Source organism: Varanus komodoensis, unplaced genomic scaffold, assembly GCF_004798865.1.
Source record: "Varanus komodoensis strain SLA01 unplaced genomic scaffold, ASM479886v1 scaffold14_1, whole genome shotgun sequence".
In the NCBI taxonomy this organism is placed as follows: domain Eukaryota; kingdom Metazoa; phylum Chordata; class Lepidosauria; order Squamata; family Varanidae; genus Varanus; species Varanus komodoensis.
The window spans coordinates 25830515-25891462 of record NW_025335438.1 but is presented as its reverse complement, the minus strand read 5'-3'; the positions used below and the strand labels follow the sequence as shown (position 1 = coordinate 25891462).

Here is a 60948-nt window from a genome sequence, read left to right as displayed (position 1 = left end):
ACATGGGTGAAAAGAATTTTCTGGCATGCTTCCCCCCACCTGTTAACATTTCAGTGCAAGGAAACAGAGCTTCATATTATGGGGTTTTGCTAGGTATCATTTTCAGGTAAAAGTATAAATTGGGCAATAGATAAGGGGCAAAAATGGGACAGATGGTGATTCAAAATTTTAAAAAAACACAAACAGTCCTCTCGCTTAGCTCTATTTCTGTTTACAAGGAGCAAGGAAGAAATGCCATGCCAACAAACTTTCACAAGAGCAGAATGCAGGAGAAATCCATGTTCTTCTCCAAACATTAGACCTTTAATGTGGATGGGATGAGGGTGATCCAAATGTAGAAGCCAGCCTTGTTTTAACATCACTCCTTGAGAGAGTCAGGTATGTCAGGATTTCAATTGACTTAAGATTGTTTCGACCTATATTATATGCTGCCATGACTGGCATTCCTTTATATTTTACAGAATAGGCTTCTTTTAACTAGTTTGGCAATTTTTGCTTCCATGGGATTCAAATGGAGCAATATACCATACTTCCTTTCCTTAACTAATGAAAAATTGAGACAGTTCCATGTGAATAAAAGCATTCATTTGCATGTCTACCAATTTTAGTGGTTCAAAACTAATAATCAGAAATATCACCAGGACCACTGAGATCCCAAATAGGCATGTACATGACTGGTTCAAATGAGTTGAGTATGGTTGTGTGGAGAGAATTAAGTGGTGATGTTGATGTGCATATGAACCAGAGCAAGTTCCTGGCTTAGAAAGAAGTGTTCTAGTTGGAAGAAATTAGTGGAGTCCCACAGGGAATAAATCATTCAATATTTTATTAGTGATCTGGGAGAGGAAAATATGAGTGTTTTGATCATATTTACAGATGTCACCAAACTTAGGTGATACAGAGAAAGATCAAGGAGTACAATGAGTTGGATGATGGAATAGTAAAAATAAAATGAGATTTCAGCATACCAAGTGAGCAGTTGTCTATTTGGGAACAAATGTAGCTGCAGTTCATCAGCTGGAATCCATCGAAACAGGGTACATGATTATCAATGGGGACTAATAGATATGAACATTAAATTCATGTTTTCAAAATCATGTTATGTGCATTGCAGACCTGTTGATGTAAACCTACACATTAATGTTGCTATTAGCAACATCTGCTCGTTTTTACCTTGGCACTTACTCCGGTTTTATTTTATGAACATGGCATTTTGAAATTATATTTTACGGTTTTAGTGTTTTTGTGAACTACCCGGACAGCTTTGGATAATTGGAGGCATAGAAATTAATAAAAGAATAACAAGTAGTATTAGATAGCAAAAATGACAGTGCAGCTAGTTTTTATCGGTGGAGCACATCAGAGATGTTAAGGATTTCTGCAATGGGATTGCTGCTACGCTCCAGGAAACTTAAGAAGAAAACCTGAGTTAATGTGTTCATAATCTCAGAAATGGGAAAATGACATCATGAAAAGGCAACATACCCATCAGCAAGCCCACTTGCCCACTAGGCTGTGATGGTATAATTTAATTCAATAATATGCATCATGTGTAGGGGGCTTTTTTCCTCTTATCAGTTCTTCTAAGTATGATGTGAAGCAGTCCTTTCATAATGTTACTCTGAGATTACTTTCATACTATAAGTGGTGTAATATAAGGACTCTAAAACAACAAGCCTTACCTTTTCCACTTGCCCTCTACCCCTAAATGCAAACAAAACATAAATTCTGTTGGGAAGCAGCAGGGCAAAGGTCTCTGGAGCTGTGTTTATTGCACAATGTTGGTCCAATAAAAGTGTACTTTGCCCAGGATTGACTGAACGGCAAGAAAGACCCACGCGCTACACTTAAAGACCTTCTTTTTATTAGGATGAATGATTTATGGGTCTGATTTGGTATGGAGTTTGGGCTTTATGATGGGACACTGTACTATAACACAGACATGAAGGACATTAGCAGGGAAGTGACAGGAGTACAAAACTTTAATGGCAAAGCTGCAGGACAAGCTAGTTAAAGCGTGCTGCATTCTGTGCTAGGACTGTGAAAATTCTGTTTGTTTTAAAACTAAACTAATTTGTTCTGTTGGCATGAATTTTGGTATAAGTGATCTCATGGAATGCAACACTATTGGCTGACTCAACAAGTTAAAATTTGGAAGCAGGTGGAGCACATGCATAGTGAGTCCAGCCCATGGGGATTAGCCCCTCAAGATCCCCAGTTCTTCCCAGACTTTACACCCTCCACACGTTCTTCTTTCATTTACTGGGTAATCTTACCCAGAGTGCTTATTCAGAGTGCTCCTACATTTCCTGAGCTGGGGTGGGCAACATGATACTCACAACACTGCTGAAAGTGACATTAAAACGGCTGTGGGATAGTAAGCAAATCAAATTTAGCTAAATCCCTGAACTTCTTTGCTATTGCCCACAAAATTTTGCAGGGCAATGGAAAGAGCCAGAGCGCCACTCACAGGGGAAGTACCAGGGCACAGGATATGGCTCCTAGACCCTACAAAGTTCCCTATGTTTCTCCAGTCCTTCTCTGCTCTTGCTGAAGGGAGAGTAAAGGACTGGTTCCTTTCAACCCTGCCCCCTTTGTATTGTGAATGATGGAAAGGAAATGTTTAGGCCAGCAATCCCCCAAGTTTGAAACAGGGTGGAGAATTGAGAAGGATTTGGGCGCATTGCATCCAAGCTTCTCTCACTTTGCCCATGTCATGTCTCCTGTCTGTTCTTCTCCTGCCCAGGTTAGAGGGAAATGCCACAGAAAGAGGGGAAGTGAGGTGGTAATCCAAGATCAGAGCTCCCCTTCTTAGGTTGGAACTTGGTCTCCAACCTCAAGAGTTACCGGTGGAAATCCAGTGCCTCTGTTGGCCACTGTGAAGTCATCTTGGACACCAAAGGATTTATGGCCCAAGGTCCCCACGGTATCTTAATGTGAACATAGCACTGTGGGCCACATAGCACACAATATTTTGTCTTCCATGTAATCAGTCAAGAGTTTTCACATTTCTGTAAATCAAGAAGAAACAAAGCAGTTCTTTTGGAAGTATTTATTTTAACCATTAAAACCCTTTCCATTAGAAAATATTACTGTGATCTTGTGACTCACAAAATTGTTTGGCATTATATGCCTGTTTATTTCATGGTGCCCACTACTCCTCCAGCAGGTTGGAAATGTGTCACAAGTCACACAAAAGGAAGAGTGATGCTGTTGGAGTGCTGGGTGAGCAGAATCTGTAGCACAGGAAATTAGCTCTTCCTAAATTCTGCTGGTCAGGGTGAAAACCAGGGGAAGGTTTTCCCTATTTGGCCCACTCTTACTCTATCTGTTAAACATTTTCTCTTTCCATTAGCACCCATCGTGGCTCCAGGGCTAGTGTATGCTTCCTAGCTTCTTGTGAGCAAGTTGGGGCATTTGAGGACTATGGAATCCATGCATCCAAGATCTCCCCCAATCTGTTCCTGACACACCCTTGCAACACCTCTTTTTTGCTGCCGGAGAAATATTGTGATAGTGCATCCCTATCACCAACATTCTCATTTCCTTATTGTGTGCTGGTAGAGAAGCACTTCTGTGCCATCCTGCAGCTAATGCTTTGCAAATCTGAAACATCAGTGTTGTGCTCCCTCCTCCCTCAATTCTGATTTGAGACGTGTTAAAGTAGACAGCTTAGTCCATTTAGCTTTGTAGTTTATTTATTTACAAGATGTATATACCACTCTATATTCTGCCATTCAGATTTTGTAGCAATGAACAATAAAACAGATCAAAGAGAAAGCAGAGTGTTGAAAAAAATCAATAAAGCTGTGTTTGGTTAGTTCAGGAAGGCTTCCCAAAATAGAAGTGTTTTCTGGAGCCACCAAAAACCATATAATGTTAGTACCTTCCTGACCTCCAGTAGCAGAGTTCCGTAGAAATGGAGTTCCTTACACTGAAGACTCTGCCATGGCTGGCCTTCAGTCCCACAGAAGGGCTATATGGAACCACCAGGAACATGCCATCCCATAAAGACAGTGACCAGACAGGTTGGCAAGATAGAAGCTGTATCAAGTGTCCTGGTCCTAAGTCATTCAGGGCTTAAAAAAACTACTGACCTTATATAACTGGTAATTTGTTTTTTGCAATGGTTCCACACTCAAGCAGCAAAATGTCTTCTTTGGGGACTGCAGCAGTATAATGTGTGCTTAAGAGATCAGCATCGATTCATAATTAACAGAAGCAATTGGAGAGAGATTTGAACCTTGCCATTTAAAATACAGTTTGGCGCCCTCCCTCACCCAAAGAGATTCCATAGTCCTTCATTAGATTTTATCTTAAGGAAGTTAGATTTTTTTTGCATAACATCCATTCAGACATTCAGCAGAAAGTTTCAGGCAAATGACTTCCTCTTCAGTCAGAAATACATTTTCCCACAACCAAGCCTGGAAATGAGGGATTAAACAGTGACTTCAACTTGGGTTGTAGCACAAACCGTGGCAGCTGTTTCCAGGATATATCCCAGGAAAGGAACTGAAGTGCATGTCCTTGATAAATTCACATTAATGAATCTTGCAACTGACTTTGTAGTCTGCATTTTCAAAAGAGTTAAAATACGTATTTGTGAGTAAATTAAACAAACCAGATTCAGGGAAATGGTGTTTTTCTCTTTCTTTCCCCTCAGACGTTCCTAAAATTATTATTCTGTAATTAATGTTGTAAAACATTTACTGTCTGTAGGCTGAAAGAACTGAAATATGTTCTTGTGAATGACAAATGTTTTCTTTAGTTGTACACATACATTTTCTTGTGATTAAGAGAGGAAGCCAGACTTCCTTCTTCTCAAGCAATGCCAGACATAAAGTCTCACATCTCCAGACTCTCACAGTCTTCCGTATTCCTGTTGCAGCCCTTGTCTCCTCATCTTGATCATCTGGGGATGAGCAGATGATGATAAGGCAGCTTTACAAAAGAGTCACTCATCCAGTGTGGAACATATTTACCCAGGATGCTGATCTGCTGAGTATTTGCATTCTACATGGGAGTCTGCCAGTCCTCTTGCTTTTTTCTCCTAGCCTAGGATGGCTCAATCAGCATGGGAGTGGTAGTTAATTAACACCTAGGAACATAGGAGGCTGCCTTAGACTTAATCAGACCATCTAGTGATGAGTTGGTCCACCTAGCCCAATATTGTCAATTCTCACAGTCAGCCACTCTTCAGACTTTTCAGGAAGGAGCTTTTTCAAGCCTATGTGGAAATTGGACCTGCCAATGATAAGTATGTGCTTAAGGTCATTAGATTAAAGCTCAGTGCTGACCACTGAAGTGGGCCCTGAACTTCAACATGCTAAACATCACTGCTCCTTCCAGTGCTGATTTTTCCTAAATATATTTCCAGGTATCACTCCCACCCTCAATGGTAATGCCAGCTTCCTAACAGCCTCCTTAAATGTTACTGCCCCATTTTCTCATTTGGCATTATCGCTGGTGCTGGGAGCAAGATTGAAAAGATCCTCTGTTAGAGGGTCCACTTTGATAAAGCACTTTGTGCTGATGCACTGACTTCAAAGTGTTACCACACAAATACAGGGACCTAGTAATAGCAGGCTAGATAGACTTCATCAGATTAAAATTAGAAATTCATGATTAAATCTTCTGTGCTATTGTTTAATCTGGCAGTTCTCTAATATTCTCTTTCGGGACCAAATGCCACTGGAGGGTGGGGCCAGAAGCAAAACACCAATTCCCCAACAATCCTTCCCCACCTATTTTTGCTTAAATTTAGCTTTTACTACCAGTAACTACAACTTTTGGACAGGCATTTGGGCCTTGTAGAATGGAGGGAAATGGCAAAAAGCTGGGAAACCACCCAGTGATTGGTGCTTGGAGGCAAGAGGGTGGGCACAGAAAAGTGGTGTTGGGACCTCTGGATTTGGTCCCCTAGGCTTAAAACTCTGCATCTCTGCTCCAGCTGATCACACCCATTAAGCAGCCTAGCTGCTGCTCCTTTTTCCCACAGAGGCCAACAAGGTGCCTCCGGAAAGCCAACAAACAAGACATGTGACAATGGCCTCTCCCACAGAAGTGGTATCATACCTTACCAAATTCATCATACCTAAGCATCATGACTAGCATCCCTTGAGGAGGAAGGACACTGTGCACTCATGCTATGCAGATGGGATTGCTACTCCCAGAAGTCATCTCCCTTGCATCTCAAGACATCTCTGTGAGCATGCATTCCAGCAGCTTCTTGTGTGGATGAGTTCAGGGCTGCTTGGAGAAACTTTAGCACGAGTCAGGATGTTCCTGGAGAAAGTCTTTATCCTTCTCCATGATCATCTGCTTCACTTAGAAACTGTAGCCACAATCAGAGTTAACTGCTGATGCTAGTCTTTCTTCACACAAGTTCACAGTCATGCAGTGCAAGGGAATTTAACACTATGAACCTGAATCTAAGGACTTAGAAGCTCCTACAGAATTTAATTCTTCCTGGAGTTTTCAGATTCTACAGAGTTCCCAGGCAATCCTTGTTCCTCAGCATGAATGTTAACAGTCAAAGCTATTAGCACTTCCTTTCTCCCTCTGTCTGCCTATAAAATGAGTCTTTGCAGTCCTTTCCTTCCTTTGTCCTTCACCACTGTGAGATCACCTGATAGATCTTTCAACAAACTCCCATATACAGCAGTGAGCCCCGTCCACAAGAGGAAGGAAGTTACTAATATAGAGTTTGGCCCCCAACCTTTCTCTAGCCTCATTCAGTACTAAAACCAGGACGTTTCTGTCACTTTTCTTGCTGGAGACAGAAACAGCTCTTTACTAATCTGAAGATTTCTTTTAAAATATCTAAATTATTTTTTTTAAATCCTGGCAACCTAGTCTCACTATTCGACCCTAATTACTGTGCCAAAGCTATCTGGCACACTATTTTCAAGCACTGTCCTAACCTTGGAACTAAACCCCAATCATCTTCTGATTCTCTTTGTGAGGAAAGGGGTTCAAATGAATTCTTGTTTCACTCCTTAATTGCTAAGGCACGGTAGATGTTAATTAGTTTATTCAGCTCTCCCACATTCAGGGCAACTCACAACAAAGATTTTAAACAATAAAAGAAACAAAGTTAACAGCAGCACTGAAGTCCTCACCAAGATTTAGCAACCAAAAGTTATCTGAAACTAGTGAATATTCACCCTCTAAAATTGTGGAAATGACTATATAGACAAAAAGAACAGCCTTGATTTCCAAGTGTTTGATTCACTAGTCTGTCTCAAAGAAAAAACTGCTTTGCATATAAGTGCACAGTTGGAAGTGATTGCCACTTTGATTGAGTCCTCTTTTGCCAGATAAAATTTCTCATTCTCTTCCCAGATGGAGGCAGCATAAATGGTTACATTAGAGAACTGGTTGCTGCCTGGGATAGAGAAAGGCTAGGGACTGAACAATGTTACAAATTCAAGGTACTCACTGTGTCTACTCATTTGGAACTGTTGCAGCCACTTCACCCATATTTTGGTTAGGTTCTTTTTGTTATTGAATTTTATACTACCTTTGAGAAGAATAGCTGCAAGAACAGTCATCCTACAGTCTCAAGGAAAAGGCCCTCAGTGGAACAGTAAAGGTCCTCCTTTCAAGCATTGAAGATACAGGGACAGGATACAACCTGGAGAAAGTAAACAGGTGTGGTTCCTGGAGAAAAGGCAGGCTCTGAAGTATGCGGTTTCCAGGCCATGGGGAGTTTTAAAGGTAAGCCTCATCCCCTTGAACTGGAGTTTGAAGCTAACTGGTAATCAACACAGCTATTGCGGAATTGATTGCATATGTTCCTGTCTCTTGATACCTATCAGGAGACAAATGGGAACATTACATACCAGTTGAAGCATGTCTTCTCACTGATGAGTAATTTAGCTGTCCAGTTCAAAAGAAATATCTAGAAGCATATTGAAGGTTAGAGCATAAAACAAAATGTTTTTTAAAACTCTTGTGCATATTAGTGCAGCCTGATGGCTTCCTGGTATTTTGGTCCACAATTCCAACCATCCCTGAACATGGACCATGTTGGCTGGGACTGATGGAAACTGTGGTCCAAACATCTGGAGAACTGGGCTGTATTATACTAATGGAAAAATCTATATTTCCTTGAATTTACACTGGATTTAAAGTTAAGTCTCTCCCACTTTTCATCTAGTTTGACGAACATTAATAATCAAAGTCACTCCATTTCCCAAAGCTGAGTTCATACAATACAATAGCTATACTTGATGGCTGAGTATGGATTGACTGTGGATTGTCACTGAAATGTGGGATGTTATTGAATTATCAGCAGTTGTGCTATCTGAATCAGCCCACACTGGTTTGTTACCACAGCTGGGTTCAAACAACATAATAAGCTACATTTCAACAACCACCCATATTTAGCCCATACTCAATGCTAGACTCTAGGTATTCATGTTGTGTGAACCCAGTAAATGTTGTGGAGAGAGAAGATATTTTGCCACACACTGAGCACTCAGTGTGCTCAGCTCCACAACATGGCATGTCTATTGAAGCAATGACTCAAATACAAATCTGTACATGTTTATAGTATTTCCATATACACCAAAAGATAATTTCATCATTGTATGCTGCTTTTCCATAAAATTGTGGAAAATGCAATAGAAACAAAACATACAATAGAAACTATTACTAATAACCATAAATACAAAGGAGAACTATTAATGCATACAATATCTAGTAAAATAATACAAATAAGTTACCATAGTCCAACAACTGAGTGCTAAGCAAGAAAGGGAATAAACTGCAGTACATGAGATAGATAATATCCATTCCATATGAATATTCTATACAAGTAACCTAAAAGCACAGATTAGCAGCCACTGCCCCCACATGTGGCAGCCTTCCTCACAGTTATCCCCTGTGTCTCCTTTCATAGTTCCTTTCCCATCGCTCATCTCAGAGGGGGAAGAATGAGACTGAAGCACCACCAAAATACACCACATCTTGGAGATGTTGATCTCCTCTCCTCACTCATACCTGCACTCACAAAACCGTGTCCGGAGAAGCAGCTGACATGGCTGCAAAGGGGTAAGGATGATGCTCCAAGAGTCCCAGATGCAACTTCAGCAAAGTCCTCTGGAGTTAAAGCTGGGGCTCTGAAAAACCCTGCAGCTTTCTAGTGTCTGTAAGACTGTGCTGTAATTTAGAATATTGCTTTTGGTCAGTCCTTGAAACCTTTTATCTTCTTTTCCTGATTAGTCAAGCTGCAAGTAAACATTTAATACACTTGGATTAAGTTTGGCAGGACCACCAAAAGCCAGAAAAACCTGCTTCAAAGGTCTTGGATTTTGGACTAAGAACTGCCCTGCCCTGTCCCAGACTAAGGATTTGTCTGCACATAGTTGAAAAATGTGCTCCAATTTCTTTTCCCATTAACCCCCAGCTCCCTGCACACATATTCACACACCCCACCAAGTTTTCCCAGTGCTTTTGGGATGGGTCTGTAGAAAGTCTTTCCATAGAATATTGTCAATTTCATTTGCTATGGAACTGAGAAAAGAACATTTCAAGGCCTGAACAGTTTCTTTGCCCTTCTAGCCAGTGAAACTAACACAAGCTTTATTCAGAAGTTCTGTCTGTGACTGGTTCTTAAGCCACAGAGGGTTGCAGTGCCTGCAGGTGCCACATTGTCCATCAAGCCCCTGTTATGACTTCTTGTGTTGCTCAGACTTGGCAAGGGTGGCTTTTTTGGATGCTTAACAATCTACCCCATAAGCACTCCAACATGCCATGGTCTCTGAATGCTTTGTGAACCAACCCAGCAAGTCAATCCTTCTGGGTTTGAACAAAATGAACTTTTGACAAAGTGTCCCATGATGTCCTGATTAGCAAACTAGCTAAAATTGTGGTCCAAAACATCTAGAGAGTACTGGGCTGATGGAACAACCATCAGCTGGATCCAGAGTTCACTACTGCAGCAGACTCAAAGAATGCTTGTCATTGGCACATTCTTGGATTGGGGTGCTACAGGGTTCACTCTAGGGCCCAGTGCTCTTCAATTTTTTTTTATTAATCATTTGGATGAGGAGAGGTAGGGAATGCGTAAGAAAAGATGCAGTTTAAGAAAGATGTGGATAAACTGGAAAAGGTTCAGAGAAGGGCAATAAAGATGATTGTTGGTACCAGAGACAAAGACCTATGTGTTGAGATGGGAAGAGCTAGGCATGTGGAGCCTAAAGAAGAGAAGACAGCTATGATAGCATTCTTCAAGCATGTGCCAAGTTGTCACACAGAGAAGAGCCAAGAACATCCCAGAGTGCAGGGCACAGAACAATGGGCTCAAGTTACAGGAAGCCAGATTCTCACTGAACATCAGCAAAAGCTTCCTGACTGTTAGAGCATTGTAACAATGGAACCGATTACCTAGGGAGATTGTGGACTCTCCCACACTGGAGTAATCAAGATGCAGCTGCACAACCATTATTAGGTATACTTTAATATGGAGTCTTTCAATAAGCTGGTGGATGAACCTGATGGCTCTACTATTCTATGATAACCAGCGCACTTTTGGAATCTTAACCCTAACTCTCTGCAACAACTGAATCTGAGCCACAGTTTTTAATGCTGCGACAGAACATGTGAGTATGCCCTTAAAAGCATTCTTACCTTCACTTACACACACGGAGATCTCTACCCAAAATTCTGCCAAAGTTAATGCATGTACTGCATAGTCACCACTATAAACATATAGCTGTGGCAAAAATATTGTTTCTACTATCACCTCGTTTAACTGCCAGGCAGCATATTTATTATTTGTTGCAAATTATCCACATTCTAAGTGCCTTCATTTCTTACTGATTAGTCCGCATTAATTCATTAAATTCATTTAGCACATTGCATTCAATGGCATCAACATGCCATCTAATTCTTTAAGTGAAGCTTGACTCTTCAGGTTTTAAGTGAAGCTTTCTAGCATAAAATATTGTGCCAGAAGCATCAATACAGAAACAAAATACTTAAAAAAAAATACGAAGTTAAGCCTTACAAACATAAGGTTTTTTAATTCTGTCATAGGAAAAGGGAACAGATTAAATATTTTTTGTTGGGAGGTTAAAACTTTTTCAAATATTGCCGTGATTTCCTTTTCTGGTGTACACTTCCTACCTATGCCTTTAACCATGTTATCATTACAGAGAAAGTACTGTTTAACCAATGTTAAAACCCATTAATGAGCTTTACATTTATTATTTAATCATTTCATATTCTTTCTTTCTTATAGTGTTCAAAATGTAATTATATTACATTTTAGGCAGATAAAATGTTGTTCATTTGCAACATAACTACATCAATTCAAATCTATCAGTTAATTAAAAAATAACAAATATCCATCAGACAAAGCCTAGCTGGCAAATGAGACAGCTTCACAGCCAAAAGCTTGTCTAATAAAAAAAGTATTTGCCTGTTGGCAGAATGATAACAAAGATGGATCTCACCTTGCTTCCCTTCTTGTGGAGTTCCACAGCGTGGAGCAGCCACTGAGAAGGCCTCACAGTCCCACCAGTTCTGCCTCTGAAAGACAAAGGTTCTTCTAAGTATCTTAAAACCTGGGCAAGCTTGTATAAGAGAAGGTGGTTTGTCAAATAGTCTGGTCCCAAACTATGTAGGGCTTTATAGGTTATAAACAGTGCTTTACATTATGCCAGGAAGAGACCAATAACCAATGAAGTTGTAACAAGGGAGTCAATAGTCTGGTTACAACATTCAGGACCAGTGGAAGTTCCCACACAGTTTCAAAGGATCCCATGTAGAGTATGTTATAGTAGTCCAAACAGGATGTAACTAGGCATGTGATACCATCTGACCTATTCAGGAAGGGGGACAGAAGACATTCTTAACTGTGCAAACATACTCACAACCTCTGCTGAAATCTGGGCATCCAGATTCACGACTGAACCAGAAGTGCTTCCAAATTTCAAACCTGAATCTTCAAGTCTTCAAACTCCAACAAAGGTTAAATCCCCATTTCCTCATCTGCCTTTCAGCTGACCAGAAACAGCTGTCTTGCATAAGTTTCACTTTGTCTTCATCAAATTCATTATCAAAGTCAGAAACTGGTTTAGAATTGATTTAGAGAGATTTGATTTATCTTGGAATTAGATAGAAAGGGGAGATAAAGTTGTATGTCATCAAGTATTGGTGGCACTGAACTCCAGACCTCCTGACAGCCTCTCTGAGCAGTTCATATATATACATTAAATAGCACAGGGCTCAGAATAGCTGACGGACACCATAGCTTGGGAGTCTCAGCATCAAAGGAGCCTCCAAAATTGCCCCTCTGGGAAAGACCATAAAATAGTGCCTCCAAATCTCAACCTAGCCTGGCAATTTAGAAGGATGTTGGATGCCATGGTCAATGTTACTGAAAGGTTTTGAAAGATACAGCAGAACAAACAGGGCCATTTTGCCCCGTCCAGCTCCTGACATAGATCATCCACTATGGAGACCAAAGCAACCTCTGTCCCAGAACCAGGTCTGTAACCAGATTAGAATGGATCCATCTCATCCAGAAACCCCTGGAGCTGAGGGTCAAACTGCACATTAACTGACATTCTGTTTCTTTTTTCCTCTAAAGCAGGCTGGGCAATTTCCAGGGGTTCAGATGCCAGTTTCCCCCATGAGATTCACCAGGGGCTATACCCTTCCCTTTATGTTTCTGTTGTCTTTTATACACAGTGAGGTATTTACAGATCCTATTGGTGGGATATTTTTTGCAGTGCAAGTCTTTACTTTCACCATTGTCTTAGCACACAGCTAGGTCAAGCTCCCTTTATTGATAAGTTTGTTCATTTGTCACTGTCACTAAAGCTCTTGTATTGATTTCTTTTATCTATGGACTGATCCTTTGAATTATTCCTTTAAAAATGAGCCTCCATGTTTTCTTTCTTTATGGCATAACCAGTGTGGACATCTTCATCTGATTCATCCCTGGTTCCTCCTGCAGGTGATAAGATATTTTGCTTTCTTGCTATTTCTTTATCCAGCTTAGTTGTGTAGCCAGATATCTGTTCTCCCCAGCCCACCTCCCCACTTGTAATTTCATGCTAAGTATCCAAACTCTGAGCATTTATGGCACTGGGAAATTTTGTGCTTACAAACTGAAGTCGAATGCATTCTTCCACAATGAAACATCTTTCTAGTTTTCTAAACTTCTCTTGTGGATTTTGCAATTGCTTTACAAGCTCATGTTAAGTTGCCTTTTTGTCTAGCTGTAAATCCCATAAATTTTCCACTGCTGCTTCTATGGCATCTACCACCTTTAAAGATTTGTCCAAGGTCGAGGCCCATCTGCCAGTAATTTCTTTGGGATGTTTACACCCCCAGCTTCTCAAACAAACCAATCTCTCAATATGTCTTCTGGAATGTTCCGAAAAGAACAGAATTCTGCAAAATTTTCAGGTCATCTATCTATACTAATATAGACTCACTCTCCTTCCTTCTCTTATAGAGGTTGAAATGTCCCACAATTCTACTAGACTTTATATTATAGTGTTCAGGCAGGATCTTTTGAAACTCTGCCATACTTTTATCCTTGACTTGGGTGGCTGCAATATGAAAAGGACTTATGCAAGGGTGGAGGGCCAGATTCATTTTTGGAGATGTTCCGGGGGACTGCATACTACTGCTGGGTGGGACCAAAGGTGAAATTGCACAGGACTGAAAATTTTATCTAGTTATGTTTTTATGTTTCATTTTGGTTTTGAATGCCTGATGGAACTGATATTTTATGGTCATAAATCATCTTAAGGGTTCTTTATAGAGATGAAAGACTGAATAGAAATGTTGTATAAATCAATGCAAATGATGAAAAGATACATCATTCCTACAATGATTGGTAAATTTGGCTGGTTAGCTTGTTGTTCAGGTATTAATATTTTGTTGTTTCTAAATAATTGTGTAACAAAATATTCATGCATTACCCAGTTTTCTACATTTGTACCTCTAATACTTACCCTGCTTAAATTAGACATGAGCAGGTTCAGTCCCTGGGGGCTGGAAGAGCAGTGGGTTGACAGGTACAGTGGGTGGCAGATAAGTCCCCGGGACAGTTTTCAGGAAGGCTGGAATGGAAGAAGAGGGCCATTCCCTTTCTATCACTTGTGGCCATCAGTCTTATACTGCCCTTTCTTGCCACACAGGGAACAAGTAATTCTGCCCATCCAGGCTGCCTCTTGCAGGAGGCAGGGTAGATTTACTACTCAGGCAGTGGAGTGGGAGGAGCAGTGAACTGCATGCTCCCCACCACCTCACCAGGATGACTTGCCATCGCAGCAGGCTGCCACCCACTGCCCATCCCACTGCAGCCACTGTCCACTCTGTGAAACCCTGCAGACCAAGCATTATGGAAGCTCACTGAAGAGCAGTGCCAGATGGAAAGCTGCCCAGATGGAAAGCTGCCCTGGCTGCTGCTCAGAGAGCCAGCCAGACCTAAATGCCTGGTTCTGCGGCACCCTTCTTCAGAGCCAGGCACTGTGGGAGGAATGTCCCAAGAAATCGCCTATGGTGGGAATGCACAGGAAGGAAGGGAGACACATGAGGCTGGAATAAGAGTGGTTGGTAGGTGCTATTTGTGCCTCATGGCATCGTTGTTCCACTCCTATAAACTGAAAAGGTCTATGGTAAGGTCTATGACAAGGTCCACTGGAAAGTGAGGGTTTTCCAGCTAGCCATCAATGTCAAAAACTGTTCCAGCACCAACACCTCAATATGATTTACCTCCACTTTCACCTCTGAAACACAGAGTTGAAACATCTCAGGAAAATTTTGCAAAATGCCCGTCTAGCATCTCAGATTTGAACAACCCAGTTCTAAAGGGCTTTTAGCTGTAGGAAAGCAGCCCGAAAATGATAAGTGTTCTAGAGCTGAATTAAAGCAGGTAAAACCTTCACTAATTAATAGCATTGTACAAGCAAGCTTAGTGTGAACTAATAAATGCTTTCACTGTGTTTCATCTTAAAGGGACACATGGGTTTGTAGCACCTTTAATGGAAACTGTAAGTAAATACATATTGCTAAGCTACTTTAGCTCTCTGAAAACAGTAGGGTATTCAGGGTAGGGCTTTGGGGCAAAAATCCGAGACCCCACACAGAGGAATATTTCATTTTGAAGTCAACGAAGTAATACACAGTACCATTTAAGGATGGTACTTTGTCAGGTGGCTATGCTAGACCTTTTTATCCAGAGTCTAGAAATAACTAAGTGCACCACTGTGTATTTGCTTGCTTGCTTGCTTGCTGTACTGGAGGTTGCACCAGCAAGGCAGGGCTTAGCAACAAAATGTGTGTGGGTGCAGTGGCACCTGCCTCAGCCCTATGCCACCTCTGCCAATTTCTGTGCTGCCACCAATTTCCTTCCCCTGGCAGGACCACTGCCACTGATTTCTTCTCCATCCCCATAGCTTCTGTTGCACAGGGGGGAATGAGTGTGGCACCCATGGCAGGGGCAGGGACATTGTAGATGGGAGGGGGTGAGCATGACTGTGGGGGAGAAGGAAGAATCTGGGAGCATGGTGGTGAGAAGGGAGGAAACGAAATTGTGGAAATGAAATGCAATGAAATCAAGGAATTGTGAGGAGGTGGCAGAGCGAAGGACAAGAAAGGACTGTCAGTGGGGAGGGGGAGGGAGGGAACGGCATAAGAAAAGAGAGAATCCATGGAGAGAAGAGTGAAAAAGAGGCACTACTTGGCAGGAGGAGAGAATTACCTTTCCCCATGAGCAATGTGCTTCCAAGCCTGGAGGAAAAAAATAACAAATAGGCCCACAAGTCTGAAGGATTGCCTTCTTCATGAGTAGCCAATTCTGCCCTCCATGCTCTATCACAGGAGCATGTGGCCCACACACTTGTTCTTCAAGGTAGCCATCTTGGGCAGCATCCATTCAATGGGGGTGAGGATTTAACCACGCTTCCACCCAGAGATCCTATTCCAAACCTGTAGTAAGACCAGGTGGAGAGCAGGAACAGGTGTGACCACCTACCCCATGTACAGTGTGACCCTGGCTCAAGGGTGGTCCACCTCTTTTCAGTGCTCCCAGCTGCCCCCCAGCCCCCCTCCCCAGCTGCAGTGTCTGATTGGCTCAGGCTGCTGTCATCACTGATGTCACATAAGGTCAAAAAAGAGGTTCTTTCTGAAAGGATCCAGAGCAGGCCCTGCACGCCCATCTGGCTGGCCTCGGCAGTGCTTCCTCATGCCCACTGGGCAAGAAGGAGAGGAGAGTAAGAGCTGCCACTGCCACCACCAGCTGAAAAGAAAAAAGAAAAGGATCGAAGAAAGGAGGGAGCGAGAGAAGGCTGGGCTGCCATGACAGACAGTTGGTGATGTGTGAGCAGTAGTGAAGTGGCCACAGCAGGATCAGCAGACAGGAAGTCTGACAATGAGGACATTAATTAAGTAGAAGGTTGACTCTTCATTCCTTTTCTTTGGTAGAGTTCCCACTTCACACTAGCAGTTTAAATGGCCATCCTTCGCTGGAAGATAATTTGCATTTCTAATTAAAAGATAAAGGTTGCACTGCAGGTAGCTGAAGATCTCTTGTTAAAGCTCTCAGTGTTTTGCTAGTTGAATCTTTGCAGTAGAAGTGAGCACCACCAAGTTTAACCAACTTTCTTTTAAGGTAAGTTTGCAGGGGTTGCAGTCATGCCACATCGGCTTAACTTTGCATTTTTTAGTAGGGGTTGTTTGTTTGCTTTGGATGCCTATGTTTATGATGAAGTTTTTAACCAGAATATTAGATCCTTTGCTTATAAATAGTAGGAAAATTAAGGTGCATTTATCTATCTGGTGCAGACTACATTATAGACTATTGTCTAGAGCAGCGGTGGTGAACCTATGGCATGTGTGCTGCAGTGGGCACACAGAGCCCACTCTGTCGGCACGCGAGCCAAGTTGCCCCCACATCGCCCTGGCAGCTGCACATCAGATAACAGTGCACATAGGGGCCATGTGCATGCTCGGAAAGGAGTAGTGGCACCGAGCAATAATGTCACAAGCCGCAACTCATTAGCCGTGACTCATCTGAGTTTTTGCATGGCCGGTCAGCATGCTGCCAAGGATATGTATATGTTAGGACTGGCTGTGAGTTGTTTTTTCTAAACTAAACCCTCAGTATTCAGGTCTTATTGTAGTGTTGGCACTTTGCGATAAATAAGTGGGTTTTGGGTTGCAGTTTGGGCACTCGGTCTCTAAAGGGGTCACCATCACTGGTCTAGAGGATGGCTATGAGCCCTGTCATGACAAGCTCTTGCACTTGAAAAATTAGTGCAGAACACCACTACTGATGATTACTTGAGATAAAACCAAACATTGTCCTATAGGAAATGCTAAATATCTAGCTTGTCCATTCTAATACCTCCTTTAATGCTGTTTTACATTCCCTAAGAGCAAGAGCAATTTAATATGCAATTTTATTCCTGAATCTTTTGCATCTATACTACTACTAATTAAGAAGAGCAAAATCCTTGATAGACATAACAGTACAGTTTTCAATGCAGCCAAATTAAATGCCTTACTGATTTCAATGGGACAATTTGAAATGTTTATATAATTCTTCCCTTTTCAAATCAGTGGGTTCTAACCGCTTAATTATGGCTGGATTGTGTTCATACTTGATGAACTAGCTAACGCGCCACCTGGTGGCTAGCCTCTTATTAACTTTGGAATGGTACTGACTGGTTTTGCATCTCTGTAACCCCATTTATGAAACTACACTGGTGTAGGCAATACACCATATCACAAGCAATTTTTGAGTGTAGAGCGCTTTTCTGTCTCTGCTACTCTGCCACTCCCCCCCCCACACACACACACAGAGAATAAAAGAGGAATCAGTTCTCGGAGGGGTGGTCTGGAGAGCCAGCATAAGATTGTATAAACCAGAAGTTACACAAATACGTAATGAATATATGAACACAAACTGCACACATGCTACAGGACCCCCACTCCAAAGATATACAGAAATATACAATGTGGGGGATTCTAGATTTTTGAAACTGTGGTTGAGGAGATTTACAATCTAGACTGGCTAACCAGCAATGATAAACCCATTCCTTAAAACCCACAAAATCATATCCTTTTTTAATCCACCTCTCTCTTCAAGAGATTTTTCTTTTTTCAGTCAGTTATTAAATTGGTCACCACTTATGGCCAAAGATAACTTTAACTTCTAGGACTCAGATCCTAAATGTATTTACTTTGAAATATACTAACAATACAAATGTATGCTCAGAATTAAATATCACTGAGTTCACTGGGACTTGCTCAAGTATCTGTGTACAGGATTGGCAGCGTGATTTATCTTTCAAACACAAACAAACAAACACACAATACACAGGCACACATTTGCATACATATATTGCATACAGATAAGAAGAATCCATTGACTGTGTAATGTATGCATCCATTAACAATCTTGGTATAAATTGAATTAATCTTACAAATATATGCCTTATTTAGCCAATAGGTAAATAATTAAAATGGTAGTATCTATTTTTGAACAACTTATTTCACCTTAATATGATTTGTTAATGTTGATATGATTTGTGTACTTAATTTTTCCATTCTACTGTGGATTTAACAGATTTAATTGCTAATGTTTTGCATACTTATTCCGGAAAATGTCACTTAAGGGATTACAAACACAATCCTATGCATACCTCGGCAGAAATCAATCCAGTTGAGTTCAATGAGGCTTATTCCTAAGTAACAGTATATAAGATTGCTCCATAATTCACAATAATTTGTTAAAATAGCATGGACTGGGAACAGTTTGATGATCCCCCACCTGGCCCGTTGTGGGTTGGATAACATTGGAAACTTCTGCAGACCAGATGTTCTTCATCCTTGGTGTACAATAAAAGAAACCACAGTAGATCCTAGCAAAATTTTAAACCAGTTGTGGTGCAAGCTTGTTCATTCACAAAATAAAATAAAATAAAATAATACAACAAAACATTCTAAGTCCAGGATTTCAGCCTTATTTTCTCAATGGGTTCTTGAATCTTACTGCAAAATTTCATTTCCATTGAGCAAGCCCATCACCAATTAAACATCCACACTACTACTACCACCACCACCACCATCATCATCATCATTATCATGTCTAGCTTATTGTCAAATTCAGAACAGAAGGCTCTTCTGTTATTCATAAATCATACATTTCCCAAAGAAGTACAGTCAATAATCTCCTTTCTAGGGTGGCCATTTTTAAAGGACAATCCTTTATTTGAAGGGTTACCAGAGGACTGTCCTCCATTTTGAAGCTGTTTTCTATTTGAAGGACCATCCAGGCTAAGTCTATGTAGAGCTGAATTATTTATTTATTTATTTATTTATTTATTTAAACAACTTATATGCCAGCCCATCGCATGAGCCTTGGGGCGGCTTACAATCATAAAGTCCCACATAAAATAATAATTTAAAAAATCATCAAATAAATAAAATACATAAAATAAAATAGTGGACACAGCCTGGTCAATTTAAAATCAACAAATAAACCATTAACAGTTAAAATAGTGTTTAAATAAAAAGGTCTTTGCCTGGCGCCAAAAAAACAAATAAGGATAGTGCCAGGTGGACTTCTCTGGGGAACACATTCCATAGATTGAGCGCCACCGCAGAGAAAGCCCTCCTCCGGGTACTCACCCTCCTAATATCCTTTATGGAGGGTTCCCGAGAAGGGCCTCTGCCACCAATATCAGGGCTGCTCTCCAAAACACCTGGACCACAGACTGAGAAGGCGCACTGGTCACCTGGTCATAGTCTTCCCCATGATGGTGAGCTGTTCTCTGTTTCAATATAAGTTAAAATAACCATTTTAAATTTGCAGCCATACTTATAATTTCACACATGCACATGTGATATATATTAGGGCACCACTGAATGCCCTCCACCTGAGATACATGTAAGCCTCCAAACTTGGAAGCTTGTGTGCATTAGCTGTATGGAGCAAGACAGAGCAACTGTGATCTCGGTCGCTATTGTGCCTTGCCATGTACTTTTCAATCATCTTGATAAAGTACCAGGGAGGAAAGGCGGCTGTGGCACCAAAAGGAATTTATGTAAGCCGTTCAGCCTTGCCTCTTCATCTCACCTACTTGCCCTCTTGCATGCCTCTTTCTGTCTTCTCCCAGGCCCAGTTTCAACCTCAGGGAGGAAATCAGTTCAGTTCTTTCTGCATTGGCTGCAAGGGGAGCAGGTCATTCTTCAGAGCACCAGCTCTAAGGTCCCAGAACTTGAAGCTGGAGCTGCAGATAATCCTTTGGCCCCCACAGGCAACATTAGGAGGCCATAGAATGGTGCCCTTAGTCTCCTGTTTTGTCCCCTTTTTTTGGTGATTCCTAAATGGCCACCCGAAAGGCCAGTAGACACTGACCACAAGCTAAGCCCTTCCCCACCACAGTGTTTTAGACAACCTGAAGAATGCCTTGTTTTTCCTGAGGAGCACCTTAAGTTTTGGCCAAGCTACCTGTTTCTGAACACTCAATTTCTCTTAAATGGTACATTAAACAGACCTCCATGCTAGGCATGCATACCAGAGGTCCCAGTCTCTCACTAACTAAAATGCTGATCTGCACTGATAACATTGCCTTGGGAGGGATTTTAAACACATACTCCACATATAAACTGTTACAGTCCAATATTATATAGGTCTAAATTAGATGGGTAATTGCAGCTGAACCTGTTGAATCTCTTTGCCTAAGATGCCAACTGCAATTTAGAACGTCAGGTCCTCTGAGGAAACAATCCAGTGGCTTCTGGTGCCTTCCTGTGCGTGCACATGGACATCACTGGTAATCGCACCTTCGCAACACTGGAGTGAGTGAGAGCCAAGCCCGGCTTTTGAACCAAAAGACCAGACCACTGTTGCTTACACTGCTTGCCGTATAGTTGCAACATCTGGCCCAAACAGAGAGGCTAATCAGTGGCAGGGTGGTGAATTCTGAAATGCAAGGGGTTCATCATAATAGCACCCACACCATAATTCTTGACACTCAAAGGAACTGACATTAGTTAAAAACTCCCATCAAAATGCAGACATCCAAAACAAACAAACTTTAATCAATTTCACAACTAAACTAACAAGGCATGACTGCAATAATGCATATACTTACTTGAAAATCAGTGCTTTTGAATGTTAGACTGTAGTACATATTTTTCTTAGGGAAATGTAAAGTAGCATTAAAGTATGTTTCTAGTTATTTGATTTTTACCTCACCTTTCTAACAAAAAAAAAGACACTCAAGGAGGCTTACATATCAGACAGAGGCACTTACAGGTTAAAGTCCTTCTTGAATAAAGGGTCTTTGTTTGCTGGCTCAAGGAAAGCAGAGAGGAAGCAAATCTGGCTTCCTGAACAGTCTAGGACCAGCCACCCAAAAGGCCTTCTCTTGGATCACCATCAAACGCAACTCTGAAGATGGTGGTCCTGAAAAAAGGGTCCCTCTAAAGCTCTTTAGAACTAGGGAGGTTAGTAGGGGAAAGGGTGGTCTTTCAGATAGCTTGGTCCCAAGCCATATAGGGCTTTGAGTTCTTTGAATTCTGCCCCCAAACAGACCAGCAGCCAGTGAAGCAGCTGTTCTCCATGAAAATGGCTATGGTTAACAGTATGAAACAGCCCAGTTAACAGCATGAAAATGCTGTTAGGACCTGAGGACCTGACAAATGCTGAAAATCTACAATCTCATCTCCTTTGATGCATCAAATGTAGGAGCTAACATAGACAAGAAACGCCGTATTTTCAAGTTGCTTCTGGATGTGTGCCCAATTTTTGTCCTATTTTGTGCCTCATATTCCAAGTATTGTGCTTCTGCCATTTACTTAAGTCTTGCTGAGTCCAATGGGGATTTTTCAAGCATTAGGGAAGAGTGTCACCCCTTAAAATAACTCTTTAGGGGCACAATCCAGTGAGGCTGCTCCTAACCCTACCTTTCAAACGGAGAAGATTACAGGTTGCCTCTGGGCTCATCTTGTCATACAAAACACATCAACAGCCTATTTCAGCCATGTAAATATTCAGCATCGGAGGAGGTGGGAGGGAGGGTAAGGCACCAGTAGGGTACTGTGTATGCTGGCAGATTCTGTTGTCTCCTCTTCCTGCCACCAAAACCCATCTCTGAGTTTTCTGTGCCAGTTGTGAGGGTGGAGGCAGGCCTCTCCAAATTTGGAGTCCCCACTCTGACCTGGGTGCAAATTGCTGAGCCTGAAAGATTTATTCAGAACAAATTATGGCCATCTAAACTCTCTCTAGCAGCCATAGGATTGTGTTGTTCATTGTTTAAATGCTCAATACACTTAAGTCAAGTTGTCATGTGTTTCAACCCACTGTGCATTGCAGGATTCGTGACACAAAACTAGCAGAAACTTTTGCATAGGTTTGTAGGAGATATAAGAATGTGAATTTTGTGGGGTTTGCCATGCACAAAACTTTGGCATAGATTTGGAGGTGATATAACAATGTTTGTATTCATGGGAATGTGCAGCCATGTGTGTGGATCAGCTGCAAACCTACATCTGATTTATCAGTACTCAGTTCAGCACAAAACTCAGGCTCAAAACTGGTACAGAATTTTGGCATATGTTCGGAGGAGATGCTAAATGAGCTAGGGAACTGCTCAACAGAGCCCAAAGAAAAAGCTTTCCAAACACAGTCTTTCTCTCTTTCCCACTACACTGCTCCCAATGAAGGTTGGTCAATGTATAGCTAAAACAAGATGGAAACTGAAGTGAAAACACCTCTCAAAGAGATGAAATGCTGCTGAAACTCTAAAGCAAGTTGTCTATCTTGCTGTTCAAGCAGCAGCTGAAAAGAAGCTGAGTGAAAAGCCATAGCTTCTGGGTGTGTGTGTGTGTGTGCGTGCAAAGCCTGTGCTCTGGTCATAAAACGTTGGTTACTATTCACTTTTTAAGGCACCAGTTCACATTTTCCACTCTTTTAATCTGCTCTCATTTCTAAGTATTTTCCTGAGATGTTGCCTATCATAGATGTGAGGAATGTTTCATTGATAAACCAACACTAATCGTTTTCAGGCAGCTATTTTCCTAAGCCTGCAGCTTGTAATATAAAGTTTCTTGCAGCTGAAAAGAAGACAGCCAATTCTAGTGCCATATTTAATAGTTCATAAGTCAAATAAAGTTCAAATGGATTCAGAGTTTAAAAGTTTAAAAGTTTTGCTCAAGCTTTAAAGTTTAATTTAGCCAGAGGTCTTTAACCATGCATGTGCCCACACCCCTCTTCCAGTCTGGTGTACTATACTAAACTTTATACAGCTCAAGCCTATGCATATTTACTCAAGCCTAAGTCCCAATGAATGGAGGGGGACTTACTCCCAGGTAAGTGCACACAGGATCACACTGTTAATAAACACATAATTGCTTCTATAGGTTTTATTCTTTCCAGCAAAGTCTTGGCTCTCCCTCGTGAACCCTGGGTGTACCTTGCAAGAGACACAGGAGCCTCTGCTCGAGCACAGCAGCATTTCAGAATGGTACATTCCAAAAAGATCCAAATTTTTAAAATCTCAAAGCTAGACATTTATATCAGCAACAGCTTAGTTAAACCACTAAAGATGGAACCTTATGCAGGCTGAGTCAGAAAAAAGGCCTACATCTATATCATGCTAGTTGGGACATGCTGGGAGATTTTTTTCATCTTACCATGCAGAGGGTTGCACCTTTAATTTTCAAACAGTGCCAGAATCCCATCATGGATGGGCACCAGTTGTACTACAGGGTGTGAAAAAGACAGAATTCCAAAGGTTGGGTATCACCACTATAAAGGCCCTTCCCCTGGTTTCTATCAATGGTCATGGGTAGGCAACAGAAAAACCAGGAAGCCCTGATCTGTAGATCTCAATAAGGAAGGGGGCACTGCCTCAAGGTAACCTGATCTCAAGTTATTTGTCCTTTATTTATGAGAGGAGCAAAGCTATCATGGCAACATGTATAATAAAAAGAAAAACAATACAACCAATGATAAGGAGACAACTCATTAAGAGTATTAAAAGAAGTAACAAGAATTTAGCATTTAGGACAGATAAAGCTCATAACAGAGAAAATGACTTTAAAAAGCAGAAGTACACATAGTAAAAAAATAAAGCAAGCAGCTGTTTAAAAGGTATGGAGAACAAAAAAGACAAAGGCATCAGTTGGGATTTCTTTTTGAGGGGCATTTTACAGTTTGGTGGGTATTGCAGAAATGGCCCCCTCACAACTAGCCACCCAACAACTCTTACAGTGTGTGGGAACTCAGCTCAGTGGCTCAGATGATGCGCTCACTGCACAGGTAGGAATGTATGGGAAGAAGAGGTCCTTTACATGCTGTGGCCTTAGACCATGAAGGATCTTTTGGGTTAACCCTAGAACTGGGCCCAGAAACAAACTGGGAGCCAATGAGTTCCATTACACTGGTATAGCAGGGTCAGGCAATCCTAAGTGCTATATTTTGTACTAACAAGACTGTCTTCAAGAGCAAGCCCACATACATTGCATTGTGGTAACCCAGCCACAAAGTTTGCAAGGCATGAATCCAGGATGCTACTTTGTAATTGCTGTGCATGGGGCCGCAAACCATGTTTAAAAACTGAAAGAACACAAAGAGGTATGGCTTTAAGCATATTAGCTCAGAAGGAAACCCAGCGCATGGAAAAGGAAATAGCCTGCATGTCTTTCTGAATCAGTTTGTCAGATATATTTATGTTCTAAGTTGCTGAGCATCTGTTTAAATCAAGCCATTGAAACTCAATACACATAATAAAGTATGAGCACTATTGATTAATGTGTACTGTGAGTATTCACACAGTCATGATTAATTCTTCCAAAGTCTGTCCCAGAATGCACTTACCAGAGGGCAAAGCTAGGGATAGATTCCCTTGAAGCAGAGGGGATATCTTCACAAGTTCATAATATCATAAATTCTGTTAACTTTTGAAATATGACAATAGAATAGAACAATGAATTTGTGTGTCTGCAGCACCTATTTTCATGTGAAAGTGCACACAAAGGTATAATTTATGTGAACGTGCTTGATATGAATTCCGTGTTTATAGACAATTGGCAATAAGGGAAGTAAAATGAATATTGTGCCTTTGTTTTGACCCCTCTTTGGGGGTAAGCACTTCAAGGCAATCTTTCTAGCTCATTTCCCATCTGCACAAGAAGGGAATTCATTCATTCACATCTTTACTGCTTGAGAAGTGATGAAGAGAAAGAGCTGAAAAAAGTAGCTAGTGCTACCCCTAGGCTGAATTACTGCACATCTCTAATTTCAGAGGTCCACAGCTGCTTTTTATTTCTAGCATCCAAGACAGACATTTACACCCCCACCTCCTGCCCTCCCCCAAATTCTCTGCTTTTACAGACAGGTTCTCACACCTGCGTTTCACACCTGTGGATCCTACATGTTATTTCTATGAAACTTTGCCCATTTTGTGGAATTGGTCAATCAGATTTGGACAGTTCCTTGACAAAGGAAATTGTCTAGGTAACTGTTGCATTGTTCTACTTAACAGGTGCCCTCCTGAAGAGCTTAGGAGTCTGTGAAAGGAACCCACGTGCTAATTCACGCTGCGAATAAAAGAAGCATTCTGACCCCACCAACTGCAATCACTTTCCACTGTTCATTGTGTCGATTGTACTAGACTCCAGGAACAGGCGACTTGTCCCCCTCCAGATGTTTTGAATGGCACCTACTATAATCCATGCCAACAGAGGCTAATGGTCATTGTAGTCCAGAACATCTGGATGATGCTGTAGATCAGGACTCAGTAACTCCAGAGCCATTACCTGTTGACACCTGCTTCATTTTAAAAAGTGGAGGGAAAGGGTTTCTGTAATGGCTATAGAACTCCAAAAGTTGTTTGATAACTAATTTTGCCCCTTTTAACCATTGTCAGTTTTGCCCCCTTTAACCATTGGTAGCTGCTATGAAGCAGCAAAAGGGACAAAATTGTGCAAATGACACACAAACTTTCCAGTGTTGCCCAGCTTTGCTGTAGATGAAGATATTTGTGTCATCTTCCAAGTATTTTGTAGCTCCCATTATCCCTTGTCATACTTAGTACAGTGAATATCCACTGTGTATACTTGACAATACACACATAAAGTTTCATTAATACTTGAAAGTAATGTGGATTATCCTGCTGAGCCATACTCATTTTGATACAAGATCACAGGGAAATGCTGCTTGGTCAAATATTCCCAGTCTTGTTCCAGCAAACCCTGTCAAAGGATAACTACATTTATAAGAGCAAAGATAAAAGGGATGCAGAAGAGTGGGAAGGAGTGGGGAATGAATGAATGAAACGCTGTAGACATTGAACAGTCCAGACTTGGCAGTTGTGAGAGAAACTGGAAGAGCAATAGAAGGCTAGTGCAAACAGGTAGAGGAAGCATGCATGAGTCATGCCTCTGCTTCTTCTGCTTTCATTATGTGCAGAAAGGAAATGTGTGCATGGCTCATTCACAGGTGCAGGAAATCCCGGGTAAGATCAGCACACTCCCCTTATGCATTCTGTGCCACAGCCACCACCAAGATGTGGTGAAGGCTAAAGAAGAGATGATGCTATTCAGGCAATCAGCATTTGTGTCATATATTAAAAGGGAGTTGCAAAAAAACCTTCACCATTTAAGCCTCAAATTTAAATTGCTTACAAAAATGACATCTGGAGCTAATAATGGGAAGCCTGGTATTCATGAAGCACTGATGCGGTCTACAGCTGTGGAGAAATCAATCTGATGCAAATCAATTGATGAAAATTGCCACAAGTGCAGTAACTTAAGAAGTGCTGAAAAATAACGTATCAATACTTTTTTTCATGCCGTAGCTCACAATATCATATATTTCTTTCAAATACAAGTGACAAGCACTAATGTATCTTTTTCTGGCTTTGGGAATAGGTGTGTTTTTCATTGGTTTTCTTAAATTCTGAGTTGCGATTCAAAACTACTCACATTCTTTTTTGCCCCTTAAAGCGTATGGCAGCAAGTGCTGGCAAAGTTATGCTGGGCATGCTCAATTTCACTCTGAAGCTAGAATGCTGCCGATACTTTTTAAACATTATAGAGGGCACTTCGCAACAACAAAATGACTGGGGATGTGGACTGTTTTAAGTGCTGAGGGTCAAGGAATTATACATTATACATTTATAATGGCTACACTGCACACTTCAGTTTCAAGATAACCTTTTCCTGGTGGCTAAATTCAGCTTTCTCCTGAGCTAATTTCTACAGTTAATTCCATCTCCATTTCTGTTTGAAATTGATTGCAATCCTGTCTTCCAATCCATAAGGCAGTATGCATAAACATACCATGTAAAGCAATTACATTAGGGCCACTTCTGCAAGCATACAGTTGAAATGAACTGCAGAGGTTCTCTACTTCAACCCCTGCTCAGTGCAGGATCTTCAATGCAGTTAGCGATGTCTCTCCAGCCTCTGCTTAGAGACCTTGAGCAAAGCAGAGTCCCTCACCCTGCAAGGCATCATCAAATAGCTATTTCTTCCAGTGTGTAGCTAAAATCTGCATCCCTGCAGCTTTGACCACTGGTTCTGGTCCTGTCTTCTGGAGCAACAGAGAACAAGTCTTACCGCATCTTTTGTGTAATAGACTTTCAACGATTGGAAGACAGTTATCATGTTTCCCCTAATCTTTTCTTCTCCAAATTTTTATACTCATCTTTTTATACTCCTGTGATACCTTGCATGCATGCTCTGGGGAAGCTTCCCTGCATAATCCATTTCTCATAAGGTCTTGGTGTCTTCCAGCCCTTCTGTCTGCTGGCAATGGAGTGAACAACTGGATGATTCATGCCTGGCCATGCACTTCTTTTTCCCTTTCTAATCCGAACACTTTTCACTGGTCAGAAGGGGAAGAGCCAGGAGCATCAGCTGTTCCACATGGTCCTCCTTACACTTTCCAAAGAATATATTCATTCTGATAATGTTCCATGTGAATCTGGATCTCGTATGCATCAGGAAGCTGAATTTTTTCCTGTTCAAGTAATCACAGTATTCCTCCCACTCCCAAAAAATATCCACTGAGAGACTAGTTCATATGACTCATTTTTCACATGAATGCATCCCAAGGAAATGTTGTGGAGAGATTCAATTATAAATCAAAGCAGTGACCTACTGAGATCCATAAAAGTAATTCCAGAATTGCCAAAGAATTACAAACCCCTGCATGTGTAAAATTAACATTAAGTTAATGCAAGTGAGATACAACTGGTGATATCAACCTCAAAGTGTAGCTAGGTACAAGTGAATACAAATAAGATTCTGCTAGTTTTACAAAGCTAAAGCTTTTATCAGGCCAAGAAAACCCTCTGAGTTTTCCATACATGTGAAGTTAATTGGATGGATGGTACCACTGAGTTGCAAATCTTTTAATGTAGGACTAGTTTCCTTTCCTTAGCAATATGACACCCCATTTAACAGATTATTCTCAGAGCTACTTCTCTACTTGAAAAGAAATGTGATGGCAACAGACACATGCATTTTATTCATGGACATCCAGGCTGGGAAACTATGGCTAATTATAGTCTTATAGTGCTTCTGTAAACATTACATGTTACAATACATGCAAGTTATTTCCTGCACAGTATGCCTTCCAGGTAGTAGAAACGCAGCATATGAAGCGATGCTGAAGCAACTTAAGAGGCAATTCCATTCAAATCACTGACCATAGTTTTTCTACTGTTCTATGCTACTGATCTGTCAAAAAGGACTGTATAAACAACCACTTTCCACTTTATTTTCATTTTGTAATCCTAATTCTGACATTTTAGAGGTAGGGTGAATATCTCAGAATGTGGCCTTCAGTGATTAATAGCTATTACGTGTGGGAGGAATGATATCGCTACTGACCAATCAAGCTGTGGCCAGGCTTCCTGGAAGAATACTTGTGGGTGTGGTACTCTATGTTCTTTTCTCTGGAAGTTTTGGTTAAGGGATGTTTTTTAACATACAGAAACACTGGCGGTTTCTAAATGGGGATTGTTGCTATAAATAGATAGGAGAGGATCTCCTAATAAGACTTAGCACCTCAACTGGCAGCATTTTCCCCTTCTTGCATACTTATTTATGTAGACTTTGTAATGCTCTCTCCATTCCAGCTTGAGTGCTATTAGACTCACCCATCAGCACAGGAAGCTTCCCTCCAAACTCTCCTTTGCAAATTATTTTGAAATGTTGAAATAGTGACTGAAATCTAAGCAACCACCACCCAATACTGAATACTGAAAAATACCCCTAGGCCTGGTATTTTTTTAAGCAAAGGCAGTTCCAAAAAATTGGAGCCATCAGTTACACTTCTTGCCTAAATTAGGATTATTTGGGGGAGTAGGGATGAAACAAGGCACATGAGGGCCAACTCTGCTCTTGGCTGCCAGACTGAGCCTTCTCTGAAAGGATTTATTACATCATTCCTCAGAACCGGCTATGAATCAAACTGCCATACCTCCTACCTGTCTTCAAAACAGGACGCACCACTGGCGCACCAACGGCGAAAAAGAACGGCCAACCTGTCTGTGACGTGTTCGCCTTTGTCTCCATAGCCTCTAGCGCCTGCAGTTTGCCCCCTTCTCTACGCAAGATCAAAGGGAGCAAGAATAAACATCTCCATCTCTCTCCCTACCCCCCACCCCCAGCATATTCCATCTAATACGACTGGTATTTTTATTGTGGAGAGGAGCAATTTGTAAAGAAGAAATGAAAATCTACGGCATGTCAGCCCGTACAGGCTAATGATGTTTATACAGACATACCACACTGATGGAATAGACCCAACATTCCCTTCACTGTGCAAGACGGGAAGGGGGAAAATGAAAGACAGAAAGGAGTGACCCACGCCTCCCTTCCCCCTGCCTCTTTCCTGCTCAGCAACCTGTACTTGACCCTCCCGAGCCTGGCTCTGCTCAGACTCCATCCCGCCCAGCCGGAGCCAGAGCACTGATACCAGGCAGCTGATGCTCTCCTTCATCCAAAACACACACTCCTTGAAAATACACACCCACTGCATACTTGGAGGAGAGGGGGGAGGGGGGAGGGGGCAGGGACCCACCTTTCTGCTCGCAACTTCAGGGCATTCTCACTTGCCTTTGGAACCAGTGACTGAAGATGTACTCGAGTACTGCTGGTGCTCTTTGCCAAACGACACAAGTGTCAAGAGGAAAGTGGTCCACTTCAGTGTGGAAATAGTTGGGATGCCTAGGAGAGGGGAAAGTGTTTGGCTAGAATGTTCAAGCCGGCTGACTTCAGTCAAGGACCTGGGACTGTACTGAAGCACCAATGACATAAATATGGTCTGCTGCTCCAAGAATGCTTGGCTTCTGCTGGAGTTGTTGGTACACAGTGCTACTGGAAGGCATGACACTTATGTCATTGCACTCTTTAAAAAAATGAATCAGTCTCTGAGTGTGACGGAGGAGTTAAAGGGTTGTTGAGAGATGACCAATGCACATTAGGTGATCTTGTATGCATACCGTGAGATAAATGTGGGCAGGCCTCTGTCAGGCTACAGGAGTTTTGTCACTGTCACACAGTCATATTTCAAGGGGCCAAGATAAAGGAAATACTCAACTATGATTAACACATGGCAGAACCAGCTCAGTTCAGATGTACTTCATATGGGTTCAGGCCAAAGAAAAGAAAAACGAAATTAAGAAGTGTTACAACGTTCTTACAAATAGATTGCGCGCGCGCTCTCTCTCTCTCTCTCTCTCTCTCTCTCTCTCTCTCTCTCTCTCTCTCTCTCTCTCGTATGAGGGCTTTTCTACACAAGATATTTATTATGATTCCTTACACATTGAAGTTTCCAGGTCCTTTACATGAGATCACTAAGCCCCTTACCATGCTTCTCAACCATTTTCTGATATTTTAAGAGCAAGAATAATACAGTGTTTCCTAGATGACACCATTACTTGCTACACCAAAGCCTTTTATAACAACTAAATTCTGTTCTATAATGCAGTTCCACCTTGTGTTAAGCAATGTAACATTTAGGGACATATAGAAAGGCAGAGAGGAAAATCTTGGGGCTGGGGTTGAGGTAGAACCCTCATGGAAAAGAATGTTTAAAAAAAGAGACCAGAAACTGCAGCCTTGGTAAAGCACCAGTTTGAATGCCTCATGTAAAGAATTCCAGTGTGTCTGTGTGTGAATGTCTTGACTTCGTACATTGTTGTTGTTGTTAGTCGCGAAGTCATGTCCGACCCATCGTGACCCCATGGACAACATTCCAACATTCCTTTGTACATTATGTAGTATTATAATACAGAAATAGAAACATGTGAAGTTTTAACTTCACATTTAAACACTTCCTTCTTCACAAATGTATCCTCTCATCTGGTCTGAGGGCAAACATGCAGTCACACCATCTGATGCACTCTGTGTGGCTGCTGCTGCTGCTGCTGTTTATTTAATGCATCTCTAAGATCAGCAGAAGGAGTACAGGTTATCCTGAGACATTCAGAGCCAGCATGGTCCCTATGGTGCTACAGATGCATCAGTATATGAACTGAGCTTAAAGAACCAAATACCAAGGAACAAAATATTGCTCGGTGTCATTTCCCCCATCCAGGTTGCCTCTACATTAAAAACAAGTTATGGGGTATATTGTAGGGTTATAGTTAGAGAATAAAATTCTGGAGTGTCCTCCACAGAATTGTTAAAGAAATAAAGAATGTCAGGCAAATTTAAAATGAGCTAGATCTGTTTATTCAGGACCTAGTACAATGTGTTTTGGTCCAATGCCTCGGTAATGAGGTAATGGGGTACTGTGTGGAAGGCATGTTAAAGCCATTTCATACATTACAATTAGTTGCTTATCTCCACATTGGACAGTGCATGCAAATGGTCTGCTTCTATCAGCAATGTAACATGTGAAGAAAGAACTCAGTCAATGTTGCAGCAGCCACATAAATAATGTGATCATGTATGCACAACGTAGATATTTAACATGATGGCCCAAACAGAATATGGACAATGTGCTACCCTTCACCCAGAGAGAAAGAAAAACGTCGTCTAGGCTAGGGATGGGCCAAAGGTAGATCTCCAAGTTTTGGACTTCAACCCCCAGAAGCCCCTGCCAGCATGGCCAATAGACAGAAATGCTAGAAGTAAACCCAAATCATCTAGAGATGTGGTTTCTACTCACCTTGATTTAGCAACACTGAATACATTAGCGGAGCAAGACTTCTCCATAAAATAGGACAGGTGGCCACTCTGTGTATCTTATTTGCTTATGTTGTTTAGCCCATATTTTGTTAATCACATCCCTTATATCAGGAGTGGTCAGCTAATGCTGATGTTTTGTTTTGACTGATGTGAGTCATGGTCAAAACTTCTGGAGGGCCACAAGTTGTCCTCCCCTGCCTTATATTACAGAATGTATTAGATACATTCATACATATGACATACTACCAAGAACATGCTGCACACAAACATACAAATCAGTGTAATTCAATTTGTATGTGCATGTACTGCATCAATTGGACTAAGTAGCCTTCATTCTGGCATTAAAATTATGATTTGTATAAGGCACCCCTACAAACACACTACACACATAGATTTCTTATATTGGTTTGGTTTATCGAAAGGCCTTTTTGATGACATTTGGGAACCTGTACATAGACAGTATAGTTTATACTGGATTAAAAAAATGCTCGTCAGAAGGAAATCTGCCATCTGGCTCCTATAACTGGATTCCAGTGCAGCCTGTCCTGGGAGATTGTACTTATTCTGTCAGCCTTCTCCAAAAACATATCCCTGGGGAAGTGAGAGTTATTCATTGGGATATTACCATGTAGCTATGCATGGCAATTAAACAAAAGACATCCATTTTCTATACTGAAGCTAGACACTTCCCCACAAGTCGTAATAGTTAGCGTCAGCAGTAGCTAATGGAATTTAAAGATATCTGTCAAGGCTGACACTATACTAAAAGTTCCATCAGCTATGTGCTGACCAGTTGATTCACCAGTGCATTACTGGAACCCCCTCAGATCTTCCTCAGTGGAGTGGAGGAGTGAAAGCTCTGGGCTCTTGCTGCTTGGCCAAGCAAAAGAACCAAGCTGGATGGCAGCTGGGAGGTGTGCACTGGCTTTCCTGTTCCTTTTAATGGACAGGTATGCTGCCTGCACACATCTGCACCCACAATGCGCCACAGAGGAGGGATAGGATACAGAGGTCGTGTTAGACATGTTAAGGTGTGTGTCTAACACACGTTAAGGTGTGTGAGGTGTGTCCTTCCACGCACAACTGCTGTGGCCCTAGACTGGACTGAGCCCAAATATGTCTCTGGGCACTTTGGCTCCCCACCAAAAAATATTAGAGGCAATTTCTATAGGGTTTGTGTGGAGATCCCAGGGAGAACTATCCACAGGCAGACTCAGGATGTGTAGGTGTCCCGTCTAATAATGTAAGATACTGAGCAAGCTTTCATGGGATTTGCATGTCATGCTAGAGAAGGAAAAAATAGCTAACCACTTAAGAGAGGTTTTGTTTATGTGGCTGCAATTGAAGACTCCATCACAGATATTACGATATTTCAGTGAAAAAAAACCAGAAAGGTCTGGTAGAGGTGTAACAAAAAAAATAAATATGGCAGAGGTGCCAAGGGAGGATAAGGGAACTTTCTTTTTCTTTTTTTTTTCCAGAAAGGGGTGATTCATATAGGTTGGTATGTCCACACGTGACGTAGAAAGGCTAAGCTATTATTGCTGGTGAAACATTAGTAACTTAGCTTAATGAAATCCTGTCTAAAAGGTATTATTGTTAAATGGATATCTCTGACTTTATCTGTAATTGAAAATAAGGGAACTTATTATCTTAAAAAGCAATGATTTAAATGGGTTGGCAAGTCTATATGTGATATGAGAAGGTGATGTTGTTGGTGATGAAAATTGGTTTAATAGATATTATAAATATTAGTTACCACCAAGTAGAGTAGTTAAGATAACTTTAGAGATGTTAAATGGATATTTTTGATGTTACTTGTAATTGTGGTAGTGAGGAAGTTATTTATCTTTAGAAAATTGAAAAGATCTTGAATTGTCCAGAAATGTTTAGATCGAACTTATCACTGAAGAAGAAAGAAGATATTGCAATCCTATTTAACTTGGAGGTTTCCCTTTGACATTGGTCAAGAGAAACAAGATTCTGCAAGACATGATGAGACTGATTTCACTGATGAAGAAGATAGTGACTTCTATCAAATTTGGAATTACTTTTTTTACTGACTGGAGAAACGGGACTTGGTTCTGATCTAAAGATGTTTTCAAGTTGTTGTAAATGGATTTTAGTATGATCATAGAATGTTAAAAGATATGTAGTAGGGGGCTGACCCAGTAAATCTGATGTGTGTGACGATTGATGTTTGTAGTAGTAGTTCAAAATCCTAATAAAATTTCTTTTTAAAAAAACTAATAATGTAAGATACTTCCATGAGCAAATTTCCCTGAAATAGCAAATTAATTGGCATCTATATATGACGCATCAAGGCATCTCTTGAACAGCAGTTTTTGCTACAACATCCTTTTGCCAAATGGATGTTGCTTTGCCAAAGGGATGTTATTTGAGCTTGTCAATACTTCTTCCACAGTAGAAGGGGATGGTTCCTGGGAGATCAGAGGAAACTCAAAGAAGCAGATTATCCAAAGCTGTAAGATACATTCCTTTAAAAATGTCAAAATGTTCTGTGTCATCATGAAGTGTTGAAAGCTGGAAAACTTGGGGAGGGAGCTAATTGAACCAATTAACACATTTTGATAAGGGCATAAAGCTGGTTTGTAAAGTTCCATTTTATTCTCCATCAAAATTTAAGTGGTTGCTGTGAGATAAATATAGGTTTGTGCCAGAATCCAAGTTAGGGTATTAGCTGATGAAAGGCAAGATGCTTTACTAAGTCATGGCTCATTTTCCCCTGGTGCAGATGGTTGGTCTGTCCTAACCCTTTTGGAGAAGCCAGGAGTAATTAGATGCACAAGCAAGCTTGGAAAGCATGATTTGAACACCAGACAGGGTATTTCTGTAAAAAGAAAATGGCATGTGAGAATATTCCTTCTCAAAAGTGAAAGCCAAGCAATAAATAACAGCCTCAGGCCGGCTTCTGATCTTGGAAGCCATGAAGCAAATACAGAGTAACTCCACTAACATCAGCCAAGTTGCATCAGGGTGCAATAGAAGTAAAGTAATTCAGCCTGCCACTGGTAAATGTTTGCTATAAAACACGTAGATAAGAAGAAATTTAATGCTATGAGAGCAGGGGGTGGGCAGAGAGAGGAGAGAGAGAGAGAGAGAGAAAGTTACAATTGCCTTTTTTTCCCTTTGTTCTGGAGAATTTGGCTACATTAGAAAACATTCCTAATGCTCAGGGTTCCCAAGCCTTCTCACAATGAGCTTTACTCATTTGGGAAAATAACATGATTCTATGTGCCACAAGTGAGGCAAAGTTGGAGCAAAGACAAGAAAGGCCATATCCTTATTGTGATTCACTGAATTTCAACTTGAAATAACCTGAAGTAGGGAAACATTGTGGTTAACTAGGGTGTGGCATCATTAGCAATTAAATTCCTAGTCATGTCTACAAAATCTTTGCGTGGGATAGTCATGGATGATATGTCTACATCTGTGAGTGTCTGTATCAGGTTTGTATGTGTGTACACACAAACACACACTGGATGTTTCTAAATTTTGTGAGAATGTTTATGGAATTGCACAAGTAACTTGATTAATGGTGCTTTCAGACAGAGGGTTCCTGGCAGTACAAATCAAATGGCTTTATGGGCCTATTTCATCTTTTCTTCCTTAATGTTCCCCTGCTCATAAAAAGGAATATGGAAAAAGTTGTTGGGAAACATGCTGAAGAGTTACAAATGGAAGATAATGGCATCTGGATATCCATGAGTTTGTATATTTGACACAAGATAATTGCAAATAAAATTCTTGGTTAGAAGCAGTTTTAATGCTGAAAACCAACCATTTCAATTAATCAATAATATTTAGATAATTTTTCAGCACAAGTCTCCTTTCAAGCATTGAAGGAAATATGTGGCAACTCATGGTTTAATAGACAAACACAATTACTTATTGTTGGGACATTTCCAAAACTGTTATTTTTTTCATTCCCTGTAATATCAACAGGACATATTATCAGAATAACCTTGAAAAATAAGCAAATGTTCCCTTGTGACTATCACTGGAATCCTGTACATGAAAATACAGAAAACCCATTGAGTTCAATGAGACTTATCCCAGGTAAGTTTGTGTAGGATTGTAATTAATTCACATTTGCTCTCGCTTATAAGATGGGGCTTGCAGATTAATCAGGAGTAGCTTCAACTGATTAATTTAGAAATTAAACCCATCCAGTCATTCAGCACTAACATTTACACACCTTCTTCTGAAACGCTCCCACTGAACATGTAGTTTTAAAATGTCCTTCACGATTCCACAATCTATCACTCCCTCCACATTCTATAAATCAACATTTTAAAACGTGGCACTTGAGTGCTTCTCAATGATACCCTTTCAGACTGGGTAGAGGTAACAAGCGGGATCCCGCAGGGCTTAGACCTGGGACCAGTGTTCTTCAACATTTCTATTAATGACTTGATCAAGGAGGTGCACAGAGTGCTGATCAGATTTCCAGCTGAGATGAAAGTAGGTGGGATAGCTACAAACAGGAAGGATCTCAGAATTGTTGTAGATCACAAGCTGAATATGAGCCAACAATGTGATGTGGCTGCAAAAAAAGCAAATGCTATTTTGAGCTGCATTGACAGAAACTTTGAAATCATGTGAAGTACTGGTTTCCCTCTATTTGGCACTGGTTAGGCCTTATCTTGAGTGTTGCATCCAGTATTGGCACCACCCTTCAAGCTGGAGGGGATTCAGAGAAGAGCAACAAGAATGATCTGGGGTCTGGAAAGAAAGCCCCCTCAGGACAGATTGAAAGAACTGAGCATGTTTAGCCCAGAGAATAGAAGACTGAAGGCATATATGATAGCACTTTTCAAATACTTGAAGGGATATCACATGGAGGAGGGCCAGGATCTCTTCTTAATTGTGCCAGAGCTCAGGAAGCCCAGTTCAAGCTGGACATCAGGGAAAACTTCCTGTCAGAGTAGAGCAATGTAGCCAATTACCTAGGAAGGTCTCAAGCATCCCACAGTGGAAAATTTCAAGAGGCAGTTGTATGGCCAGAGATGTCAGAGATGCTTTAACTTGGAGTCCTGCACTGAGTAGGGGGTTGAACCTGTAGGCCCATTGCAACTCTACTCTTCCATAGTTCTATAATATTATATGTCCCAAAATGCTATGTTTAGATCTAAGTGAAACACACTATTATATAAATTTAGGAACACATGGGGGGCTGCAGCAGAAGAGAGACCAGAGGAAATCCTGTTGTATTTATGGAAATCCATTTGTGCAATGTTTTTATTTATTTTTATTTATTTATTTTTTGATTTATATCCCACCTTTTTCCTACAAAGGGCTCAAGGCAGCTTACATCTCCTCCTCCATCTTATCCCCACAACAACAGCCCTGTGAGGTAGGTTGGGCTGAGAGTCTGTGACTGGCCCAAAGTCACCCAGTTGGCTCCGTGGCTGAGCGGGGACTAGAAACCAGATCGTCTGAGTCCCATTCCCATGCTCTTAACCACTACACCACACTGGCTCATGTTGGATGTAAGCCGTATGGAATAGTGGGATAAAAGGTGAAGTTTAAATGAAGGAAAGAAAGAATGATAGGCCATACTTTGCTTAGTCTTCCCACAACAGTCTCAGTATGGCTCATCCATCCAAGGTGTGGGTCCTATACCCCATTCTCAGTGCCAATGGTTCCACCTAACAAGCATTGCTAGTTCTGCGTAGCTCAGCACTGTGCCCCGTGGACACATGATGCTTTCCAACACAGGGTGCCCATGTGTTCTCTTTTACAGAAAGAGTCTCTATTGAAGGGCTACTTGAGTACTGTCTTCTATTTTGAAGACATCCTCTATTTGAAGGTTATCTATCCAAATCCTATTTAAATAATAAAGAACCAACTGTCAGCACCAGGAAAATGAACTGAGCATTGCAACCAGATTACCCGGTCACAGTCCTCAATCTACGATCTAGTATATATCTATTTCTATTACAATAACCATTTCTAAGTGTGTGTCCATATATATAAATTTCATGTAAATCGATGTCCTCCATTTTCTTGATACATGTCCTTTTTCTTGGGTATTCACAAATGGAATGGAATCAATGCATCATACCAGCCCCCGCTTCTCCTTTGTGTTTTTGCGTAGCTCAGCACTGTGCCCCGTGGACACGGCACTCAGCACTGTGCCCCGTGGACACATGATGACATGATTGCTGTTTAGGCAATCACCTTCCTTTCCCTCTTTCCTGAAGCAAAAGCATGTAGCAAGTACAGAAGCTTCTACCCAGGTTCAGTTCACATAGCTAACTGACACCCTTTGACAAATAGGTTGAGTTTCTCAGCAAGGTCTGCAATCTGGTATTGATTTACTATCTTCTTCCCCAGGTCTGCCAAATTATTATTTTATTGTGGAGGAAAAATAGGGAGACACACATTCTTGTAAAAGGTTGGCAGGCAGCCCTTATAAGCAGGACGCTGTGCCCTTCGTCTGCTTCTCCCAGTGGGACTGCTAAAGTGTGAGGATTCCCTTGCTGGGGCACAACTAGATACTGTATGCTGATGGAGGCTTTCATTTTGCACGATGTAGCTACACTGGGATATTTAAAAGCACTTCACACCAGCTTTTCCGTGCATGCTTGCATGACTGCTTCCCCATTCACACAGTCAGTCATTAGGGAAACTTCCAAATATTCCTCACCTGAACGATTTCTGGGGCTTTTGAAGATCTGAACTACTTTGTCTGCTTTCCAACACAGGGTGCCCATGTGTTCTCTTTTACAGAAAGAGTCTCTATTGAAGGGCTACTTGAGTACTGTCTTCTATTTTGAAGACATCCTCTATTTGAAGGTTATCTATCCAAATCCTATTTAAATAATAAAGAACCAACTGTCAGCACCAGGAAAATGAACTGAGCATTGCAACCAGATTACCCGGTCACAGTCCTCAATCTACGATCTAGTATATATCTATTTCTATTACAATAACCATTTCTAAGTGTGTGTCCATATATATAAATTTCATGTAAATCGATGTCCTCCATTTTCTTGATACATGTCCTTTTTCTTGGGTATTCACAAATGGAATGGAATCAATGCATCATACCAGCCCCCGCTTCTCCTTTGTGTTTTTGTAGGACATTGTGCATATTTAGTTTGCTGTAGCTTTCTGGCTCTTCAGTTCATTTGTGTCTCATCCTACACATCATTGGTGAACATGTGTGCATTGATAAAACATTGCAAAGAACACAAATAAATCCAAACTGGAAGAATTGTAAATATTACCAGGGGGTCTCGCAACCCAATCACTCAGTTCACAAGCAATGACAAGCTACCATGGGTGAATTCCTCCCTGAAGCCTTACATCATGGCAACATGCCATTTTGAATATTTGAGGTGTGGTGGGTGAAAGCTCTAGCTTCTAATTACATTCAAACCCACCAAAGGGTTTCCAACAACCCAATCTTGCCAGGTTCACATGTAATGAGTATGTGGGATCAAAACAAAGCCAAACTTTTCTATGTGTTTAGAAGGTGGATGATGCCAATAGAAAAAAGAAAATCGACAAGGAGATGAAAAGTAGAAAGGAAATATGGTCCTTTTATCTTTTTTTAAAAAATGAGATAATAGTTAAATTTGAATGCATTTGAAATTAGGACTTTTTGGTTTTGCCATGGTCCAAAGAAGTTTAGTAATCCTGAAGCTCCACTAATTGTGCTGGATTAGTGTATTTTACTTGAAGATCAGTTCCATTGCTTTAACTGGAATGTGCTTTGAAGGAAGTGTCTTTAGGACTGCAGCATTCAAGAAGAGGGATAGTTTTCACTTAGTCTAAATCAGAGGTTTTACAGTTAAAACACAGCAATGACCCTGCATCTCTGACCATGCTGCCTGAAAACAAAGCAAAGCAAAAAAGAGCCTTATGAGTTCTGATCTTGTGCTAACTCCAAATCCATGTCTGTTTATGTTTTCTTTGTCTTGGACAAAAAATTGGCCCCATTGTGTGGGAGCAACACCATGAAAGAAAAACAAAATAAGTCCACAGAGAGAAAAATGGATATTGTGGGAGCTAAGGAAATGGACATGCTTAACCAATTCCATTTTCTGATGTCAGAGTTAAGGAATATGTGTGTGTGTGTGCACACGCACACACTTTGGAATTATAGTTTGGGTCCAGCACAGTCGGTTGGTAAAAGGAGAAATGCAAACAACTGTGCTTGCCATCCCCAGGCCCCCAGAAATTAGAGCCAACTCCAGTTGGAGAGAATGTGCTGCAGGAAAGCAGACGTCCATATCCTGGGAACTCAGAGGAAGGCAGGGAAATGTGGTACGGAGGATATGTGAAATGCAGTGCCTCCATCTGAAGCTCTCCAAGATAAGAAGGGAAAAGCAAAGAAGGAAAACCTTCTCTCTCTGCCACAGTAGTCTAAGGGCCTACCCCCCATCAAGCTCTTTTCTTGGCTGGTAAAAAAAAAAGATCCAGGTGAAGAGGGTTAAATAAATGTTTATGATGTGATAAGGTACTTGTTTATTCAATGAATGACAGACGATTGGCTCCGAAAACAGTACTAGAAGAATAGTAAAAATGAGCTGGCGCTCCCTTCACTGGTGATGTGATTTCCTTCTATGATTTGCTCCAGTCAGTTCTGGAAGTTAAGAAAAAGATTTTTGATTCTTTCTTTCTTGTTTTTAAGCAAGTCAAGACAGAGTAACAAGCAGATAATCAGGAGAATGAGTTTTCCCAGGAGCAGAGTGTGAAAAGGTGGATTATGTTGTGGATATTCCACACGTTGTGCATCTATGCTGTGCGATACACTCAGGACTCCTGGCATCTTAAAAGACTCCTTTTCACAACCAAGCACTGCCATTGAGCAATTATTCCACATTTTTCAAATTGTTATTATTTACCCATACTTAGAAGCCCCACTCATTATAGACCCTGCAAGATATATAGCTGAAGTACTAGTACTGTTCACACAGAGAGAATGAAGGGCACGTCTGGCAGAGTATTCTGTGAGTGAAATTGTGCACTGTCCTGTATATGTGCAGTTGAGTGTGTGGAGCAATTTCTCCTTAACTGCCACTGTGGAACAGGCAAGCCCAGATAGAGCAGTGGTAAAAGCTGCTCAAATGAAAAGGGAATGTTTCACTCTGGGGCCGATTTGTTCTGTTTTCTAATTCCTGGGCAGCTGTTTCCCCTAGTCCCATGCGAGTCAATGACATGAAGAAATTGACTAGACCAGGATTGCTTTCAACCAGCTGGGTTTAATCTTCTAGGCTTCAGGCTATAGGCTGTCAGTACCATCAGCCAGGCAACTATTTCCTGTATAGATAAAGCTGACTTTTCACATTATTAGTACAATCACACATTATCCTGTCACAATAGAGCAAGGAGGTTTGTAAGAGTATTTTTGTGCAATCCAAGACCCCACTTGACAATTTGACTGCATAGCTTGTGCTACCGTTGTTGGCGCCACGCAAGGAAAGTTCTGACGTACTGATATCATGAGCCTGGCAGGCCACCAAAAGCAAAGCACTGTGGGTCAAGCTGAAATGCACAAGGAAGCTGTGATGCAGGAGGGGGAGGAGGAGGAGGAGGTAGCAAATAGGTTACAGCGACAATCAGTCACTTGCCATCATCCTGAGATCAAACTTCATGTTTGCTTTTGGTATATTTTAAATCAGTAGTAATGACTTTCCCCATTTAAACTAAAAACCACAATTTTAATTACTCTTCCTTTCCAAAAACTAAATGGGCTAAGAATCCATGCCAGAAAACATTTTCTTTCCTTCTACAAAACTGCAGACATTTTAAAAATAAAATAGCTTTAAGAACAAAGCATGCAAAGGGTGAGAGTTTTTGGTTTATTGCTTATGGAAAAGACAATTATTTAGAAAGTGATTAAAATGCTGCTGTATTTTTAGCAGGCTGTGATGCCTGGACATACAGATAACCTGGTTTAGATTAAGTATTGTGAATTGTTATTCCATAGTTAAAGCACATGTGAGATGGAGATTGGCAAAATGATTCTTTCCCCTCTGGTGCTCTGATCATAGTATAGAAACTCCCCATCCAGTGGCATAGCAACTTCAACATTCCTTTCTTTAAGGGAATGACCAGAATAGTTTAGGAATACAGCAGCTATTGTCTGTCTGTCTGTCTGTCATTATCTATCTATTTCGTTTTACCTATCTATCTATTTCATCTAGCTATACTTCCCTAGAGCCAAGGCTGTCTTTCATTTTGCAAGCATAAGGTTCTAGGATCAATCCCCAATAGAGAGAGAGGTTCGCCTGGCGCCGTCGTTATTTGTTTTTCGGCACCAGGTGAAGAGCTTTTTATTTAAACGTCATTTTAATTGTTAACAATATTTGCTTATTTATCTGGCCAGGGTGACTTCTTTTATATTGTTATTTATTTTATATTGTTAATTTTATATTGTTATTTTTGTATTTTATTGTGTTGTAAGCCGCCCCGAGGCTTCGGCAAGGGGCGGCATAGAAATGTTTTAATAAAAATAAATAAATAAATAAATATCACCAGGTTGGGGGAAATCATAGTTTCAAACTCGACACAGCTACAGTTTGTGTTGCAGTCAATGCTAAGTTTCACGAACCAGCATTGTTGTTGCACACCCTCATCCTAAGCAAATCTGCATATGCAGCTTTCATGCATATGCTAAGGCTGCAGACATAAGAACCCAGGATATACCAGTATGCGCACAGGACCACGCTCTGAGTGATGTGCCCACGTGTATTTCTGCACACTTGGACAGAACCTGAGAAAATTCAAACCCAGATCAAAGCTCTGCAGATTTACTCCAGTGATCCCACATTCCTTAAACTTCATGAAGTTTTTTTGTTTGTTTTTGTCATTCCAGATATCAAAATCACTGTCCCTTAGAAGATATTTGCAACCTGGTTTAGGCTCAAGCAATGCAAACATAAAGATCAGACATGAGGGTGGATACAGCCATTGCTGCAAACCAGATTAATGTTCAAAGGCTGAGTTGATGGAAAGAAGAAAGAAGAGATAAGGAGGAAAACATTATAGCAAGGAGAGCTATTAAAATTAATGATAGCCTACTGATCCAAATCCAAACAGAGATTTCTTTAAAGCACTGTTGAAGGAAGGCTAAACAATGCACCAGACCTAGCAATGGAAAGTGAGAAAGGAGTTCAGATCATACAGGATGTGGTGCTGAATGGGTTGTTTTGATTTCCTGTCTGCCATATTGCTACCATATAGGCAAGCCTCGATTTCAGAAAAGAGTGTGCACATATCCATGGAGTTTTTGGAAGGCCAGAGTGGGCCTTTAAGAAAGGCCACATATGAATGCATTAAGCAATCTTACCTGAACCCATGAATCTTCATGAGTCACAGTAAGGGTTTGAAACCAAGCATCTGGGTAATGGGCTGGTTCCACCAAAGTCAGTTTTATTACACCTGTTACAAATATGACTGCAAATAAGGAAGCATAAATACTTTTAGGCTGGATCCTGATTAAAGCTGTACTGACCAAAGGGAATGTCTCAGCCCCCTCCTTCCTAGGGAAGCTGCTCTAGTCCCCTGAAAATGTTAAACATGTTAGATCCTAGATTTGTCTATATGTAATTATACACATACATACCTGGGAATAAGCACAATTGAATTCAGTGAGCTTTACTTCTGTGTAAACATGAACAGATTTCACTGCAAAATGACCCTTTAAATATGCTGCCCCTTATATGAAGATTGCAAAAAAGCACTTGTTTGGCCATTCCACACAAATGTTCGAACATTGGAATGGTTCTTAGCATGTGCATTAGCATATCCAACTGCTGTCTGAATGAGAAGTCTGTTAACATCTTAACAACTGACAACCTTTTCATGGCATAAGTGACTGTAGACTAGAATTCAGTTCATCAGATCGAATGATGCTCATGTCAAAACAGGGTGCTAGATGGCTGTTCTTGCTCCTTTGTTGTTTTTGTTACAGGTATGCAGACCACACTTGCGTTTGGAGCTTAGAGATTAAGGGTCTCTTCAATATGTTGGCTGGTTCATGAAGCACCTACCAGATAGATGCTTTCCAGTGACCTTAGCATGATGTCATTTTTAAATCATTGTGGGCTAATTATGGACCTGAAGTTGATATTGTTTAAAAACAAAACTTTCCTGCATTCCATCTCCCACATTGCCATTGCTTTTTTAAAAAAATGCTGTAGTTATTTAATATCTTCCACTTCTTTTTTAAATTCTGTGGCTAGTCAAGATGATGCTCCAGCACAAATTCCTTCTGTATAAAGGTTTAAATTGCCTTGACGGAATTACAGCAACTGTTATTCCAAAGTCTGCTCTAACCATATTTATATTGGCAAATTAAAGACTGCTGGTTGTCCCAATAAACAAGTAATACATTTGCTAGTACATATGATGTACAAGAGGCACCAAGCAACCAGTTGTTTCAGCCCACATGCACACACTTGGTTTCAGACAAGATAATTCACACTCAGGTCATGAGTTGTTCTTGAAATCTGGGTGATTATGTTGTCTGAACTGATCTGTGCTACTAGGCTATGGCTTGCTAACCACAACCAACCCATGAAAAGAACCGTGGTTTGTTGTTGGGTTGTGAACTGTGGATTGCTTACCTTGGTTTGTTATCTAGGCTGGGTTCAGATCACATGATAACCCACAATTCACTAACAATCCACACTCAACCTATATGCAACCACTGAGTGTGGGTTATAGTTGTTGTCTGACCCAGTTACAATATCCTTCTCGGATTCACTGATCACAGCAAACTATCCCTCACAATCCTCTTTTTCTAACATGTCTTTGTGCATGTGTGTATGCAGATATAGCTATAGCTATAGATACAGATAGATAGAAAGAGAGAGAGAGCGCACAAGCAAGAGTGACCTCACATCACTCTGACACATTCACGTGTTGTTGCCCACTGAAACCTCTCCGGAATATTTCCTTAACGCATTTCTTTCTTAATATAAAAGTAGAGCTCCAGTGCCAGGCCAAGGTGACGACTTAGCAGGGGTTTGTGAGGATGCAGACAAGAGCCAAAAACAAATCCTTCTTTGCCCCACTGTGAAGGGTGTTGGCTTTTCAGTCTACAGTACTTGCTAGCAGCTAGAACATGAGTTTACTTGGAGGGACCAGTAAAACATCACACAACTGGCAGTCATAAATCAAAATCCTCTGATGAAACAAAGGTGCTTCGAAGACTACTGCATGAGAACTCTATTTTGTTTTAAGGATATCAACATCATGTAAAGTTTGTACTGAAGGAAAATTAGCAGATCTTTGTGTGTAATAGACAAAGATTTATTTGGAAAGTGCTATTTTCCTTCATCTCCAACAATATTTAAACCAACACCCTTCCTCTCCCACAGTTTCTCTCCTACATCCCTTTTTATGGTTCTTCCTTTGCCTGTCATGTCTCTCTATCTTGAAATTAAAAACGAATCATGGGCCATCTAGTGTGATATTGCTAATGTGCACACAATGCTCTGGGATGGAAAATCTTAATCTTTTGACACTTCTTGATCTTTGCCGCCTCCGCTTTTTATTTATTTATTTATTTATCTATTTTTAGATCAGGGAAAGGGAGGAATGACCTCTTTGAACTACATCCTCTGATTGTTCCTCTGCATGAGGTCAACGTTCACATATATTTTACTATACATGAAGCTAATGGAGAGCTTCCTGAAGCTAATGAAGTCCAGTATTTTGTTTGTAGAACACATTCATAGTACTGTGCTGTCTTCTAAGAGCATTAAAATATCTGGCTCCAACATCACAATCACATTGATGTGACTCTATTGTTAAGGTCATTGTCAATTTCCATACAGCCCTACAATCAGTTTCCATACAGTCAATTTCCATACAGCCAGTGCAACAAGTCTAATGTTGCATCAGAAATACTGCAACCATAATAATGAAATACCCATTCCCCCATTTCGTTTAAAGAAATGGTAACTTAAATAGTGCAAATGTCAATTGTCAAAAGCTGAACCTGACTCACTGGTGTTGTCACAGAAGAGGAATTCAGTTCAGCTGGGTGCTTTGTTGAATCTTCTTCCAAGAAGCAATTGACTATGGTTTCAAAAAACAGTGCAGTGGCATTTTCACAGGAGAGTTTATTCACAACTTTATCACAAACAAGTCTTTGATGAAATCACCACCAGTCCAGCTGATTCACATCCATGACCCACACTCCCAAATGAAGTTCTTCTCCTGTACAGAAAAGTCTCTGCACATTTTCAGGAAGGGGAAAGTGTCTCACCTGCTTAATCTAGAAAGTACATGATAAAATGCTATAGTACTGATGAATGGAAGACTAAAAACTGGCTTTCCTTAAGTAAGCCTTCCTCAAACTTGTGTCTTCCAGATTTATTGGACTACAATTCCCAACTCTTTTATCTGTAGTCAGAGTGTGAAACTTACATTGGCAAACTTACATTGGAAACTTACATACTACGTTCTGGGAAGTTTTACTACGTTTTAGCTAGGAAAACTAAACTGGTTCAGGCTTGCATTACAAAAGATCACAGAACTTTGATAGGAAGCATGGAATATAAGAACATAAAAAGAGGAGAATGGCACTACTCCTGATGCTATATGCTATCTTCTGTATAAGGGGCAGTATGCCTATGAAAACCAGTTTCTGGGGAAGTCAAGCAGGAAGGAACTGTTGCACTCATCCTCAACTTGTGAGTTTCCTGTGAGCAGCTGGTTGGACACCTAGTCCAGAATTCTGGACTAGTCCACCATTGGTCTAATCCAGCCTGTCTCATGATATTAAGAGACATTCAGTCCAGAATTCTAGGCTAGTAAATACACAGGTTAAACCATTTGTCTATCTAATCCAGTTCTCTGACTGGGAATGACTTTCAGGTCTCATAAATTTTCCCATCACCTGTTACCTGATCCGTTTATTTGGAAGTGCTTTGCTCGAAACTGCTAACTTCTCCAGAAGCTGAGGAACCTTCAGTAAGGTGTGGGATTCTCACTCCTGATATAACTTAAAGGGGCTTGAATAGCTTGTGGTCTTGCAAGTGAATGAGAGGCAGCTAAGCTGAGCTGGAAGTCTAGATCCCTTTTTAGTTCCAGATTGAATTCCTGCAGCTGAAGGTGGACAGATCTCTTTGAACACCTATCAAGGCAGTTCCTTTTTAAAAGTCAAGCAAACAGAAAAGGAAAACCTTGCAATGTTTCTGTGGAATGGACAGGAATAATTATAAGGAGGAGTAACTGCAGGCACTGATAAAAGTGTTCTTACGGCATGCAATGTAAATGCAATCCACACCATAGGGTTTATTTTTGACTAGCTGTTTTAAACATGGCTCTATGTTGCTTTATTATCAAACACTCTTCTAATTACTCTAAAATTGCTCACAAGTATTTGTGAAATGTTGTCTGCTGATGTGTTATTAGAACAAATCTTCCCCACTTCCAAATAACCTATTAAAACAAAGTTCATCCAACTCTAAATTTGTCCATATGTTAGCTGAACGGTCCTCCTCCCATGTCCACATAATTCCTTCATACCCAGCAAAATTTGTCAGAACTGGGACTTGTCTGCGGTGATGCTTTATACAGTGGATCTATCAGAATCCTTCTTATCCTAGCATCTCTGACTTTGCTTTGATCAGAGGCATCCTCTGGAAGAAATCTAAACACAAGAATGATCAGGCTACCCAAGCTCCTTCATTAATCATGTCAGGCACTTTAAACCCCTAGGAATCAGTGTGTGTCAGCTCAATATTTAAACATCCAAACATGAGCCAAGACTGTCATTTAACCAGTCCTTGTTTGCTGGGAATCACCCCCTCCATTCAGCTGTTTATATGGTTTCCAAGGCTGGGCTTGCACAACAGACTGAATTACACTAGGTTGGGAGGCATATTATTTCAAAGTGTCTTGTGTTGTCCAGATAAAGCAGGGTGGCTTCAGCATGGTTTGTGAATCATGTACAAGCCACCCTGACAATCCATGGCTTGTTTGGTTGTTTAGGTTGGGAACATTCGCAAATCAAACTAACCTACCCCAGCAATAAGCCATAGTGGGCGTGTTGTTGGAAAATATGCACAGTGATCCCAACAACCATTGGAATCACTGTGAGTTGTTGGCCCATGGCCTCCCCCGTAGCCCTCTTTGACCCTCCCATGGATATCCCAGAAGACACTGGAAGAACTGAGCTGTCTCTCCACTCCCTGCCACAATCATGAACTTTTTGAGCTTGCTGCATATTTTTTTCTCCCCCCCCCCCCACTTTTTTTTCCTGAGGGTTTTGGCAAATCAATAAGTGGATTTTGTCCGGAACACTCCCGCCCCTGCAAAATTGCCTAGACAAAACCCTTCTGAAAGAGATCTGGACTTTTGAAACCAGCTGTTAAAACTCTGTCCCCAGAAAAGGAGGAAGTGCACTTTTGCAGCTTCCCTTAGATGCTTGGGGAAAAGTACAAACTGTGCACCAACATGTTGACTATCTGGCAAGAAGTCGAGGATCATGGTGCAAATAACAGTTGTTAGAGAGACCAGAGGGAGAAAAAACAAATTAGAGTGTTTCTTCCTGAAAAATAAAGGTGATTTTGTGCATACTTTTTCTGCACAACCTTTAAAAAAAGGGTTCTACTAGCCACTGAGATGCCCTCCAACATGCCACTCAAGGAGTTTGAAGGAGCTGTCAGAGGCTTTCAAAACAGGGCTTGCTGGCTTTCATAATCTCCAGGAAAAAACAAAAAGTTTCAGCGAGCCTGAAACAACTTGCAAACACAGCAAGGAAAGGGGAAGCCAGTGCCAGCTGCCCCCAAGTGCTGCTTCAGCATTTTGAGGGCAGCTCAAGCTGCCAATCACCAGAATTAGAAAGAGTGGCAAGGTAGCCAATTCCCCATAACCACAGTGGGCTGAATCACTGGGTTCAGACAACACAATGACCAATTGTGGGTACAGTAACCATGGTTTGTTGGGATGGCAAGATGACCATGAACAATCTGCCCTGGGGGAATTGGTCAGGGTTCACACAACAAGACAATCCATGATAGGCAACAACCGGCTTGTTTTGGCGGCTTGTTTTCAGGGTGGCTGGCGAAGTCCAGTCCAGTGGGGCAGCTTCAGCATAGTTTCAGCTACAGAGTTGCCTAGCAAGAGTGATGAGAAGCTCAACCTCTGCTCACAAATCTTGCTTGCTTCGCTCTGCCTGGCTGCAGCATGTGCTCCTACCAACTCCTCCCTCATTCTTCATTGACGACCTCCACCCCTTCCTCCAATTTGGCACTTCATTTGACAGCAATTGGCTGCCCCCCTGCCCCCAAGCTGAGATGTTCCTCTTCCTAGCAGAGCTATGTCCATATGCATGATCGATGTACGTCTGGATAAGTACGGCCAGCCCCAACATAGGACCACGGTCCTCTCTTCATGCCAAAATCCCCCCGTAGGATGGGCTAAAAAGTCTCATCTTTCCTGTGTTTAAACCTGCCCACACTTGTGCTGGTGAGGGAGATACCAGCATAAGAACAGAAGGGGTGAAGACTTAACAGAAAGATCTGCTAGGAAGAGGATTGTTGTTCATTCCTAGCTGCAAGGAACAGCCAAGAATGCTTTTTAAAAAGACTCCAAGGGCAGCCAAACTTTAAAGAAAGCAATCACAAGCCTGGGAGGTGAATGCTTTTGCTCTTTCTGCTTTTTGCAGGTGTTGAAGGACAGAGAGGAGGAGGAAGAGGAGGAGGAGGAGGGATAATGCTCACTTCTCGATCAGGTGCAACAAGTTGAAACACACACAGTTGGTTTAACTTCCCTCTCCCACAAAAGTTTTTTCCGGTAGCAATCTGATGAGGGAAGAGGCACAAAAGTTTCCCTTCAGAACCAAGGCAAACCATGCCCAGTGCATGAAGCAGATGGACAGAAGAAAAGCTGCTGACATAGCAAAGCCATGAGAGGAGCAGTGTGGGGAAAACAAACCATGGCACACTGCTGAACACCTGATAGTCAGGAGTAACCAGGGTTAGCGATCCAACAATCCAGCCCATTGTGACTTATGCTCAGCATGCCTTATTGCAAGGTATGGACTGTTCTTCTACTGAAATACTTGCATGCCATATGCTCATCCATATTTTTGTTTTTGTTGCTTGTTTATATGACATAAGGGAAACACAACAAAGGAAGCAGGAATAAATGCAGTTTGGAATCTTCTGAAAAGCAATATGCAAGCGTTTTAATTGCAAAAGTTGAGGCTGAGCTACAACAGAGGATGAAAACTGTGTCTACCTCTTTCTTGTAGTAGCAAGGGTTAGAAACCATTTCCTACTAATATTTTAGCTTGTACTATTGAAAATGTCTACAGTTCAGCCAAGTACTACTATCAGACATTTATTTTCTTGTCATGTGGTGAGTGACTGCATAAGACAGAGCCTTCTTGGTGGTGGTGCCTACCACAGTGGAATTCATGCCTGGGTCTCTTATTAATGAAGCTCAGATGACAAGCTAAGACCCAGCCATTTCATAGCATATTTGGAGCAGAAGAGGGTTAGTGTTATCTCTCTGTCTCTAGGTAGCAAATTGATTTTATTTCTCCTGGTTTTGTAACTGCATCATTGTTTATAATTGCTTTCTATTGTTCATTTTCATATGATGTTAAGCCACCCCACCTATCCATTCCACTTGGAAGCAAAGGTGGGCCACAAGCATTTACATAATAAAGACATAAAAGCCCTCACTCGCCACATGCTGTATGTTAGCATATATTAACCAATAGTGCTAGTTCCCCAGTTTCACATCCAGTTCTTTGGGACCTTGGCCAGTCTTAAGGATTGCATGTCTGTCTGGAATGTGTTTGTCCTGCATGAGTTGTCACCTACTGTGGACTTGATGGAAATCCCCACCTAAACCACAGGCTTCTTCATCCACCCCCACTTGGTGCATTCATTCATTCCTGGGCTTTTACGCTTCTTTCTCAAAAATGTAGGCCATGAGGACAAATGTAAGCCTCCTGTTCTGGTGTTGTCATCTTTTCATCTGAGGTAGCAGACTGAGATCCTTTAAGTAGGCAATGATTCCCTCATGCCCTCCAATGGGGGCATTGCAAAACTTCGCCACTTACAGGAGCTTCCTGCAAGTAAGACGATGCATCTCACTCCTACCGTTCACGGATGCATTCACCCTATTCAGGTGTGCCACGGTAGGTGGAAATCTGCCACACTCTGCATAGTGCACCTGGGTATGTATTGCCAAATAGTGAACCCTGAAAGCAAACAGATCGCTATTAGGCAATATAAATGGTGGGTACGGCAGGAAGATGATGCAGAAGTGAAAGTTAAAGGGCAGCTACCCATCCCTCATGCTGGGGTCCCAATGCAGAGGGGTGCTCTGTGCTTACTCCAGAGTAAAAAGGGGGGATGAAGGAGCCGCTAGCCATAAATGTGCTCATCTTCCAGGGTTCTAAATTGTGCCATGATTTTTGCCTCCAGTTAGTGGAGGGATCAAAGATATTGGCAGATAGGGACAGTCTAGGCATACTCACCCTCACACATATCCCATCCTTTGCTCATTGCTTCCAGAGACAGGCTGAACATCTGCATGGGTCTACAGCTACTGAGCCAAACTAGGGGATCCAAGTTGGATGCCATCATGAAGTCTTGTGAATTCCCTACTTCGTCTATGCAGAAGTACTTCTTTATATATGTCTCTTTTATCCACACCATGCCTAATTCTGTGGACCTCTGTCATATCTCCCTTCCTTGCCTCTTTTCTAAGCTAAGCAGCCTCAGATGTTGTAACCTATCTTCAGGGGAAAGCAGGTTGTTGTTAATTCCAGTTGCTCTTACCAGCATTTTTCCTCAACTCCACAATGTTTTTCAACTGAAGTGACCAGAACTTTACAGAGTTTCCTAAATGTAGCCACACCATAGATATGTGTAAGATCAGTATGAGATTGGCAGTTTTATTTTCAGTCCCTTTCCTAATTATGCCCAACATGGAGTTTGCCTTTTTCACAGTTCACACACAGTGGCTAACATTTTTATCAAACTGTCTGCCTCAGCCCTAATATCTCTTTCTTGGTCAATCACTACTAGTTCAGATCCTATTATTTTATATGTGAAATTGGGATTGTTTTGTCCCATCATGCATCACTTACACTTGCTTACATTAAACAGCATCTTCCATTTTAATACTCATCCTCCCAGTTTGGAGAGATCCTTTTGGCACCCTTTCCAATCCCTTTTTTTAACCTGCAGGAAATTGGAAAGGGGGAGATTTACTTTCTCTCCCTGTCACAGTCCCATAAAACACCTCCTGTCTCTGAAACTGCTTTTTGCCATTCAAAGGTAGCTCCCATTGGTACCAGGCCAGGCTTCCCTGGAAATTCAGACTGACACTTTATAAAAGCAAATTTTCAAGTGTGAGAGCTGCACAGATATAATGTAAATCTTTACAATTAGTAATGTAATTCATGTATACAGCTGTATGCACATGGGGAGAGCCAAAATAAAGCAAAACCAGATGTTGATATATAAAGAGAATGTGCAACTCCACCCAAAAACCTGACATCACAAACATTTGGTGAGAAATCACATTAGTATGAACTGGGACAGAGTGATGTCAGAATGAAGTTCACAGCTGCAAAGCAGAATGGGCATACCCTGCATGACAGGCAACTCCAATCAGACACACTTCGACCGTCCCTCTTTATTCTGGTAAATCAGTATCCTTATTGTCTTTCAGTTTTGGTAGTGTGGGAAATTGATGGCTTTTTAAAAATGTTGTCAGCATGAACAGACAGGCACTGGAACAAGCAGCTGACAAAAGCACTTTTTAGGACTCAAATGGGAACGCGTAACTCTTTCAGCCCAGGCTCAGCCGGGAATTCCATGTCCCCAGAAAACAGTTGGTGAACATTTCAAAAGAGTACAAAATCTTTCTCTCTCTCATACATGCACCTGCACACACATACGCCATGAAAAACTGGTGAAATTTACCCTATATTAATTTGAAACTGAGTGAAAGGTTTCTGATCATTCTATCACAATCCCTCTAGGATAGAGTGATGCACAGAAAGAGATGTGTGGGAAAAACATTATTTGTGATTTATTTGAACTGAAAAATGAACTGCCTTTAAAAAACAACAAAGGAACAGTAACAGATGCTCAGGGTGGTGGGACATCCAGCAACAAAGATTGCAGCAACATCTTTAACATGAGTTGGAAGTCCAAAACTTCAGATTGCTGGAGAGTTACGTTGAAGAGCAAACCAAGCATAACCTCTCCCAGGGTGCTATCCTTTTAGAAACGTATGAATAAATGGTTTCAGGTTGTTTTTGACCAGTTCTCACATTTTGGACTGAACCCAGACTAGTGAGCAAGCGCAAGACTGCACAAACAGACACGTGGAGAGTCTGGCAGGGCAAGCAATTATGGGGAACTCTTGTATGAATGAGTAATGCCTTTCCAACATGCTTGCTGAGCATTCATGTTAATGTTTATCTGCCATGGAAGAAGTCTTGGGTAATATTGAATCATATAAAACAACTGCAGGTCTCCTCAGGTCTTGGAAATCATTCATTAGCTATCTTGAAAGGGAGGGCACGTAAATTGCCTTAAAGCAGAAAGATAACTTTGAAAAAAGATGGGGGAAAGGGTAAAAAAGACTGAAGAGACTGAAATTAGAAACTTATCAGAGCTTGCCAGAAAGGAAAAAAAGGCTAAAATTGTAAAATATTGTATCAAGCAGTCCTAAACAAAGGTTTATACATTGGTTAAAATGTACTTGGGGAAAGGGGAAAACACCTCACTAAAACAGGAGAAAAATGAAAGCCATCAATTTCTAGCATTTTATGTTGTCTCATTATATAATGTTTTCTTTTTAATGTGCAATTAGTGTAATCAAATCTGTGGAAGAAAAGCAGCCATTGAGTCTCAAAAGGCAGGTCCTGAGAAACTGCAGCCAATTTTGACTGAAGCCGACTGGAGACATAACATCGCATCAGGCTGCCATATGCCAAAGCAGCCCTCCTGTGACAAATGATGCTTCAGTTTAGGCTCCGTACCCTGCATTTTTTCATTCTGTGTTTTTCTCTTTATTTTGGGTTCTTTCAGTGCAAATGAAAGAGCAGGCAAGCTCTTTTCTCCCCTTGGTATGGACATTCAACCATATGCCTTGGATAAAAGAAATCAAATTAATCTTTGGTTTTGTGCTCTTCAGAAAATGCAACAGTGAGCACCATTTTAGGCTAGGAAGTGAAGGATTCATAAGCGAAGACCCTGGAACTGCATGTGTATCTTCCAATGCAACCGAGCAAGAGATGAATATGTACAGAACAGGAATATTTCAACAGGAATATTTATTTTGGCTTTCCACTCTTCAGTGACTTGGCCTAAGCAAAATGCTTTGATGATATGTACAAAAGGAATATAAAAGATAGGGTAGGATCTTGCTTTAGTACAACTGTGAACATGAAATTTAATACAGGCCTTTGCCACAGAGACTCTTTAAAATGCACTGCAGATAAAATATTTGATACTGTTTTCAAGAAGGGCATTATTTTCTTTTGACAGTGTATTTTAAGACCGGCCAAATGAAACAGTTATATATAAAAGGAGGCATAAATTATAAACTCTGAATATAGGCAGACAAAAAGGGCACTAATATCACACTCAACACATTTGAGAAACAATGGGAATTTGAAGCTAGCTTAGGACAATTATTTCTGTGACTTCTTGTGAGGTACTTTTACATAAGGAAGCTTCCTTGACAAAAGTGGGGATAACTACAAAATATCCACAATACGCACACACACACACACACATGCTAATGCCATGATCACCATATATTAGCCTACACATCAGAACATGCTTGGCCAGGACTGTGGGGTTCAGAATATTCATGAGACAATGTATTCAGCAATTTAGACTACATTCAGATGGCACCCCAATAAGCGACACTGGAGCTGAAGAGCAGATGCATCAACTCACATGGGGAGCTGATGCAACCTTTGCTGTTACTGAGCCACCCGTGCTGATCTTGCTACTCAAGTTGGATCAGCACAGCAATGGACACGCTCCCCATATGGATCACATACAAAAAAATGCCTGCAGCAACTATCACCACAATGATGAAAGTCATCCATGAAACCAGAAGCATCCTCAGACAATTGGTAAGGAGAGGTGGATGGCGCTCAAAAGGGAGGTTTTGGAGGCACAAGCCTTGACGATACCTCTAGTTAGTAAGGTGGGGAGGTGGAGGAGCGCACCACCATGGATGCGAAAGGAGGTGGTTAAAGGGATTAGACGAAAGAGGAACTTCTGTAGGAAATGGGTACTGGGGCAAATGGACAAAAGGAGGAGGGGGCCCGTTGCAGAAGGATTCTTCGCAAGGCTAAGGCTGATTACGAGCTGAGACTTGCCAAGAATATCAAGAGCAACAAAAAGGGCTTCTTTTACCATGTAAATAGAAAGAGGAAGGGGAGACAAGTGGTGGGACCACTAAATAAGGAGGAAGGAGATCCAGTGACTGATATGAGGGAACAGGCACAGATGCTAAATGACTATTTTGCCTCTGTGTTCTCCCCAAAGCAGGACGGGGGATATCCGCATAAGAGATTAGATGAGGCTGGGGACTTAGGGGCACAGATTAGAGACACCCCCCCTTGAAGTTGAGGGGCTCCTCAGGGCATTGGACATTACAAAGGTGCCAGGCCCTGAAGGGTTACACCCGAGAGTACTTAGAGAGTTGGCAGGGGTTCTCTCACGCCCACTGGCCTCCATTTTTGAGGCCTCGTGGAGAACGGGTGAAGTTCCAGAGAACTGGAGGGTGGCATCAGTGGTCCCAATTTTCAAAAAGGGTAGTAGAAGGGACATGGGGAATTACAGACCTGTTAGCCTTACGTCCATTGTAGGAAAAACAATGGAAAGGCTCATAATAGAGAGAGATCTAGTGATGCTAGATAGGGAAGGGAGGCTGACAGCCACAGAACACAGCTTCCACAAAAACAGGTCCCGCCAGACAAACCTTGTGAAATTCTATGACAAGGTTTCAAGATGGCTAGATGGAGGGGATGCAGTGGATGTGGTATACCTGGATTTCAGCAAGGCCTTTGACAAAGTGCCCCATGATATCCTGGTGGAGAAAGTGAGGAGTTTTGGGATACACCAAAGCACTGTCCGATGGATTAGGGCATGGTTGACTGATCGAAAGCAGAGGGTAACCATTAGTGGGCAATCGTTGGGATGACGGCCAGTGACAAGCGGGGTCCCCCAGGGCTCTGTCCTGGGGCCGATCCTGTTTAATCTTTTCATTAATGACATGAAAGAAGGGGTGAACTGTCTGCTGATCAAATTTGCAGATGACACTAAAACTGGAACAGTGGCCACAACTGAGGAGCAGGTACTCCAGATCCAAAAGGATTTGAACAGACTATGGAAGTGGGCAGGAGACAACAGGATGGCGTTCAATGTGGATAAGTGCAAGGTCTTGCACTTGGGGCATAGGAGTAGGTGTCATAAGTACAGGTTAGGTGACAAGTGCCTGGAGAGCAGCACTTGTGAAAGGGACCTCGGGGTACTGGTTGACTGCAGGCTAAACATGAGTCAGCAGTGTGATGCGGTGGTCATGAGGGCGAATGCCAGCCTTGCTTGCATAGCCAGAAGTGTGACTTCTAGATCGAGAGAGGTATTACCACCACTCTATATGACTCTGGTGCACCCGCAACTGGAGTATTGTGTTCAGTTTTGGGCCCTCGTTACAGAAAGGATATAGCCAGGTTAGAGTCAGTGCAGCATAGGGCCACAAGGTTGGCGGCCAGTTTTCAGGGGATGCCGTATGAGGCGAGACTGAGGGAATTGAGTCTCTTCAGCCTGGAGAAGAGAAGATTCAGAGGGGATATGTTGGTGACATACAGGTGTGTGAGGGGATGTCACATGGATATGGGTAGAGACCTGTTCTCCCCTGCAGAGGAGGGCAGGACGCGCTCCAACAGAGCCAAGCTCAGGGAGCCAAGGTTCCATTTAGATGCCAGGAAGCACTTCCGGACAGTTAGGACCCCGAGGGTGTGGAATGGGCTTCCTCGAGAGGTCGTTGAGGCCCCATCGGTGAGGGTGTTCAAAGATAGGCTGGACATGCACATGGTGAGCATGTCGTGAGTGGAGCAGCTGGAGCCGGGGCTCAGACTAGATGGCCCAGGAGGCCCCTTCTGACTCGCTCTGTTTCTGTGTAAGCATTGGGTGCACTGGGCTTCAGGGGAATCAAGAACAGCTGGCATGTATTCAAATACACTCATCAGACAAGCTGAGAGGTTATGCATGTGACCTAGAAAGACCCAGGTTCAGGCAGTTTTGATGATGGTGATTATGATGATCACCTTATAAGACCAAGTGTGCATCTAATGGCAAACACTATAGTTCTGGAACCTGGCCATCCAGGTCCAGAATATTTTCACAAATTAATATTTTCATTTTGATTAAACAAAAGAGCTACTGCATCACTGTAAAAATAATAAGGCTAATAAATAAGTAAGCAATAAATACTCTTACAGTAATAAGCAAGATATTGCTTTCAGGGTTTATATTCCTTTTGCAAATATCATCAAAGCTCTTTGCTGAGGCAGAGTCACTGAAAAGCAGAAAGCCAAAGTAAACATTGCAGTTTAAATTACTATAGCAAAGGGACCCAAACGTTATCTGATAGCAAAATCACAGAGCACAGTTGTAGGGAACTTACTGTAATAAGGTTCAACTGTTCAAAGTGAGAACCATTCCTACTGGCTGAGGATTTCCTCCTACTGATCACCCATGTGTTGGGTAAAGCAACCCATTGATATCAACTGAAGTCTTCAATTTATTGTTTTATGTTTTTAACTTGGTATACCATCTGAAATTAATCTCCATCTTTTTAACTGAAAAACATAGTCTAATGTCCCTTTACTTCTGTTTTCCACCTATCAGAGAAGCTATGTTTTGCCTAAGGATAGATGCAGATCTGAAGTTTATTTTATCTCCTAAATTTTATATTTTCAAAAATGGGGGACTGATCAGTATATGTTTCTTTATTCCAGCAGCCCTAGAACCAGTTCAAGGTACAATGTGAAAGCCATATGGCATCTAGTGAAGCCTAATCTAATTTTGTCTGCTACCTTCTCCCATATTTCATCTTAACATTGTGACTAAATGCAGAGTCCCTGGCTTCAGTACCAGTCATCTTCTCCTTTTTCCACTCATCCAGCCCCTGCTCTGCTTAAAATCCAGCCTGACGAAGAGTTCTGGAGAACTCAAAAGCTTGCTCATTATTTTGTGTCTCTTTGTTCAGCCGAATAAAGACATTGTCCTATTATGGAGCATAGAATGCCTTACTCATCTTATTATGTTATATATGATACATCTGAAGTAAACAGAACAATTAAAATATATCCAGTGCTTCTTGCCTTCTCTCATTCAATAGCTCTCTCTTCTGCCAGTCTATGAGTGTTATGCTGGAGAACTTTGTCTTCTTTGGAACACAAGCCACAATCAAAGAAAGAAAACAAAGACCACAAGAGGTGAGTGACCTCACTACAGGAAAAAAATAAAAATAATTTTTGAAAGGAAACAAAAGGAGGTTGGAGGCTGCAAAATCTCATTTCTTGAATTAAGACTAACCCTTAAGAAGAGTGGGGAAAGGAACATGAAACATTGATTTAAGGCCAATTCACACAGCTCTCCTTGGCTGCTTGCTATCATCATCATCATCATCATCATCATCACTTTCAAGAATTCATGGATCCTATTTCTGACAAGCACAAAGCAGAAGGTGGGATCACATCCAAATTTCCTTGTTCAAATCATGGGAGTCAATGACTGCATCATAGCATTCTTTGTCTCTCCAGAACACACACTGTGACCCTTTCCAAAGCCCTTCCATCAGCAAGCAACTGTATCAATATGCCCCGTATGATCACAAATGAGAACATTATTTTTATGTGTTAAAACTTCCATTTCTGCAGTGATTTTTAATGATACTGGACACATACAAAACATGCAAGTAATAACTAGCATAAGCAAATTGCTTTCCAAAAAACATAAGGAAAGTGCTTTGATAGAAGTCTGTTTAGACTTGCAGCATTGGACATAAATGTCTGATCCAACTGATTAGTGCTGACTTAGTCTGTTGCCGCTAAGGTTGTACCTTTCATTGTTCAAGACTGTCCTTCTTGGTTTGCCTTCTTCTCTTTCAACACTGTTGGTTCTAGTTTGTGGGGGATCCATGAGTTAAATTTTAAATTGTAATTAATTTTATTCCTTCAATAGCTGAAGCTCTTGGAGCAGATAACCAATCATAAAATACAATAAAATACAGTATAAAATACAAATAACAATAAAAAGGTCACAATGTTTCAATACAAACATTAATGTAAAACTTAATTTATACAAGTTAACAGATTAATGCGACTAGATCTGTTAAAGGGAGACCAACTGCCCCATATGGTCTTCAGAGCTTGGCATAGAGGGCACCAAAAGGATACTGTAGTTGGTACCAGGTGGGCTTCCATGAGGAGCTTCTTCCATACCTGGGGGACTGCCACTGAGAAGGCTTGCCACCAACTGAAACTTCCTTGAAGACTGTTGTCACAGGAAAGATTTCAAATGTTGAGCTTAATGTCCAGGCAGATGGTCCAGTGCACAGGTAGGTAGGAAGAAGTTGTAATGGTAGATCCTTGGCAGATTTGCAGTAGGTTAATACAGCTTTTTGACTGTTTAACAACAAAATGATTTTCCTCCCTTCCCTCACCACTATCTGTCTTTTGCACCTAGCTCCAGTTAATTGATATCAGGATTCTAGTAAAAACAGAATATGATTCTTAATCCATTGTGAGTACAATCCTGGAGCAAATTCTAAACAGACAGTCTGCAAATACTCTCAAAACAATGGAATCATTGCTAGAAGCCAACATGTTTTGTCAAGAACAAATTCTGCCAGTCTAATCTGATCACATTTTAAAAAAACAACAACTGGGTAGTCTCCCTGCTGGGCCACTGGAATGCCATGGACCTAAAATATTTTGATTTCAGCAAAAGTTTTGAAAAGTCTGAAGTCTGCCCACCCTTGGTCTAGGCTTTAGCATATTGTAGATGACTGCAAGAAACTTAGATTAAATCCACTCTTTGGGCCCCTTCATTCTTTACATGGCAGGTACAATTGCCAGAGGGTGCACCCATGGCACAAAAAAGCAAACTTGAAGAATGCAGACAACACGCCTGTGCCTTTAAGCTCCTATGCATTATCTTTGTCTGAGAAATTCCGATTAATTGGAGGGCTCAGCCACATGTGTGCAGGTTTCTCAAGACACAGGTATTATTTATTAAGAAACTCTATTATACCTCACCCTCCTACCATAATCAGAGCCATCATGTGACTTATAATGCAAATGACTATGAAATCTGCCTTCCAATCTGCAGAATCAACTAACCAAGAGATGGTGACAGCAGATAAAAAAGCTGAAACATTAAGAAGGATGTTTGGTTTTGTATTTTTTCTTCATCTTGTATACTAACTTGATAAGGTTCTAACATAAAAGGCAACTTAAATATGATTTTAATGCTTATTGGAATAAAAAACATCTTAGGTGTTAGGAAGTCACAGTGAAAATGACCCTTGAGAGCGCTTTGTATCCATAATTTAATGCAGGTGCAGAGATGGCCTTCCTGTGTCCTGATTAATCATACCTCTAGTGCTTTTGGTCCACAAAGAAGATCTCCAGTCCATGTCTTAAAGTTCAGGTGGGCTCCTATGGGTGAAGATCGTTATTTGTTTTTCGGCGCCAGG

At 41.3% G+C, this 60948-nt stretch overlaps 1 long non-coding RNA gene across 1 annotated transcript; it reads right to left on the bottom strand.

The window, feature by feature from the left end:
• Positions 1-3678: 3678 nt before the first annotated feature.
• On the bottom strand, positions 3679-30204 carry LOC123020546. The gene is made up of 4 exons (XR_006414123.1): positions 30077-30204; positions 19663-19805; positions 11463-11538; positions 3679-7636 (listed from the first exon to the last, which is right to left on the bottom strand). It is a non-coding gene; the product is annotated as an uncharacterized LOC123020546 (long non-coding RNA).
• Between the last annotated feature and the right edge of the window lie 30744 nt (positions 30205-60948).